This window comes from Alexandromys fortis, unplaced genomic scaffold (genome assembly GCF_014885135.2).
Source record: "Alexandromys fortis isolate MF-2015 unplaced genomic scaffold, M_Fortis_MF-2015_v1.1 scaffold_9, whole genome shotgun sequence".
NCBI lineage: Eukaryota > Metazoa > Chordata > Mammalia > Rodentia > Cricetidae > Alexandromys > Alexandromys fortis.
Window position 1 is genome coordinate 2,724,230 of NW_026067892.1, and position 68,275 is coordinate 2,792,504.

The following is a 68,275-nucleotide window of genomic DNA, read 5'->3' on the forward strand; positions in this document are numbered from 1 at the left end:
GTTGCTGGGAATTGAACTCAGAACCTCTGGAAGAGCAGACAATGCTCTTAACCGCTGAGCCATCTCTCCAGCCCCACACATATCTCATGTATCTATTGAGACAGGGCTCGTTTTGTAGCTCTACTCCCTCTGTAGACCAGCTGACCTCGAACTCAGAGCTCCACTTGTCTCTGCCTCCCAAGTGCTGGAATTGAAGGTATGTGCCACCGTTCCCAACTACAGAAATAAAACTTTTTTTTTTTTTAGTTTTTTTTTTTTTTTTAAGCGCAAAAGACATAGTTCAGCTCTCCTCTGCACCTGCCGCCATGGTCTGTCCCTCCTGCAGATGAGCCGGCTGACCTGGCTGGTGACTTGTTTCTTCTCACACTTTTCAGGAGGAGACCTCTAAACAGAACACAAATTTTACGGGAGCTTTTTCCTGTTTTTACCCAACTTCCATTTCCAAAAGACGCCTCATTAAACAAGTGCTTCCTGCTCCACCCGGAACCTGTGCTGAGTAGCAAGGTAAGACTGCTGTCAGGACTCGGGTCTTATTTTCCCCATTCCATGGAGGCCTTCTCTGCACGTGGACTCAGAGAGTGAGTTGAGTCTCCACTGCTGGCATCTGGAGGAAGGTGCATTCCCAGAGATCTTTCCTGTGGATCTTTGTGCTGCTGCTTTTCCTCTTCAGAGGAGTGGGAAGTGGACATCCCTACCTCAAATCAGAATGTAGACAAGACTGTAGATGAATAGTGTGCCCTTATAGTCCCAGCCTTTTCTTTATGCCAATAGGGAAATGGAACCTGAGAGAGAAACCTTTAACCCAACTTTAGGAGAACTTTGAAAACCCCATCTACAAACAAGAGAGTCAGGGCAGCAAATAGGAAAGGCCAGCACTTGAGGGCCTGGAACATTTGAATGGCACTTGAAGGCCGGGACTGACCTGTTTATCCCCCCCTTTCCATTGGGCAGGGCCAGTGGATGGGAGAAGCCCCTCTGTGTTGGGTCTGTCTGCTTTTATCTGAATTTGTTCTCTGTGGAGTCCCATTCCTGAAGATGGTTTCAGAATTTTGATTAATTTGAATGAGTTTCCTACCTGTGCCCTTCTACCAGTTCTGGTTTGTGTCTGCAACCTCCTGATACTCCTTATTTGTTCCAAGCTTGCTCAACTGTCAGGATGGAATTTCATAGCCTGTAAAATCTACTCTGTGGTGTACACCTTTAATCCCAACACTTGGGAGGCAGAGTCAGGTAGATCTCTGTGAATTCAAGGCCAGCCTGGTCTACAGAGCAAGTTCCAGGACAGGGTTCAAAGCTACAGAGAAAGTTTGTCTTGAAACTGCTCCCCCACCCCCCCACCCCCCAAAAAAGAAAGAAAAACCCTACTTTGTGTAGAAGTAAGTGCCTGCCTGCTGCTGTGTGGGGAAGGCCTGCGGTGTCAGGAGGGGCCGCTCTCACTGCAGACTTCACTGGTTTGGCTTGCTATGTCCAACTAGACCTCAGGGCCCTAGTAGGATTTCATCTTCATAATTATGATAGAATTTTGGCGAGGGACTTTATCTCAGTTTTCCCACTTGAATACTGAAGTCAGTTTCATGAGCTTGCTAAGCACAAAGGAGTCCAGCCAGGGGAGTAATACAGCTATTCAGACGGTTATCGCAGTCATCCTGTGGGGTGTGCCCCACAAGCTGGGTTTCTTAGAACATGTGTATCCCCACCCAGCCTCACTACTCCACCCTGCTGTCCTCCTCCTGGTCCCTAGGCCCTGGAAAGGCCAGTGTCCCAGGTCAGTCTTGGAATAGAGAAGTAGGGTCTGGTCACTACACAGCCCTACTTCTCCTATTCCTCAGTGTTGCCTAGGGCTTGCCCTCAATCGTCTGTTCCATCCTGGGCATGAAGGGGCATGGCCCAAGCCTCTGAGCCTATGAATGAGGGCTGCACCCCCTGGTTGTGGTCTTATGTAGTCTTTCAGGACTACAGATGGCAAAGCATCTGCCAGTGTTGGTTTTTATTTCCTGCAAGCCAGCTCAAGATAGGAGGCCTCTGTGCCCCTGGTTGCCAGTGAAATGGCTCTGTATGGCCTTGGAGACACTTGGGCTGTCACTGAGCATGCTGCCCAGTAAATCATGTAGTTCCTCTTAGAAGAACCTGTAGATGTTGGAGAGAGGCTCAGTGGTATGAACAGTTCTGCTCTTGCAGGAGACCGAAGTTTAGTTCCCAGCACTGACATTGGGCAGCTCACAACTCTTAGTACTCAAGCTCCAAGGACTCAGGCTCCCTCTTCTAGGCTCCAGAAGTACCTATACATAGGCATACAGATAATAAAATAAAAAAATATTAAAAATAACCCAGAGAAGAGATTTTTACCCTGGCCTCAGTACCAGGAGATGCCATGATTAGGAGAGACTAGTTTGTTTTATTTTAGAGATAATTATGAAATTTGTTAGGGGCTGGAGAGATTGCTCAGAGGTTAAGAGCACTGACTGCTCTTCCAGAGGTACTGAGTTCAATTCCCAGCAACCACATGGTGTCTCACAACCATCTATGAGATCTGGTGCCCTCTTCTGACGGGCAGGTATACATGCAGACAGAACATTGTATACATAATGAATACATTAATTAATTAAAAAATTTGTTATTAATCATGTTTTCCTCATTGCTCAGCCTACTAGGAAACACAAGGCCATATGTAAGGCCAGGCATTTTGGCACACGCCTTTAATTCCAGCACTTGGGAGGCAGAGGCAGGTGAATCTCTTGAGTCCAAAGCTGACCTGGTCTACACAGAGTTCTCGGACAGAGATGAGAAGAAAAAACCATTATGTGTAGAGGGTTTTGTCCACTAATACTCATTCTTTTCCTTCTTCTGCATCCATTCTTTACTCCAGATGCGTAAGTTGCACGACCTGTTTGCTATTGGCAGCGGGAAAGCCATGCTGCAGCTCATCCCTCCCTTCCGGTGCCAAAGACACTGTCAGTCCGTGCTCATGCCGATAGGACCTGGAGATATTGGTATGTAGGGTCCCAGGGGGACAGAGACAATATTTCTAAGTATTAACAATGTCTTCAAGAAAGTTCTATTCTTTGGGCTGGACAGATGGCTCAGGTGTTAGGCTCACATCCAAAAATATATGAAGGTTCTATCTGGTTAAATCAAAAGTAACATTTTATTAACAGAGTCAATATATTATGCTTAAAAAGAGAACAGGTAAACTAGCATAGGAGATGCGTGCACAACAGGGAGAGGCGTGCACAACAGGGAGATGCATGTACCAACAGCTCTAAGAACGTAGATGTCTGTTGGGCATAACCACTCCAAGTTAAAAGGGATTCTGGAAGTTATTTAGAATAATTCTTCATTTTATAGATGAGGAAGTTGGAATGAGAGTCAAATGACCTTCCCAGTGTCCCACCATTAAATCACACAGGCATGTCAGGGCAGAGCCAAGACAAGGTCGTAGGAAGCCTTTATACCTGTTTTGCTAATGAGTCAGTTTGATGTGACGGGCCACTATCATGTAGGTGTCACCTCTGTGTGCATCCCACAGCCAAGTCCCAGCTCAGTTGGTGGCACACCCCGATTCTGACTCTGTGTTTCCTACCAGTGTCCTCAGAACCTATTCCAGAGTTAGTCAGTTGACAGCAGTCCTCTTGGCAGAAGCAGAGGTGGCAGCAAATGCCACTGCTGCCCCTGTTGGTGCTACATCACAAGATCTGGAGCCCCTGCCAGGCTGAGGGAGCTTCCAGCTGGGACCTTTTACTATTGGCCATCAGAAGTCCCAGGTACCTAGAACACTCTCACCTCAGTGAGGGCCAGGGGCTGGCATTGTGCCAAGCTCTGCTCCACATCTCAGAACCTTTGTTTTAGCGTAGGCGAGGGGAGGAAGTATGACACAGACTGAACAGTAATAATGGGGCCCAGCTGGTCTGGCCCGGCTGTGCAAAACTGCGGTAGAAAGTGAATGTGTGTGTGGAAACAGCAGGCCGTTTCCTGCAAGGGAGTGACCCTACGTTGAGTGGCTGTTAGAGAAAACAGGGTTTTAAACCTGTGCTCATACTTAGACAGGTCTCTCTGTCTTGCTTTCTACAAGTACTATTGTTCAGACAGCTTCAGAAGCACCTTGAATTTTCCAGGTTCTAGATTTCCATTTCTCACAAGCATCCAGAATGCCGGTTAGAGGATTTAAAAAGAAGAGGTGACTGGCAGCTGCCCAGGAAGTTTGATAGACGAGAGCAGCCTAAGACACAGGTGCCAGGCTCCTGACTGGCAGAGCCTTAGTGGCCAGGCTCACGGCAGGCACAGAACAAGCAAGGGAGAGCTGGGAGGGGGATGGTTGGCACCTAAAGCCCTGTTAGGAATGGAGTCAAATAGAGGAATAGAGGTACAGCTGCCACAGGTGGTAAGGATGAGTCGAGAGTCAGGCCTGTTGGTGAGAAAGAGTAACTTGGGGGTGTAGCATGGCCCCTTAAGAATGGCACTGGGACAAGCTGTTCTATGATTATGTTTTTTAACCAAAATGCTGGTTTTTTTAACCTGGAAGTGGAGGGCCAGAATTACAGATCCACCAGGAATCCTGGAAGGAGACATAATCAAGGATGACAGATGTCGGGCACAGCACCAGCTGTCGTGACACAGGCCCATCAAGATCATGTGACTTTTCCTCAGTCACCAAGTATTAGTTTCTAGACTGGCCAACCATCACACCTTAGAGACTGACTCTCCAATTGAGACTGTTTATCTTAGTAATGTTTAAAAGAAAGGGTTCAGGCAGTGGTGGCGCACACCTTTAATCCCAGCACAGAGGCTGGCTGATCTCAGTAAGTTCAAGGCCACCCTGGTCTACACGGCAGGTTCTAGGACAGCCAGGGCTGTTACACATTGAGAAACCCTGTCTCAAAGGAGAAAGAAAGAAAAATAAAGAAAGGAAGGAAGGAAAGGAAAGAGAGGGAGGGAGAGAGAGAGAGAAAGAGAGAGAGAAAAGAAAGGGTTAGCATGAGATGATTTTACTTGCTGTTTTGAACTTTTGAGGCAGAGTCTTGCCATGTGTTCTGGCTGGCCTAGGTATCACTAGGCTGGCTTCAGACTGCAGTAGTCCTTCTGCCTCTGTCTCGGTGCTGGCATTACAGGGATGTGCCACCCCTCCAGCCTTCCACTTTTGTGTACTTCTTTATTTGCTTGACTGACTTCTGGTCCTTTTGAGATGGGATCTGGGGCTGGAGAGATGGCTCAGTGGTTAAGAGCATTGACTGCTCTTCCAGAGGTCCTGGGTTCAATTCCCAGCAACCACATGGTGGCTCACAACTACCTGTAATAAGATCTGGTGCCCTCTTCTGGTCTGTAGGCATACATACAGACAGAACACTGTATACATAATAAATAAATAAATCTTTAAAAAAGAGAGAGAGAGAGAGATGGGATCTGGCTGGGTAATCCTGGCTGGCCTTAATCCCAAAAGTCTCCCTGCCTCAGCCTTACGAGTGCTGGAATACAGGTGTAGCCCCGCACCCAGCATGATCCACTGTCCCATGTTAGAGCATGCAGGACAGTCCTGTGAGCGGCAGCAGGTAACCTTCCCAGCACACTCAGGTGATCTAGGTCTGAGTTTTCCAAACAGCCCGTGCGTGGAAACAGGAGCCTCCTGAGAAGGCCTGTGCACAGAATACATGGACCCCGAGAAGTCTTGGAACCGTGGAAGCCTCTTCAGATACTCAAGACAGGCTTTGCAGAGCCATGCTGGGGAATGCTGATTTAAGTCAGTCTGTGTGAGCTGGAGCACATCATTTTAGTAATAGCTGAGTGTTCCCCACAGAACCCATCCAGACCAGGGCATAGTGGTGTGCACCCTGAAGTCCTAGCATTCAAGAGGGCAGGAGGATCCCAAGTTTGAGGCCAGTCTAGATTACATAACAGGAACCTGTCAAATACACACTCCACTTCCAAAAAAAAAAAAAAGACTATCAGCCTGGGACCTGATGGCCAGTACCTTTCTCATGTAAAACAGGCTGCCTCTGTGACCAGCCAGAGTGTGAGTCAGTTGCCCAGAAGAGGGTGGAGAGAAAAGTCTGGGTTTGGAGTGTCTTTAAGAGTGTCGGGTCACAGAGAACTAGTAATAGCAAGGCGTACTCAGGCTTCAGAGAGCCCAGAGACCTTCCAGCAAGAGCAGCAGGACTGCAGACCATGGCTCTGCCCGGTGTCCCTCTCCCTGACGTTCACGGCTTTCCTGTTGCTGTTTTCCTCCAAGGCTATGCCAACGCTGCCCACTGGAAGGTCTACGTTGTAGCCAGAGGGAACCAGCCTTTGGTCATCTGCGATGGAACCACTGTCTCGGAGCAATAGGAAACGACTGTCTATAAGAACTGCTTAAAGAGCTGAAAACCAGGCTGAAAAGAACAGGGAGGAGGAATAAAAACACTTGGGTCTGTTGCTTAGTTACCTGCCCTGAATGCACTGGCTGTCACTGTGTGCTGGAGACAGCAGCTAGGGCCTACCTCTCCATCTCTCACTAGATTCCCTGGGGAGGGCTGCAGCCGGGCTGCTACCCAACACTTGGTCCACATCGGTTCTCTCCCGGGCCTTTGAACACTGAGGTATTAGAAATGGGTTAGTGGTTCCCTTTGTGTGTGTGGACATGGCTCCTCACTGGCTTCTCGGCAGTGGAGGGGCAGCAGTGGGTGCTGACACCGCATCCTTCACCAGGTGAATCTGTCCACATCACCTGTCCACATCCCTGACCACATCACCCTGTACTAAAAAGTACAAAAGGGAAATTATGACTGGCTCTAAAAACTCCTACAGTTTGACAAGCAGAATGAATTTGGAACCAGTGTGGGTAGGATCAGATAGCCAGAATTGCATTTTTAAAAGTGCCTGCTAACACCAGGTATCATGGTGTATACTAGGCTAGCCTATCTATGTAGTGAGTTCTAGATTTGCCAAGGATTACATAGTGAGACTGTCTCAGCACCCCCCAGTGTACCTCCTAGATCTAGGGATGTAGCTCAGTGGTAGAGTGCTTGCCTAGCATGTGTGAGGCAGTCCCCGCATCCCTAAGAGGAAAAGGAGAGTGTCCCTTTTTCATAACGCCCATGGCTCCTGGGGTTCTGGTGGTGGGTCCTGGAGACTGGGCTAGAGTTCTGAATCTTCAGGTGCCTGTGCCTCTCGCTGGCCAGCACCCTCGATGCTGCAGTGCCCTGACCCAGTCAACTGCTGCGGCGCCCCACCCCCTTCAGAAGGAATGAGTTAGAATAGCTGGCCTGAGGGAGACAGGCACCTCCCTGAGTTTGATCTTTAGGCCTGACTTTCTACAGAGATATTTTTCAGCAGCCTCAAACTGATGTAATGTGGTTGGGGAAGGAGCTGCAGAGCCAAAGTGTTTGCCATCAGTGTGCGGCTCACTTCATGGAGGTCCGTCCTACAGTGGTTCTGCCTTCACACTGGGAGGCAAGGTGTCTTGTTGGTTTTATCAGGATGCACAACTATCCTTAGTGATCCTCTGTGCTTATTGCTCCCCCAAGTGCTTTTAGGGTATCTTCATCAAACAGTGCAAATAATAAGGATGTTCTTTTTTTGAATTTTTGAGACAGGGTTTCTCTGTGTAGCCTTAGCTGTCCTGGAACTCACTTTGTAGCCCAGACTGGCCTTGAACTCACAGAGATCCACCTGCCTCTGCCTCCCAAGCGCTGGGATTAAAGGTGTGTGCCACCACCTCCCAGCAAGAATGCTCTTTTTGCTTTCTCCGCCCACTTTTTTGTTTTGTTTTGAGACAGGGTTTCTCATTGTGTAGCTTCAGCTAGTCTCAAACTCCGGTAGACCTGACCAGCCTTGAACTCACAGGGATCTCTACCTGTCTCTCCCTCTCTATTGCTGAGATTAATAGAAATTAATGCACCACGACACCCAGCTTCCTCTGCCCTCGTATTGGTCCTTTATTGACATGGCTAGGTACTTGACCACTGATCATGCCGCACAAAGATGAAGATGAACTAAACTGAGCAGTCTCCGGTTCTAGATTGCGGAAGTCAGAAAGCTGCAAGGTAAGTCTGCACAGGCCTGCGCAGTCCGTGGTGATGGAAGTTGCGACCCTCTGTGGAGTCTTCGCCATCGATGGAGGGACCCTGTACCTTTTGCCAGGCCCTTGGTCCCTTGAATTTCATGAACAGTGGGGAGGACAAAGTGGGGTTAAGCGAAGAGGGCTCTAAGGAGGCTGAGGTGGTTTGTGAAAGACAAGCAGCCCTCACAAGCCCAGGGTGGAGTGGCGCAGAGCCTCCACAGGCTGGAATGTGAACTGCGCATGGAGGAGCTAGCTTTCCCTGAGAGTGGAGCCTGTGTGTGGCTGCTAGGAAGACAGAGCTTTGTCCACACACAAGCCCCACTGTGAGGCAGTTGGGGTTTCAGAGGTTGTAAGTCAGAGGCCCATGAGAGGTCAGCTCTGGGCTTCCGCAGTCTTCTTCACCTGGGGCGAGTCGGGCAGGGTTACACTCAGGTCCGGGCCCTGGGTCTCCAGAGCCTTCTGAGGTTTAATCCTTGGAGAGGAGGCTCAGAGGTGACGTTCAGAGCCACTGTCTCAGTCTCGGTGTTCCCTCGTGTTCTTTCCCTGTTGGACTCCATGTTTACACCCTCAACTCCAGAAAAGAACTCTCCAACTGAAAACAAGGAAACTTTGCCTATGTTGGCCTTAGGAGGCACCTGGAAGGCCCCAAGGTCCCAGACTTTCTACAGTTCAGCAGTATGGGAGTTTGTGTGCGCGCTTCAGCTGAGGTCTGTGTGCAGGTCAGGGAGACATCTCAGACTTTTCTGCTCTTAACCACTGCACAGGAGTTGCTCACCTCAAGGACTGGGGCTGCCCGTGGGCTTCTCCGCCAGCTGGAGGCCTGGAGACAGAAGCAGCAAAGGCCCCTCTGCGTGTGTGGTAGTGTGGAGAGGAGGGTGTGCGTCAGCAAGAAGAGAAACTGGCATTGGGAAGGCCAGGACAGTCTAACCACCTCACCTCAGGTGCCAGTGCGGACCAGCCAGGGGGCTCCAGAAACATCACGCTGCTCACAGTTTATGAAGTGTTTACTTGGCAGTGACGTGGTGACCTCTGTGTGAGTTAGGGTCATTTCCTGTGGGCCTCTGGAAATCAGCTCTCTGGCGAGGCAAGTATTTTGAGCCAGTTTGAAGTGTTTGAGTCTGAGTGGCCAGAACTCAAGCAGTCGACTCCTGAGTGGACACCGCCCCTGTTGTGGTCTGTGAAGAGGCAGGCTTGCCTTCACCCGCTCCGGATTTCACCAAGTGGGGGCAGGTAGCAAACAATGATTTGTGATAGTAGAATTCTCCTGTTTGGTGCAATTCAGAGCAAATTTGGGGGTGGGATGGTTGGTTGGTTTGAGATAGAACCTCCCTGGCTGACCTGGAACTCACTGTGGAGAAGTTGGCATCAGTTCACAGAAATCTGCCCATCTCTGCCTCCCAAGTGCTGGAGGTGCATGGTTCATTCTCTGACAGAAAGGGATACCATCCCACGTCATCCTAGCCTCCAGTGCACCTCGAGTACATATACTATCCACGGTCCTGTGAAGTAGAGGCAGATCCCTGTTTGACAGGGCAAGAAACTGAGGCTAGAACAGGAAGTTGCTGGCAGGTGGCAGGTGGTTCCACCCAGGGGGAGTGCCCTTGGCTTATGGGTGTGCCCCACTGGGGTGGGAGACCTACCCAGAGGGTCAGCAAAACTGGAGCTCTGTGGGATTTGCTTTCCAAGCCCTCGGGAAGACATGCCAGAGGAAAGAATCTCACCATCCGGTCTTTATAAAATGCCTTCCCTGTGTCCCTCCCCGTTTGAAAACTCGTTCTTGACGGGCTGGAGCTGGAGCGGACTGCATCCAGCCATCTTGCCCTCGCTGCCTTTCCAGATGTGTCCAGTTCCAGCTGTGGTCCCTTTGGAGTTGCATCACTTGTTTTCCATCAGCTCTGGGTTCTCTGTTCCCTTCTTCCAAAACCCAGCAGAGGCCCCAGGGCTTCAGAACTGTTGCTTTGAAAACCAGTGTCCTGTTTCTTCCTTCCCCACAGGTGGCCTCAGCCTTGTCCCTGTGGTCTGGATATGCTCAGCCTATCATTCCCACAGCAAGTGTTCAAGTGGCGTCTCCTTGCCCTGCCGGGACACGGGGGGGGGGGGGGGCACCCACCACCCAGCCAGTGACTAAGGAGTGTGCTTTGCCCTGGTCCTTCAGAACCAGGGATGCCCAGGAGGGAGCTGTCGGTGCTCATGGAGACAGCATGGCACATGTGTAACAGCTCTAGGCAGGCAGCCTGTCCTCACCTCGTCTCCAGTACACAGCAGCTTCTGGAAGAGCATAGCAGGAAGATGGGCAGGTGCTCACCCTGTGCCCAAGTCAGCTTGCCTGGGCACCATGTGACTTCAAGTTTGGGCTCCGGCGAAGCCCTCCAGCCAGCTTGTCAGCTGTCCAGGCCCCTCAGTGTCTGGTTTCCTTGCCCTGCATGATTTCAGCATTAGTGCTAAATCCATCTGTCATTTCTCTCCCTCTGGACACCGCACTGTCCAGACTCTTGAAGCCAAGCCGGGCAAAGGAATGTTACATAACCAAGCAGAGACCCTTCCGCCTCCGCTCATGCCTGACCGTCAGGCGGTGGTCACTAGTCCAAGAGCCACAGCTGCCAGCGCCCTGCGGAGAAGGGGACCCCACCCCGCTGTGTTCTGATTTTCACACAAACTGGAGAGTCACAACATCTGCTTTATACTAGGCGTTACTTCACTCCACCGCAGCCACTCTGGGGTGGGGTCCTTCTGGGCAGCCATATTGACTCCACAGTGGCCCTCACTCAAGCTGCACTTGGTGCAGGACCCAGTGGACACAGGCGTTCCCAAAGAAGCCTGTCTCACCAAGGCAACTTGCCCTCCACAGCTTTTCATAGTTCTCCCCAGAAGCGCTGACAGTGGCCTCTTACTCCCCCCCACCCCCGTCTCCCCGACTCCTGTGGAGAGAACAGTGACAGATGCCCAGAGTGGGGTAGGAAAGGTTCGAGGTAGCCATGGTGCTCCCAGCACAGCCTCTGCCTGCTGTCCTCAGGGACCAGTGCCGGCTAGAGAATCAAGATGCGGCCCCGGGTGGGCAGAGAGGCTTTCACCTGTCCTAGCCAGGGCATCCTATAGAGCAGGGGTTCTCAACCTGTGGGTCATGACCCCTTTGGGGACATCAAAAGACCATCTCATAGGGGTTGCCTAAGACCATCTGTGTATTAGATATTTATACTATGATTCATAACTGTAGCAAAATTAGTTATGAAGCAGCAATGAAAATAATGTTATGACAACATGAGGAGCTGTATTACAGGGGGCAGCATGTGAAGGTTGCTGACAGTAACTTAGCGTACTAAACTTGAGAAGCTGTACCAGGTAAAGATGGATGTAAATGAAAGTGCTGTGATGGATGGATGCTGCTTGCTAAGAACCTTCCTGTTCTTGGGGCCCTTTCATTTTCCCCTTTTTTTCTCTTCCCGGTTGAGGCAGGCCTGTGACACTCTGGGCCCCGGGGTGTGTGTGGGAAGATGACTCGGCTGGCTTTGGCCTCTCTCTCCCTCTCCTGGGAGTGCCCTTCTCTGCCCTGGCTTCTCCTCTGCTCCCTCTGAAGTTGAGAGTCTCGGTTCTTTGAGCTCTCCCTCTCCTGTCAGAATTCAAATGAGCCAAGATTCTTTGTCCTCACCAGGCAGCACACAGACCCTTTTGTGACCACATGCCCTCAAGGATGCCGCGCTCACAGTGGCACAAGCCCCAAATCCCCTGCTGGCTCAGTTTAGCTGCCACCAGATAGCAGGCACTCGGTTAACTTAAACTGGCTTTGAGTTAAGACGTGCGTATGTGTGTTCATGTATGTGTATATTATATATATATTATTTCTCTTTTATATAAATGCCATGTTTTTCTTTTCTCTTTAAAATTTTATTTATATATATATATATATTTTTAGGGACAAGTGCTCTGTCTGCACATATGCCTGCAGGCCAGAAGAGGGTATTATATACAGATGGTTGTGAACTACCATGTGGTTGCTGGGAATTGAACTCAGGACCTCTGGAAGAGCAGCCAGACTCTGAGCCATCTCTCCAGCCCCCTCTCCGTTTCTTCTTTTCTTTGCTGCTGCTTTGATAAAGGATCTCTATGTAGCCCTGGCTGGCCTGGAACTTACTCTGCAGACCAGGCTTGGCCTTCAACTCAAAGAGCTCTGCCTGCCTCTGGCTCCCAACTACGGGGATTATAGGCATGCACCACCATGCCAGCCCCAAGGCCATCTTGTCTCATTTCTCTTACTACTTGCTGTATCTTTTCCCTCTTCCTCCATCTCCCCTGCACAGCTGTGTACACAAGCATGCCCTGCTGTGGGTCTTTTCATAGTTTTTTCATGGGTTCCGATCATAGTTGTACAGATGAGGGAGGGGCATTGCTTTATCAGATATGGATTTTTTATATGGTTTCATGTAACCCAGGCTGGCCTCGCACTCTTTATGTAGCCAAAAATGATCTTGAACATCCAATCCTCCTGCCTTCCCTTCCAGAGTGCTGAGATTACAGTCAGTTAAAAAACGGTGTCTAGGACCAAACCCACATATGCCAGGTGAGCCCTGTACCACCTGAGCGCATCCAGGTGCCCTGTGCTCAGCTCCCCACAGAGGGAGTTGCCCTAAGGCTGCCCCGCATGGCTAATACTTGGTGGCATGGCTGTGCCTCCATTAGTCCCGCCATTCTGCTGGTGAACCACAGCCTGCAGAGCGACTGTTTGCATTATACACCGAGAAGCTTGGTGTTGTGTTTGTACAAAATGAATGTTATTGCTCATTACCACCCTAATGTTTGTTCTTCAGAAATCATTGCAACCCCCCCCCCCCAGTTGTAACTGATTTGCCTACTCAGAACGTGTTAATGCCCCTGGCCCCAATTAGCATTTGGTTCCCTGTCCTCAGTGCTAATTTTAGCCCTTGAGAGCATCTGAGTGTGACTTGAGTCCCCCCTTCTCCCCTCCTTCCCCCAGCTTCTCATCTTCAACACTTCCTCCCCAGGCTTTGCCCCTTCTCTATCCCTAGGACCTCAGGACTGAGGAAGCCCTGCCTGCCCTCTGCTCGGCCCTTGGACCTTCTCTGTCTTCTACATTGATGGCACAGGGAGAGCTCCCCTCGGTACTGCACCTTCTTCCAGTCTGCAGAGCAGTGCCCAGCACTCCTGAAGCTGGCCCTGGGTACCCAGTGCCTAGAATTCCTCGCTAATGCTCACACACCACGTCCACAGTGATCCCGACTGCCTCCTGCTCGCAGCCCCTCACTGGTTCCCTCTCTGTGTCCTTCCCACCAGCCCAGCTCTTGCTCCTGCAAGCTGCCACAGAGTCTCTCTAGAGCACAAGTGCCACTTGCCTCCCTTTCCCTGTGACTCACGCTGCACGCTGCCCCCCCCCAGTTCCTGCCTCAGTCTCCTCCCCACCACCACTTCCCATCCTCTCTGCTGTGTCCAGCTCTACTGGATCATTGTGCTTCCTGGAAATGTCCCGGCCAAGGTTTTGGTTTGCATGAACTTATTTTAGGTTCACAGCAAAATCACGTAAAGACCGTGAGTTTCACCACCACACACACAGTTTGCCCACGTTCCAGCATCCTGCACCGGGGTGGAATATTCCACCTGAGCCGTGTTGACCTGTCCTTACCACCTGTAGTCCAGTCTACCCCAGGTTCCTTTCACTCTTGCTACCCCACCTTGGATCGGCTTGAACAAGCATTTAACATGCACACCATTATAGAACCACACGTAGTAGGTTTGTTGTTTTTGTTTGTGTGTTTTTGAGACAAGGTCTCGCTACACAGCCCTGACTGTCCTGGAATTCACTGTGTAGACCAGGCTGACCTTGAACTCACAGAGATTGCCTACCTCAGCCTCTGCTGGGACTAAAGGTGTGCACCCCCACATTGGGCATGCTCAGTAGTTTTTACTTATCTGTCGGGTCTATCTATCCATCATCCCACCCACTGGCTTGTGGAAAGTCTCCCCCCCTTCCCCCCCCCCGCTATGTGCATAGGTTTGCCTTTCCCAGAATGCCGTACAGTGGGCTTGTCGTCAGCGTGGCTTCCAGACTGGCCTCTTGGTAACAGATACAGACATGATCTCAGCATGACAGCTCGCTGCCTTTCCATGCTGCCTGGCACCCCACTGCCCGGATGTCCCAGTGCTTCTCCATCCACCTGCTGATGAGCGCTCCTGGTTGCCTCTAGGTTTGAGCAGCTATGAAGCTGCTAGAATGTGCTGTGTGCTGGTTTTGTGTGGACACATTTCTAGTTCCCTTGGGTGGACAAGTGTTAGATCTAAAGTAAAAGTGAAGTTTTATGAAACTGTCACCTCATCTTACCAAGTGGTTATAGTCATCCAGCGTTCCTACTAACAACGTTCCTAATGACAATGTTGATTCTTTGACGATTCCATGCATGTATATGATCCATTTTGGTCACTTTTACTCTGTTCCCACTGATCTCTTCTTCCTGACGAGTTCCCATCCACTTTCATGTATTTTATTGCTTTTAATTAGGGTGGGGGTTATTTATTGGCATGTGGACAACTTACCATTAGCTACCCAGATGAAGAAATGACACCCCTTCCCCCCAACCATAAACTGCTAATACAGCTCTTCCGGGATGGGCGGGGCCTCGTTAGCCCCCTCCCTCACCTTTGATAGAATAGTTAAGGGCCCCAGTTTATACAGGTTTTGACTACAGCTGCTGTGAGCCTTGGGACGGCTCCCGAGCCTTGGGTCTAGGTCTCATTTGGGGCTCAGCACTCTGACCGCTCGTGAGTCTCGGCGTTCACTCTTGCCCAAGAAATGAGAGATTTTGTTGCTCTCAACCTCTGCCAACATTTGGTGACGTCCACGTTTGGATTTTGGCCCTCTGTCTGGTCTGTGTTACTGGTATGACTGCCTGTTTTAATCTGTGATTTCCCCAGTGACGTACGATGAGGAACACTGTCACTATTCATCTTCTGTATGTATTCACTAAGAGTCCCTCGGGTATTTTGCCCATTTCTAAGTTAGATTGTTTTCCTGTGTTTGAGAGTTCTCTGGGGGCTGGAGAGATGGCTCAACGGTTAAGAGTTTCCAGAGAACTAGGGTTCAGTTCCCAGCACCCACATGGCAGCTCACAACTGTCTGTAATTCTGGTTCTAGGGGATCTGACACTGTAACACCAATGCTCATAGAGTTAAATTCTTTTTTTTAAAGAGCTCTCTGTATATTTTGGTAATCACCCCTTATTAACTCTGTCTTCTATGTATATTTCCTCCACCTTGTGGCCTGTTTTATTATTTTCTTGACATTGTCTTTTTTTTTTTTTTTCAAAAACATTTGTCTTTGTTTTTCAAAACAGGGTTTCTCTATATAGCCACTCTGACTGTCCTGGAACTCACTCTGTAGCCCAGGCTGGCCTTGAACTCACAGAGATCCTCCTGTCTCTGCTAGGATTAAAGGTGTGCACCCCCACTGCCCTTGCCTTTAACTTTTTTTTTTCCAGTGCTGGGGACCAAATAGTTCACTCTTGTGGTGGGTGAAAAGCCTGAGTCCAGGGTGCTTGTTTTTGGGTGTCAGTCCCCTGTTGTCCTGGCCCTGTTTGTCTGTCTTTGCCATACAATGATGCCTTTGTTCCCTGCCAGCCACCCCTGCTGACTGCTTTTACGTTCTCTTCCCAGCTCACTCCTATGCTCCACTGTGAATCCTTTTACAGGGATGAGGCCATATGCTGTCAGTGGCTTTACATCAAATCCTGATGTCAGTAACGCCATCATTTCCTTCTGTGTTGAGTGGGGTCTTCTGAGGCTTTTGCCCAGCGTGAACTTACGAGTCAGCTGTTGGCAGCTATGAAACAAGTGCCCCAAGTTCTGGCTGGGTTCTAAGGAAGCTGTAGGATTGGATCCAGATACATGCTCGTGCACACAGTTATTTTAGGGGACAGGAGATGTAGGCCTTGACTACTGTGCTAGCTAGTTTTAAGTCAGTTTAACGTCAAGCAAGATAGTTTAGGAAGGGGGAAAAATCAATTGAGGAAATTTTCCCCACCATGTTGACCTGTAGGCAAGCCTAGGGGACATTTTCTTGAATGAAGATTGGTGGGAGGGGGTCCAGCTCACTGTGGGGGTTGCTTCCCCTGGGCAGGTGGTCCTAGATGCTATGAGGAAGCAGCCTGGGACTGGACAGTGGTGGTGCACGCCTTTGATCCCAGTACTTGGGAGGCAGGGACAGGTGGATCTCTGAGAGTTCGAGATTAGCCTGGTCTACAAAGTGAGTTCCAGGACAGCCAGGACTGTTATACAGAGAAACCCTGCCTCAGAAAAACAGAAAAGAAAGCAGACTGAGCAAGTCATGAAAGCAAGCCGGTAAGCAGCACCCCTCCATAGCCTCTGCACGAGCTCCTGCCTTGAGTTCCTGCTGACTTCCCTTGGTGATGGACTACAGCTGTGAGCTGAGGTAAACCCTTTCCTCCCCAGCAGCTTCGGTCATGGTGTTTGTCACAGCAGCAGAGATCCTAAGACACCCAGCTCACACGGAGACCTGGATTCAGTCCCAGCCCTGTGTAAACAGTGCACACAGGGAACCCCAGCACTCGGGGTGGAGGCAGGAGGACCAGAAGTTCAGGATCATCCTTGGCCGCAGCCGGTCTAGAATATGTGAGTGTCTCGAAAATAAGTGGGAAACAAAAGTAAAAATAAGAAAGAGGGCTGAAGAGAGGACTCTGGTTAAGAGCACCGGCTGGCCCAAGTTCAACTCCTGGTACCCACATGGACTCTCATAACTGTAACTCCAGTTCCAGGGGACCTGAAGTCTTTCTGGCCTCATGGGCACAAGGCATGTATATGGTACACAGACATACATGCAGACAACCCCCCCAAAAAAAATAATCTAAAGAATAAAATATATATATTTATATGAAAAATATATTTTTTTAATTAGAAAGATTGGTTGTGATGCTGGTGGCCAAACCCACGGCCTCACACGTGCCAGGAAAGTGCTCCGCGACTGAGTAACACCCTCAGACTAGTGTAACTAGAAGTTATGATTCCCATCCCGTGATAACATTTGGAATATTAGTACGTCCTTTTTAGCTCCGTTCAAGCTAGCTTTTACGACTGCACATTCCTCCAGCATGACGCGTTCTTTAGGCTCCTGATGAGACTCTGGACGCTGTGCTCAAGGCAGACACTTCACCAAGTGTCATTTTCCTCTCAGTTTAATGGCTTTGTCAAATCACACATTATTTTCATTACTAATTCCTAGGTCTATGGGTGTTTTGCCTGCACGCCATGTGAGTGTCTGCTGTCAGTAGAGGCCAAAGAAGGCCCTTGAATCCCTTGGGATCATAGTTCAGACAGTTGTGAGCCTTTATGTGGGTGCTGGGAATCAAACTTGGGTATCTGGATGAGCAGCCAATGCTCTTAGTCAGGACCTGTCTCTCAGAACCCATTCTGTAATATATATTTTTAAATATATATTTAACTTTATGTGTCTGAATGTATATGCTGTGCCGTGGATATCTGACTGCAACAGTGAAGAAGACACTGGATTCCATGGAGCAGGAGTTAGCAGTTGGTTGTGAGCTGCCAGATGTGGATCCTGGGAGCCTAACTTGGGTCCTCTGCAAGAGCAGCAATTGTTAACTGCTAAGCCATCTTGTATGCCTTGTTTGGTTTGTTTATGAAATACTTACTTTTTTATTTTTTGTTTTTCATTTTTTTCAAGACAGGGTTTCTCTGTGTAACCCTGGCTGTACTAGAACTCACTCTGTAGATCAGGCTGGTCTCAAACTCAGAGCTCCGCCTACCATTGCTTTCTGAGTTCTGGGATTAAAGGCAAGTGTCACCACCACCCCGCTATGAATCCTTACTTTAGCTGTGTAAGGACTTTTGCTTTTAAGTCTATCTATAAACCGGGCGGTGGTGGCACACGCCGGGACGAGCACCAAAGCTACAGAGAAACCCTGTCTCGAAAAACAAACAAAAAAAGTATCTATTATTCTTTTAATGGAGACAAACACAGGACAGACAAAACACGCACGAAAGGAGAAGACACAGACACGCGGCTCCCACGTGGGTGCGCTTTAATGGGGGGGGACACGATAAGGGACAGGTGTGCAAGACACACGAGGGTAAGGGGCAAGAGAGCGAGACCTCGTGGAAGCTCGCTTTTTAACGAGAAGCGCAAGGGTATCTGGGAGAAATGTCCTGCACCTGTGCGCGCCTGTGCGCGCAGGTGTCCGTAATCCAGGAGGAATCTGGGAGCTGTAGTTTCCAAAAGGAACAACACTATCTATACATTCTCTATTATAATGCTGGGGTTTAAAAAAAAAAAAAGCTGGGCGGTGGTGGCTCACACCTTTCAACACTTGGGAGGCAGAGGCAGGCGGATCTCTGGGAATTCGAGGCCAGCCTGGTCTACAAGAGCTAGTTCCAGGACTGGCTCCAAAGCAACACAGAGAAACCCTGCCTCAAAAATAAAATAAATAAATAAATAAATGAAAATAATACAAACAAAACTTTTCATTTACTGTGACTATCTCAAGCCTTCTATTTAAATTGTTTCCCTTGCCAGGTGGTTGTGATGCACACCTTTAATCCTGGCACTCTGGGAGACAGAAGTTGGTGGACTTCTGAGTTGGAGGCCAGCCTGGTCTACAAAGTGGGTTCCAGGACAGCCAGGGCTACACAGAGAAACAATGTGTGTGTGTGTGTGTGTGTCCTGCCCCCCCCAAAAAGCAAACAGTTTTCCAGGCTGTATCTGTTGATTTCTTGCTGTGTGTCCGCTCCAGTCTGTGAAGTCCCCCTCAGGGTGATCTTTTCATTTTGTTTTGCCGTTTCATCCTTGAGCCCACACTTTCTAGAAGTCAGGTCATTTCATTCTTCTGTAGCTCAAGGGCTGCTGGGAGTGTCTGTTTCCAGTTACTGCTGCCCTTTTCCTTTGTTTTTGTCTTTCAGATGTTGGGGCCACCAGTCTCTCCCTCCCTCTTTCCCGTCTCTCAGTCCCTCCCTCCCCTTCTTTTTCTCTCTCTCCTTCCTCTCAACCCACTTTCTGTACACTATCTTCTTTCTTTCCTTATTGATTTACTTATTTTTAATTTTTGGTCCTTAAGTTAGAATATGCTAAGCACAGAGTGTACTGAGTTACACCCCAGCCCCCCATACCCTTTCTTTGAAAGAACTGCTGCTTCTTGTGGTAGCCCAGGCTGGACCTCTTGCTTCTGTGGAATATGGTACATCCTCAATTCAGTGCACAGCACTCACCAGTTAGGTTTTTATCTTTTAGACTGTTAGACTTACTGTTTTATGGGCATGAGTGTTCTGCCTGTGTGCATGTATGTGTACCACAGAGTTTCTGGTGCCTACAGAATTCAGATGAGGGCATTAGATCCCTGGGTCTAGAGGTACAGGCGGTTACAAGCTGCCATTTGGGTGCTGGGGAATTGAACTTGGATCCTTGCAAGATCAGCCAGTGCTCTTAACTACTGGGCCATCTCTCCAGACTCTTTATCATATTTTAAAAGAACTCGCTTCCAGCCGGGCGGTGGTGGCGCACGCCTTTAATCCCAGCACTCGGGAGGCAGAGGCAGGTGGATCTCTGGGAGTTCGAGGCCAGCCTGGTCTACAAGAGCTAGTTCCAGGACAGGAACCAAAAGCTATGGAGAAACCCTGTCTCGAAAATTTAAAAAAAAAAAACCAACTCGCTTCCACGGCCCACTGAGGACTCGCCACTTGCCATCTCTGCTCTTCTATAACCAGGCAGCCTCGGCTCAACAACGAGAATCTCCGCCTTTCTGTTCTTCACTCCCCCTACACTGGAGTGAACATTTCCCCTGCCTGACCCCCGAGGTCCTCCTCTCCTTGTTCTCTTGCTTCTCCTTCTTGGTTTTCCTCCTATTTATCCTCTCTGCCTGCCAGCCCTGCCTATCCTCGCTCCTGCCTCGCTATTGACCGTTCATCTCTTTATTAGACCATCAGGTGTGTTAGACAGGCACAGTAACACAGCTTCGCAGAGTTAAACAAATGCAGCGTAAACAAAAGTCACCCAGCTGAAGATACCATCCCCTAACAGGTACCTCTGCTATCATCAGAACTCTCTTTTACTTCTCTGGAGTTTTGCGTCCCTGTGCACTAGGTGCCGTGTGAGGAAGACCACCTCTAAGATAAGCAGAGGTTCAGTGTGGTGGTGCTCACTCGGAATCCCAGAACTTGGAGGCAAGAGGATCAGGAGTTTGAGGTCACCCTGGTCTACTTGAGACCGGACTGGAGGAAGGGCTGCTTGTGGACAGCTAACCCTTCCTTCAGCTGCTCCTTTGTCTTCACACTCTTCCCCGGTCCCCAGTGCCAGCTGTCAGTAGCTCTGAGCCTGGCTAGTCACAAACACCTGCACAGGCTGGCCCCTTGCCAGTCATACACACTCCCTATCCCTGCTATGCCCTGACTGTGCTCCTCCTTCCTCACGCTTGACCGCAGGCTCAGGCCCAGCCTCGTATTTCTCGAAGAAGGTAGTTTATCATTTTGTCCCATCTGTCCTGTGAGGCCTGGGACAACAGTCCTGCGTCAGTAATTTATTTGTCTTAGCCCAGATAGGTGCCTACTGAGTCAAGTCTCAACCCACTGCTCCTGGTCTGAAATGAGTTCAGCCATTTTAACTATTTTCTTTTTAATTGAATTCCTCTGCCTGCCTGGTTTCGTGGTGGTCTGCAGTGCTGGGGACCAAACCCATGTGCCCTTACCCTGAGCTCCACCCAGCCCTGGTCTGTGTGTTGTCTTAGCTCAGATTTATATGTGACTATCCATCCCGCTTTGGGAATTCCCCCAGTGGAAAAGCCTGGGTTCTTTCCTTCTCTCTGAGAGGAAGCAGATGTTACACCAGGAAGAGAGTATTCTGAGGTGTGGATGCCAAGGGTTCCAGAAAAGGCTTGTGGTCCACGGGAGCCAGATGTCCCCTCCCATGGTGGCTCCTTTGCCCAAGGATCCACCCTCCGTGGCACCATCTCCAGGTGGCCATGTGGAGAGGGTGCTAGAACCGCTTTTGGGAGAAAGAACCCGAAGGGCCATGGGATTCAAACAAGTAAGCGCTGTCACCATGAGTCTGCAGCGGGCTGACAGTGTAAGTCTGCAGCTGTCACCGTGAGTCTGCAGCAGGTTGACAGAAGGGCTGGCCACGGCTGGAGAGGCGCAATGAAGAGCAGGTGAGGATCTAGCCCAGTGTAGACAGCTGAGGCAGGAGCAAGGCCACACCGCAGAGCGCGAGGCCTGTGGGCCATCATTTTCTTCAGGCAGTTTACTTTAGACCACTTTTGGAGTAGACCTCTCTGGACCGACCCCCCACTTCTGATACCCCTTCTGTTTAAATTCTAGTTATTCTTTTTTTGGTTTTGGTTTTTCGAGACAGGGTTTCTCTGTGGTTTGGAGCCTGTCCTGGAACTAGCTCTTGTAGACCAGGCTGGCCTCGAACTCACAGAGATCCAGCTGCCTCTGCGCGCTGAGATTAAAGGTGTGCACTGCCGCTGCCCGGCTCGTTCTTAAGTCTTCACACTTAAGCGTTCACAAGTCTGTACTGGTCAGGAACTTCAACTCCACATGTCATGTCTCAGAGAAGATCTTTTTAAGAAATGGAGTGGGGGACACCTGCAATTGCAGAAGGAGAGCAACTGGAGAGTAGCTAGCCTGGGCTACATAATGAAAACCTCATCTGAGGAATGAGAGACTGCCAACCCCCCACCTCCACTTGTTCCTTGTCTCTGTGGCTATTCCTAGTCTCATTTAAAAGGCTGTGTTGGGACTCTAGAGAAGGTTCAGCATTGAGGAGTGCCTGATGCTCTTGCAGTCACTTACTGTGGCTGTCACAACTCAGTTCTACCACATGCATCTCCGTGGCCAGGGCCTAGGGACCAGGCAGCTGGGCACATCCTCTCATCCTCCCTTGCTCTCTCAGTGGCATTGGCAACTTCCCCAACCTAATCCTGGGGTGGGGCTGGGGGAAGCAGATCTATAAGGCTCCTTCCTTGTCCTGTCCTCAGCATTTGTGGGTGTGAGCCGTTTCTGGAATTGCCCCCTGAGGATCTGCCCACACCTCTGGAGGGTCCATGGGGCTCACAGCCCCTGGCCTGAGCCCCGGTACCGAGAGAAAGGAGACTGTTGCCAAGGACTCCAGGGGAGTGGACTCAACTCTGGTCCAGACCCAAGGCACCCAGCCCTCCTGGAGACATTGTGTGAGCCGGGCTGGGCGTCCAGACACAGCCCCCGCCGCCCCACCCTAGCCAGGGTGGTGCTTGTGTGGGAAGGACTTTTAAGTCCAGCCGCCAGACCCCTGATCGGGAGAGACTAAGAGGGCTGGCCACCATGCATAGCTCCTGCAGCCTCTGGGCGACAGCCCTGTCCCCACTGCTGCTGCTGCTGACTGCTGCTGGCCCCACCTCAGCCCTCATGGAGGATGAGAAGCAAACCATGGTGGAGCTTCACAACTTCTACCGTGCCCAGGTGTCCCCCCCAGCCTCGGACATGCTGCAGATGGTGAGTGTGACTGAGGGCCCCGCCTCCTGGGATTGGAGGGGTGCTGGGTGCAACCCTTTCCCTCACCACACTCCTTGTGGGGATGCTCTCAGACCCCTTCCTCTGGCCAGCGGCAGAGTCCCTAATGCTGTATAATGCTGGTCCTCATATGCAGCTCCATTATCTAGATGGGGAAACTGAGGCTTCAACCCTGGCTCCCCACACCGATGGCCTCCTCGACTCTTCCCAAGATGTGGTGACCTGAGGGGAAGCTCTTTGTGAATGGCCTCACAATCCCCCAGGAGAGGAGCCTGGATGAACCTGGGAAGCGCTGGGGAGGGGAGAGTAGGCCTGAGAAGGGCCACAGGTGCTGTCTCCAGCACCCAGACTGTGGTTTAGGGCCCCTTCTGTCACCACGTGGGCCCTCAGCTTCTCGTCTGTGAAATGAGGTCTTAAGCACATTCACATACGTGGGCTGAATCTCACACATGTAATCCTGCATGCAGTGAAGTCTAAAGCACACATGGAGCACAAATACAAACTGTCTTCACGGCAGCAAGAAGGGCGCAGACAACAGGAGCCAGAGGCAGGGTGGCAGCAGCCAATCTGGCAGGAGGGATGCTATCAGATGACAGGGTTGGGACAGGATGTCTGCTCTGGTTTCAACTGATAAAGTGAGATCCCTTTCCGTTCTTGCAGAGGTCTGACTGGTCCAGCACCCCACCCCACCCCACCCCCAGACACTCTCTGGTGACCTGGAACCCCTGAGCCAAGAGCCAAGTCACCAGGGAAAATACAGCAGCAAAGCTGGGGTCCCCACGTTTAGATGATAGCCTCGGCTTGTCCTCTGTGACTTGGTGACTCTGAGGGAGCCTTTTCCTGCTGGACGGTTAGGTATGGCAGTCCCCGCCCTGCAGGTCACACAGAAGTGTGAGACGTGCTCACAGCACCATAGCCATCTCAACCCTGTTGTCCTTGGCAACCAGGGACCGCAGACAAATCTAAAGCCCGGATACTAGTTATCAGTTACCTGGACTCTGAGGTCCAGAGTCGTCATAGACACTGCACACCTCTGCTGCCAGTGTGCACCTTGCTCAGGGTGCCCCCCACCTGGCTAGCACCTTGTCATTTAGCTCCATCTCTTTCTCCACCCTCAGCCTGGCTACACAGCCTTCCCATGCCCCACAATACTGAGTTGCCTGTGCCAATGACCACAGCGGTTATGTTCTCCAAGTGACTTATGACTACGTGAAGTCGGGTTTCTTGGTTCTTACTGTTGCTCTAGCCTGGCCCAGTGCCCAGGACTACTGAATGACAGGGTGGTCGGACCTACTTCCAGGACAGAGGATCATGGTTCTTGCAATGCCACAGGCTGAGAAACCCACGATGGCTTCCCTTTCGGTCAGGAAGAACTGACAACTATCTATGAAGTACCCACAATCCCCAGCACGGTGACGGAAAGAGAGCAGGGTACTGTCAGCCCTAGAAGGGGCCTGTCTCTCCTGGAGCCCTGCAAATAACCCTAGAGTCCCTGACTGCAGCTTCCACCCCCCTGTTGCCAGAGTCCATGGGACTACCCAAACCTGTGATTTGAAACCAATGGCTAGAACAGGGACAGCCAGGTGTCCTTCAGGTAAAAGTGCTTGCCTGAGCAAGCCTGAGTCCCCTCCCTAGAGTGACAAAGAATGGACTCTGAAGGTCGTGCAGGCACTGTTGGGTGTGCGCTAGCCTCACGACATACACCTAATAATATGTACAAAAATTTTAAAAAATGACCGGAGAGAAAGGGGTCCCGTGAGGGCTCCAGGCGGCTGCCCCAGAAAGCACTGACTGGGTGGGAAGTGGGTACGGTCTCTCTGTCACCAGCTCTTGCTGCTTTCTTGGCTGTCGGGCTCTGGAAGCTGGAATGGTGCCCCCCAAGCATCCGTTTCCAGGAAAGGCCATGAACAGAATTTAATAGGATCCAGACCTTCCGCCTCAGTCCTTGGGGTCAGATGCCCCAATCCTTCACCTCCCACACCGGCTGCATCTTCTCCTAGCCGGGGACAGAACTTCGGAGCGGCTCTAAGCAAAAATGCTCTTTTCCCAGCGTCTCACCCGAGATGCCCACGGAGAGCATTGACCTGGGGTTAAGCAAGGCTCTGACGACTGGAAGTGAGGGACCTTCTGTGTGCCACACAGACACAATTTCATGGGGAGGGGGGACCCAATGAAGGGAGTTGAGCTCTTAGGAAGAGTGCCTGCTGGGAAGGGCCTAGGCAGTGGGGTGGGCCCTGAGTTAGATGCGTGGACCAGAACAAACCATCAGTCCTCCAGCATATCACTGGACACGTTCCGAGTGTCTCCACCCCCTCCCCAGTTACACGGAACACTCCAAGTAAGATCACACTCGGCCTCAGTCCCCCATCTCGCCCTGCAAGGGGTAAGAGAGGCCTGAGGTGGCTCTCTCCCGATCCCACTGAAACCCACGGGGATCAGATTTCTGAGAAAGGTCTGGAGTCACCTTGCTAAACGGTGGTGAGGCAAGCCCTGTCTCTGGCCTACTGAGGTCCCAGGACGCCCCAGCCTACTCTAACCACCCTCACCTCCCTCTCCTGCCTCCCTGGCTGCCCTGCAGAGGTGGGACGACGACCTAGCCGCCTTTGCCAAGGCCTATGCGCAGAAATGCGTGTGGGGGCACAACAAGGAGCGCGGGCGGCGCGGGGAGAACTTGTTCGCCATCACCGACGAGGGCATGGACGTGCCGCTGGCCGTGGGGAACTGGTTTGAGGAGCGCGAACACTACAATCTCAGCACCGCCACCTGCGATCCGGGCCAGATGTGCGGCCACTACACTCAGGTGACGGTCCAGGAGGGCGGGGGTGGGGCGGACGAAAAGCAAACGGCACGCGTGCTGAGCTCAGGTGTGGGTGGGGGAGAGGGCTGAGGCCTCCAGGTGCGGGGCAGGCCTCTATGTGTTGGATCAGCCACGTGATGGGGGCGTCTTGGTGTGGGGTACAGCCGCCAGCACGGTGGGCGGGGCGGACCGGGGCCTCCAGGTGTATGGGGTCACGTGTGTGGAGAGGGTCTGGACCTCGTGAAGGAGGGCTCCAAGTGATGTGATGTGCCACGTGCGTGCGTGAGTTTGGTCTCGACCTCGAGGTGCACGTTGGGCGGGGGTGGGGTGCGCTGAGGCCTCTTAGTGTCGGGTGGAGCCACCTGGTCCGGGGCGGGGCGGGCAGGATCTGCGGGTGCTGGGCCAGGAGGGGCGGTTCGTAGCTTTTTGGCTCCAGTGGGAGCAGCCTGGCTTTAGAATGGTACTCTCCTTAGAGCCTCCGAAAACGAGGTGCACTGCAGATAGGGCGCAGAGGCCACTCAGACTGCCCCCATCGTTTTCATCTCTTCCTAAAGGCTCATCTTTTGACAACCTAGGTCAACCTTTTCAGCCTGGTGTCACAGCGCCCGGCTCCTGAATGCAATGATTGTCCTGGATGACAGTGGACCCTGAGAGGTCCAAAGCATTCGCAGCAGCGGCACATGCCCGACGTACCCCTTTCCTGCCACTTGTTGCTCTTAGCTCTCGGTCTCCCTCCCTCCTTCTTTCCCTCTTTTTTTTTTTTTTTTTTTTTTTTTTTTTTTTTTTTTTTGATTTTTTTGAGACAGGGTTTCTCAGTGTTGCCTTGGCTGTCCTCGGAACTCACAGAGACCCGCCTGCCTCTGCCTCCTCCCGAGTGCTGGCATTCAAGGCATGCACCACCACCGCCCAGCACTTTTGGCGTTTTTCTCGTCTAACTTGCTGTTTCAAATCTGCCTAACTGATAAAGTAGATAGACGAACCCATTTGATTTTTGCTTTAGAAAAAAACTCTGTAAAAAGGTAGATGAGAGTAGTGGGTAAGGGAGTTGCCACCAAGCCTGACCGAGCTGGATCCCCTCTACCCCATTTACAAAAAAAAAAAAAAAGTTTTAAAAACATTTAGGATTAGAGCTGGGTGGTGGTGTACACCTTTAATCCCAGCAGTCAGGAAGCAGAGACAGGCAGATCTCTGAGTTTGAGGCTAGCCTGGTCTACAAGAGCTAGTGCCAGGAGGACAGGCTCCAAAGCTACAGAGAAACCCTGTCTCAAAAACAAAACACACACACACCAGCAAAACTACTTAGGATTAGAATTAAAGGAATTATTTTCTCTCCCCAATGCTTATTTTACAAATGATTACACCAGAAAAAGAATCCCACCCCCTTCCCTCCCTCCCCATTTTCAGTGCTCTTTGGAGCTGATATTTTTAGCCCTAATCTTAAGGAAATACTCAGAAGCACCCACCCAAGATGGGAAGTTGTGAGGTCCCAGCACCCTCCCTCCTGGGACCCTGCAATTCACCTCACCCGGCAGACACAGTGCCGCCAGACTGAGCAAGCTCTCTCTGGCTCTACCCGAAGCCAGGAGGAATCGTAGATAGCACAAGCAGGACCCCTCCCCACCTCCCACCCCCAGACAACGTGAGCCTGGAAATGGACGAGAGCCGGTGGCAGGACACACATTTTTGTTTTGTTGTTGAGACAGGTATCATTAGGTAACCAAGGTGGCCTGAACTCCCACGGAGATCTGCCTGCGTCTGTCTCCAGAGCTGGGATTAACGCTGTTTTTGTATATAAGAAGAAATTATTCTAGTAGCCAGCCCGTTCCCCCAAAGAGGCAGACAAAGTGAGTGAGAGGGGCCCTGGCGGAGGAGAGAGTTGGGATGAGGAAGGTTTCAGTTCAGAGTAGCCCTTCCTTGGTCTGCCCTTGTGGCTGTGACTCTCCACCATCTCTTCTTTGAGTGCACCCCTTGTTTAAAAGGACAGAGCTGGGTGTAGTGGTACACGCCTTGATTCCAGTACTCAGGGGGCAGAGGCAGGCAGATCTCTTGAGTTCTCTCTCAGTCAACCTGGTCTACAAAGCAAGTTCCTGGATAGCCAGGACTACACAGAGAAACCCTGCCCAAAAGAAATCCCCCCCCCAAAAAAAACAAAACAAACAAAAAACATCCTAAGAACCTCTAGAAAGAGGCCACAGGGAAAGTGGACAGGGTGTATCAGAGGCCTGGTGACTTTGTTTGACAGGAGAGGGTAGCCGCTATGACCTCCAACCTCTAGCTGACTCGGAAGGCCAAGGCTAAAGAGTGTCTTCAAGCCACCCACAGAAAGCTGGAGTTTTCTGTGGCAGGGACTGTCTGCCCAGAGCTAACCTGCTGGGTTTGCCCTCCTGTAGGTAGTCTGGAGCAAGACGGAGAGGATTGGCTGTGGTTCCCACTTCTGTGAGTCGCTCCACGGAGTGGAGGAAGCCAACATCCATTTGCTGGTGTGCAACTATGAGCCCCCGTAAGTGCCCGTGAGGCCGGCGGTTTGGGAGAGAACAGACCTGGATACAGCTCAAGGACGCTGTGGGCTGGCCCTATCCTTCCTGGCAGCTGTGATGTCCCTCCGATGGCAGATCTAATTTAGTCAGTCAGAGGATGCCAAGGAGCCTGTGGTCCCCAGCAAGCAACTTGTGGGAGTTAGCAGCCCCTTGGGCTCCTAACCTGTTGTGCCTCTGGGGACCAGGGGGATGGGTAAGAAGGAGCGAACCTTCCCCTGCAGCAATGCCTTCTCCTTCAGAGGAAACGTGAAGGGGCGCAAGCCCTACCAGGAAGGGACTCCTTGCTCCCAGTGCCCCGTTGGCTACAACTGCGAGAACTCTCTCTGTGGTGAGTGACAGGCCAGAGCTGAGAAGGGGTTGGGAGAATGCGACGCTGTCTGGGTGGCCTCGAGTCTCAGGACTCCCAACTTGAGAAGCAGGTTGATGGGGCTACAGATGCGACGGCGGGGACCCTCTGCGACTTTCTGCCCTTCCTGTACCGCCACCTTGGCACCCCAAGTGACAGATTCCATCCTTCGGTCCCTACAGAGGGTTGAGAACCAGAGGCCCTGGAGTGCCGTGCCAGGGGGCGTGGCTGAGCGGGAAGGTTTGGGCTGGTGGGCGGGGTCTGTGATCAAATAGGCGGTGCCTCCAATTCAGTCCCTAAGGGAAGCTTGGAGAAAATGGTGGGTGGAGGAGTCGTGTCAGTGAAGAGAATTTACATTACCAGAGGGGCACACCCGCTGCAGAGGAGTGTGGCTTGCACGTCCTGGTGGAACATTGCGCGGCCGGGTGGGGTCCTGTTTGCAACACTAATGCTTAGCCTTGCCACACAGAGCCCACAAGAAACCCGAAAGAGGAGCAGGATTCTCCTCCACGGGTGACTGAGGTCCCTTCCATCACCCGGGCAACTGAAGCCCCAAGCTCCAGGGAAACCGGTACTCCGTCCCTAGCAACCTCTGAGACTCTACGTTTCTCCTCGGTAACAAAGGTCTCGGACTCCCTGGCAACCGAGTCCTCACCTGCGGTAGAAACAAAAGCCCCATCTTCCTTAGCAACGGAAGGCCCTTCCTCCATGGCAACAGAGGCTCAATCTTTCCCGACCGAGGTCCCCTACGTTTCCACTACGCACACCCAGCCCTCAATGGATGAGGGGCCAGTTAATTTTCTCACATCAGCGCATATCCCTGTCCCCAAATCTACGGACAAAGAAGGCAGCAAGTCGAGCGCAACCTCCGTGAGCCCAGAGAAATCTCTGTACTCTAAGATGTCCCTGACACAGACAGGAGAGTCCCTACCCCTGGCCCAGGAGGAGGCTGAGGCAGAAGCTGAGTTGCCTGAAGCAGAGGCAGAGTTGCCTGAGGCAGAGGCTGAATTGCCTGAGGCAGAGGCCCGGTTGCCTGAAGTAGAGGCCCGGTTGCCTGGGGCAGAGGGCGAATTGCCTGAGGCAGAGGCCGAGCTGCCTGTTTCCAGTGAGGTGGTGGTCCCAGTTCTTCCAGCCCAGGAGCATGGTGGGCCGCAGGCCTCACTGGACCACTCGGCCCCCCCTGCCTCCACCTCCCTGCCCAACTTCCCCAGTGTCTCTGCCGAGGCTAATGCCACAGGTGGGCGCACCTTGGCCCTGCAGTCACCCTTGACAGGTAAGGCCCGCAGCCCCTCCTTCCCTTCCTGGCTTGGTGTCCTGTGCTGGTACCAGCAGCTGGGGCATGGCAAAGCATGCGTGATTTGGAAGATGCTTCCTCTGCCTGCTGCCTGCACCGTGTATGGAGTCAGGCTCTTTTCAAATCGAGCCACAGCCCCTTCTTTTCTGCAGATGCCGGCTTGGATTTGGAGAATTCTGGTCACGTTCAGGGCCCTTTCCTGGGACTGCTGCTGCCTCCTTTGCTGTTGAGTGGAATATTCTGAAGGGGACACTCAGAGGCAAGGCCTGGTGAGACTGGCCTCATGCCTGTTCTGAATTCTGTCTCCAAGTTAGAAGCCAGAGGTCCTTCCCTCTGCCGCCCTCCCTCCCCTCTACTGAGCAGTGCCAGCCCAATGTGGCCCGCCCCCCAGAAGTGCTTCTTCCACGGGGGGTGGGGGTGGGGTGCTGCCTTCAGCAGGGTTCTAGGGGCCACATGTGCCTAAGGGCAGAGAATCATAGCCTCCTCAGGAACTGTTTGGCCCCTTCTAGTCCCTTGGGCTCTTTCTTGAGCCTTTTGAGTCCAGGAGTGTCTGCAGAAGTCCCTACTCCTTCCCAGGGAGAAGAGGTAGCTGTGTCCTCTATCCTGTCCCCAGCCCTCAAACAAGGCCCTCTGGAAAGGAAAAGCTGTGGGGTCCAGCTCACCAGAAATTGCACACCAGGGCCCTTCCTGCCCCTTACAGCAGAGCCCCACAGAGGACATGATTCTGAGGATACCTGCCTGCCCCACAGGGTGGAAGAGGGGTGCTCTGCTCCCAATCTCTGAGTGCCCATATGGCTGGGACAGCAGACCATGAGGGGCAGGTGAAGAACAAGCCCCACCCAAGTGGGGTTCTGTGGGTGGGGAGACAGGGAGCCAGGGAACCCAGGTGGCCTTGACTCCTGAATAAAGCCTGTTTGAGAGCCGAGTCTCTGCTGTGTGAGATGGAGCGCTGTGGGCAGCTGCTTCTGCCCACCTAAGCAACTTTGGCCTTTTCTCTCCCCTCTCCCTCACTCTGAGCCCCCCTTTCCTTCCTGTACCTTCTGCTCCACTCAAGACACAAGTGGCCTGGCAGGGAAGAGAGAGCAGAGAGAAGGCAGCTCAGGGTGCCTGCTGGCTCCCCTAACCTCAGTCTCAGTAGGTGCTGGCTCCCCTAACCTCAGTCTCAGTGGGTGCTGGCTCCCCTAACCTCAATCTCAGTGGGTGCTGGCTCTCCTAACCTCAGTCTCAGTAGGACTTACTCAGGTGGCTTCAGGACATTTCCACAAGGGTGCTAATGCTCCGGGCCTGTCCTGGACATGGGTTTCAGGTACTTGGAGGAGCCCCGAGAGAGGGTCCCCGGGCCTAGAAACCTCTCTGGGGATCAGAATAGAGTGGGCCAGAAAACAAGTACTGACCCTGGTCCAGGCTGCCCCTCTCAATAGACATAGAAGGCACCATCTAGTTAAACTATACGACTTGGGGCCAGTGAGACGGCTCATGGGTAAAGGTGCTTGCTGTCAAGCCAATGACCTGAGTTCAATCCCCTGGACCCACATGGTAGAAAACAGACTCCTACAAGTCATCCTCCAACTTCCACACATTTTCCTACCCCAACATCTTTATTGGGGTAGTTTTATTTTTTGATTTTTTTGTTTTGTTTTTGAGACAGGGTCTTTATGTAGCCCTGGCTGTCCTGGAGCTCTGTATGTAGGCCAGGCTGGACTCAAACTGAGAGATTCACCTGCTTCTGCCTCCTGAGTGCTGGGATGAGAAGCATGCACCACCATATTTGGCTGAAAAAAAATCTTAACGCACACAACTCAATGTTTTGAAGATTTATTTAGTGTCTGTCAGGGTGGGGCAAGCACAGTGATATGTGTGGATTGCGTTGGGTGGGTTACTCAGTCTAGGGGTTTGTAACCCACCCTGCAATCAGTTACTCCAGGGTCACGGAGGGGCGCTACCTGGAAGGGAATGAGCTAAGACAGAAGAAGGAGGCCAAGCAGATTTGTCAAAGCCTCCGTTTATTAGGGACGGGTTACAGTTTATATATGGTAAGGAATGGGGGGCAGGGCAACTGGATTCTTGCCGCGTGTTCCAGGTCACATAGGCCAGGTTACATTCGGACGAGTAGGCCAGAAGTCACAAGTTGCCACACCTGGTTCCCTGGATAGCTGGAATGTGAGGCGGGTTCCGCTAACAGATTAACAGTTAATTGGGTGAGGGGCAGGTTTTCTCAATTGAACATAATTATGGGTGTGGGGTTCTCTGCAGACTCCCTAGGGTGATGGTTCCTGTAATTTTAGGGGGGAAATGGCTCCTGACAGATATGCATGGGGAGGTCAGAGGACAACCCACAGGAATAGTTCTGGGGATCAAACTCGAGGTGTCAGGCTTGGCAGCAGGTCCCTTTTACCCACTGAGCCAACTGGTCAATCCCAACCTGATGGGTTTAGTGTATTATAGGACTATGTAACTATAACTGATACACCAACATTCTCATTACCCAGGAAACACCTCACACCGGTCCCCACTCCCACACAACCCCCCTTAGCCCAAAGCAACTGCTCCTCTGTTTTCTATCTGTATGTACATTTCCTGTTCCTTCTCTTTTTGTTGGGAGGGGGAGAGGCTCATGCCAATGTGCTCAAGGTCAGAGGACCCCCTCTTCTGCAGCAAGAATGTGTGTACGGGTTTGTGTGTTACACTCACATGTGCATATGCACGGGTAAGTAGCCGAGATCAATCTTGGGTGTCACTCTAAGGAGCCACCACCTTATTTTTTGTGAGATGACTGGCATCTCTCAGGGATACTGGAGCTCAATTTGGATTGGATAGGATAGTTAGCCAATGCACTTTAGGGATCTGTCTCCACTCCCCATTCACCCTGTCCCCAGTGCTAGGGTTACAGACCTGCATCGCCGTACCCAGCTTTTGTGGGGGTGCTAGGGATCACACTTGGGCTCTCATGCTTGTGCAGCAGGTACCTTACGGACTGACCCATCTACCCAGCCCCAGCTGTGAGAATTTTGCATGGATGCTATCTTAGTCCTTGTCTACTTGAGTATTTTCTTGTGAGAGTGTTGACTTTTTTCAAAGGCCTTCCTTCTCTGTGTCTATTGAGATGGTTATGTGGTCAGAGTATATGACTTTAACATCTGGCTGATCTACAGGTGTTACAGCGGCTGCATTCCTTGAAGGGCCTTCTTTTGAGCTAGTGTTAGGCCTGAGTGGTCAGGGGTGGGAGCCTCTGGACCAAGCAGAGGCCCAAGCCTATCCCAGTTTCCCTGTGGCTCTTCCTGACTTGCCCAGCATCTACTGGCGGCCTGCAGATCTGTCAAAGATCAGGGGGTACAGGATGAGGGAGGCTTCTAGAGCTCAGGCTCTAAGATGGGCTGGGACGGGGACATGTCAGTAAGGACTGAACTGTGTTCAACAGAAGATCGAGAGGCCTGGCACCCAGAGGCCTTGATGACCTGAGAAAGTCTTTCGCACTGTAAGCCACGGCTTCCAGGCTTCTTAGGGCTGGCAATGACATGGGCTGCTGAGGGGACAGCTCAGGCTACCACTGCCTCCTTGAGAGGAAGTCTCAGAAGGCCTGCAGAGGTCCTTCTAACTTTCCCTAAGAATAAGGTTACCCAGGAAGGAGGCCACTGGTTCCCTGCAGGACACCCCCACTAGAGTCATCTGTCCCCCCACTGGCAGCTCAGCTCCTGCCCTACACCATGCTTAAGGCCACCAGACCTCCTAACCGATAAGGACCCCCGCTCCAGCTCCCAGGATAGTATCTGGGAACAGCAGGGCCTCCTGTGCCAAATGGTCAGGCCACCAAAGCCTTACTTGTTAGGCTGGGCAGCTTCTTAGAAACCTCTGGGAGGTCATGGCAAGGGGACAGCTCAGCTCAACTTTGAAATACAAGTGTCCCTAAATCTGGGGGTCACTGAAGGACCAGTGCAAAGACAGGATCTAGAGGAAGAATCACCCCAGCATTGTGGTCAATCAATGTGGTGGGGATGCACTGGGCTGACAGCCTCGGGACACTGATCTAAAGACACAGCACAATGTGGGCAGCATCCCCGGTCATTGCTGTCTGGGGTGAGGCTCTCCAGCAGAGGGAACGTCAGCGAGCACAGAGCCTCACCCTGCTCGTGAGCACAGGACCCAGCAGGCCTGCCCCCGAGTCCCTGCCACTAGATTACTGGAGAGCAGATCGCCAAAGCTGCCTGGACCCAGACCTTACCTCTTAGGGGACAAGAGAAGCAGCAGGCTGCAGCTCTCACATGCCAGGCCCCTGGAGGGAAGGCAGGCACTCTGGCTGGCCATTTCCTTCTGCCCTAACCATGCGGCTGCTGTACCAGAAGGCTCTGAAGGCTTAGAAACAGTCACCTTCAAAAGCTGCCACTTGGTAGCTTGGGTGAGACTCTCTGGAACAGCTGCTACCTCCCTGGCAGAAGGCCCAAGTGCCAGCTGCTGCGCTCAGCCTCAACCCCGAGGACAGACGGCTAGGCCATGTCACACCTCTGGACAAACGCTGGAAGTCCAGAGACCTAAGACATCAGCACAAGGGTCTGGCGAAGCTCACAGAATAAAGAGGCTCCCACAAAAGTCCAAATCACCACCAATACATTTATTTGAGGAGATGGGGTCATCTATCATGAGGGGAGGACTAGACATTGGCCTGCGTGTGTATTCACACACTGCACAGCGTGACCCTCATACTTGGTGTCAGCGTCACAGACAAGCGAATGAGAGGGATAAGTCTTAGCAGTCACATGATTTCCCAATCAGGAGAAGGCACTGCCCTTCAATCAGAAAAGTAGTGTTGAGGACAAGGGCCAGACATGGCGCTAGCCTCCCAGCACAGGCCCAGGCATGACGGCGCCCTATTTACAAGGCAGGAACAGGTGCTTCTGGCTGAGTGGCAGGGTGAGCTGAGCTGGAGGTGGAGGGACCTGATCCCGTAAGCCTTTGCCCGTGACTTTTGCCTTCACAGCCTTTCTCTGCCCTTGTACAAGATAGATTCAAGTACCTCCAGGCAGGAGGGGGTTCTTCCCCACCTCTGCTCCCCAGGTGTCCTCAGGTCCCAGGTGAACCACCTCCAGCAGCCCCACATCTGGACAGACACATGGCAAATATGGACATGAAGCACTGGGCTGGAGTCCCTCAGGCCCTCACCAGGGGTAGGCCAAGACCCCATAAATGTTTGGTCAGGCGACTTAGGTTACTCAAGGGCAAAGCATGATCCTGATGACACCCGGCGGAAAAGCAGGCTGGAGCCACGGAAGAGCTGGCCCTGCAGGAGAAAAGTCAGTGGGAACGAGGCCATACTTCCTCAGAGTAAAAGAAGAGGCTCAGAGGCCCAGAGCCACAAGAAAGGGTGCAAAGGACAACACACAATCATGAAAGCAGGGACAGATGCTGCCTTCACCAGCAAAACTAATTCAGGGTTGGTCCGGTCCACAAAGCAAGTTCATGGCCAGCCTGAGCAACTTAGTGAAACCCTGTCTAAAAATAAAAAGTAAAAGGGGGATGAGACCAGTTGCCAGACAGGAAGTATAGGTGGGACAACCAGACAGGAAGTGGAGGCAGGGAAATGAGAACAGGAGAATTCTGGGAAGAGGAAAGCCCATTCCTCTGCATTCCTGTCCGACTACAGAAGGAGCAAGATGTGACTATAATACTGCTGAAGAAGGGACTGAGCCATGTGGCTAACACAGATAAGAATAATGGGCAAATATAAGTTATAAGAGTTAATAAGAAGCCTGAGCTAATGGGCCAATCAGTTTATGATTTAAAAAAAAAGGGGGGGTGGGATGAGAGCTAAGCAGTGGTGGTGCACGCCTTTAGTCCCAACGCTCGGGAGGCAGAGTCAGGCGGATCTCTGTGAGTTCCAGGACAGCCAGAGCTACACAGAGAAACCTGCTCTTGAAAACCAAACCAAACCAAAAATAAATAAATAAACCAAAAAAAAAAAAAAAAAAAAAAAAAAAGAGGCTGAAAATGGATCTAGCTCAGTGGTAGAGTGCTTGCCTAGCACACACAAGGCACTGGGTTCACTCTCCAAACGAAAGTGTTCCCTTATGCCTGGGGGCTCTAGTACCTATGGCTGAGCAGGAACCCTCCTGCTCTCCGAATCCCCATGGGAAGGCTGAGAGATGCAGCCCAACTAGTGCTGCTGGAGGGAACTTTGCCTCTTACTCTGCTTCTCCCTCCGAGAAAAGATTAATTTTTTTAAATGGTTATTGTGTGTGCGTATGCTGGGGGTGAGGTGTGCATGCACCAGGGCTCACATGTGCAGGGCAGAGGACAAGTTTGAGGAGTTAGCTCTCTCCTCCACCTTTGGGTGGATTCTGGGGATGAACTCTGGGTGTCAGGCTTGCAGAGCAAGCACCTTTACCCACTGAGCCACCTCACCCCATTCCACCTATTCTCTACCTAACGGGCACTCGGCGCTCTTGTCTCTTCTTCAGGCCAGAGCTTCATTTGCCTGGTAGCAAAGTAAAGCCAAGAAAAGGCAAGCACCTGCCCCTAGTCATGAGCTTGGTCCCTGGCCACTGACCCCCAAAAGCTATAGCCAGCAGGAGGCTTCAGTACAGAGCCCCAGAAACCATGGCTGTCCCTGCCAGACTCCCATCAGACCCAGCTGAACCTGAAGATCCCCCAGGTCCAGAAAGGGCCCATGGAGGAGTTTGGCTGAAGGCATCCCAGACGCCCTTCTTACTGGGGGAGTGAGTTCTAGGTCTCTGCTAGCTACCACCTCCAAAGAGGGTACAGCATTTATTTATTTGGTTTTTCGAGACAGGATTTCTCTGTGTAACTTTGGAGCCTGTCCTGGAACAAGCTCTTCTAGACCAGGCTGGCCTCGAACTTACAGAGATCTGCTTGCCTCTGCCTCTGAGTGCTGGGATTAAAAAGTGTGTGCTACCACCACCTGGCCCTTTGCTCACAGGTTTTCACTGTTGCCCAGGCCCTGAACTTCAGCCTCATGTGACTTTCTCTCTCAGCCAGAGCTGGGACTACTTAGTACCGAGGCCTTTTTGAAAGGTGACCTTGTGAATATCTCAGAGCAGGTAGAGCAGGTGTGTCTCCTCTACCCTCTCACAAGTCAGCTCCTCCGGAGCAGCCAAGAACACCTCCCCACACACACCGCTTCAAGCTGCTCACCTGCACGCTCAGGTACTTCCAGCAGTGGATCCAGGACTTGAACACAGGGGAATAAGGAGGGAGTCCAGCCTGCAGCCTGTGGAGGGAGAACAGGGGTCCTCAGACACATCGTCAAAGAGGGCAGAGAACTCAGGCGCTGTACTCTATGCCCACCCCAACACCATGCTAACCCACAGGAAATTATGTGTAGGTGGAGGGGCTGCAAGGGCTCATCTGGATGTCCCAGCAGCCTTGGCAGGGGGCCAGGTAGAAGGGTACACACGTACCCACAGTTGTTCACAGCCATGAGATCTCCAACAAGCAGGAAGGGGTAGGTCAGCATGCTTACTGCAATCTGAAAGACAGACAGACCTCAGTGCCAGCATGCCCCTTGCTGGGTCCTCCAGGCCCAGTGAGACCTGCCTCCAGCCCACCCTGGCCTAAGAAGGCAGTCAGCAGGACTTACCCCCATCACAAACTTGGTATAGCTCCTGATGGCCAGGGCCTGGCTGAACTGCAGACAGAAAGGAAGCAGTGTTTACCACAGGGATGTTAGGGGCAGACTTTAGGTCTGTGGTACCCTCACCTGGCCTCATCTCACCCTCCACACCCCCTTTTCCAGGGCGATTACTGCAGATGAGGGTGTATCTCCACAAAACTGCTTTAATTTGTAGACACTGAACGGGCAGGGAAGATCCACCCACCAGTCTCCCCCAGGACCATGAATGACCGAATGATTCCCTTCCCTATCCTTCCAGGTCTGGCCATTCCTGCTGTCAGAACCTTAACCTGTTGTGAGTCCCTAATCCTTATCTTGCTTGAGCAGAAGCCATCAAACTATCAAGTGCCCAGGCCTTCTGATGCTTGACCCCTGCAGGTGAGGTCTGCAGGCTGACACAGAGGGCACCAGCTGGCCCATGATAGCACACCTGTGCTGCCAGGACCAAAGGTCACTATGGTCACGGAGGGGCAGCCTGGGATGGCCTTGACTACATAATTCTCCTGCCTCTGCTCCCAAGTGCTGTGATTACATGCCAGGCCACAGTGGGATTTTTTTGTTTGTTTGTTTTTTTGAGACAGGGTTTCTCTGTATAGCCCTGGCTGTCCTGGAACTCACTCTATAGATCAGGCTGGCCTCAAACTCCAAGATCCCCTGCTTCTGCCGCCCGAGTGTTGGGATTAAAGGCATGTGCCACCACTGGCCAGCTCACAGTGGGTTTTAAAGCAGGATGTCTGAAGGTTAAAGAGCTGTAGCTATCAGCTGCCCTCATCTGCCGAAGCTTTGGATAAACCAGGGCCCACTTCTAACACTATAGAGACCGAATTCCTTTATTTTATCTCAGGCAGGGGTCAGGGTAATCTCATTTCCCCAGCGCCAGGGACAATCAGGGCCCCCTCTCATCCAGGTCAAGAAAATCCCCAAGTCCCAGCCTGTCCCAGCCCCTGGGCATCAGCACACAGAAAGAAAGGCAAGCCCTTGTTCCAACCAACCTGGGAACCTGGATTCTGGTCGTTCCCCAGCCCCCCTGGGGTGTCACTCACGCTGTCATCCACCAGGTAGGCATTGATGAAGTGGGCCAGCAGGTTACAGCCCCACAAGAAAACCACATCGCCCAGGAGGTGAGGGATTAAGCCGCTAAAAAAACAAGGTGAGCAGAGATGAGCAGGGTCGAGACCCAGGAGCTGGGAAGGCTGCATCCAGCTTACACCTGCAGCACCAGGCCCAGCCTTGGGGAGGCCTGGGGGAACAGCGGCGGTCCTCCTCCCACATGGAGGTCTCAGGTGTCACAAACGGATCAGTGGTATCATAAGCTTCCCTCAGAAGCCCTGGTGTCCCAGTGTGATAGCAGCCACACCTGGCAAATACAGGTCACAAAGGAATGCCTGGCAGCTGGCAGCTTCTCCTGGTCACTCACCCGACCAACTCTCAGTGAACCACTCAGTGTCTCTGTCCTTCACCCTGGAATGTTCCACCAACAATGCGTCATGCATGTGCTTGCAATGCACCATGCAAGTGTTTGTAATGCACCACACAAGTGCTTGCAAGGACAGCTTCCCTGTGGAGATGGCCTTCAGGGCAAATCACTCTCTGGATCACAAGGTTCCCTGCGAAGTTGCTGAGGTGCCAGAGAGATGGCCAGGCAGTTTAGAGGGCTCTTGCTCTTACAAAGGACCCGGCTTGACTCTAGTTTTAGGGATCTGAGACTTCCTCTGGCACCATGGCTCCTGCGTACACCTGGCACACACAAACTCACAGGCACACACATAAAAGCAACACACACAAAAATTAATCCAAGAAAGTTAACTAAGTCACACACCAGTGTTCAGAGGGCAGTCAACAAACATCTCGGCGGAGGCATCACTCTCCAGTGGGTGCAGAGACTGTACCTATATGCATCTCTTCTCCAAAGCCACCCACAACAAGCATGTGCTGCGAGGACCCCAGTCACGAGCTGCCCAGGGCTGGAGTGACACAATCTGATGGACCAGGCACTTGAACCCACACTCTTACACATGGGTGTGAGTACAGGAATGGATTTCTCAACCTTGCTCTATCGCCATTTAGAGCTGAGCAACACTTAACTGATCTCGGGTGTGTTACTTGTCTTATTCTAGCAACAAAATGTTTACCTACAACTGGTCGGTTCATTTCCTTGTGTCTCGTTAATGCAGTTTTTATCTTACTCCTAGCTCTTGGGGTCAGGCATTTTAAGCAGTTGGAAATTAAACGCGGACGATTTCAGCATCCACTGGAACTCCCTCCAGGTACTATCTGTGTTTCTGCGTTATTATTTTCACTTGCATCTTTATCTTCTTTACTTTTCTGATCCCCATGCTTCTACTCTAGTAAGTGACATTTTTGTCAAAGCTGGTCTCCGACAATGCGCATGACCAGTGTATGCCACTGCCTAGACCTTCAAGTAGTAAAACAAAAGCCACACTGTCAGCCTGCCTCCTTGGCTGCCTGACACCTATTCTTTCTGAAAAGTCTGTATGGTCTGATCTTTCTTTGTGGTAAGTAAGCTGGGCTCAAAACCAACAGTGCCGGGTCTGTGGCCCTCAGGAGATCATATACCCAGAGATACAGGCCTCTGTCCCTCTGTTAATGGCTGCTCTGTGGAAACACAGGCCCAACAGGGTCAGGTTTTCTGACTTGTTATAAGAAGTCAGAAACATGGACTTCTGAGCAAATCATACTGAGCATTCAAAGTCCACTAATTGTCAGAACAGAGCCCCACTGCCAACACCCAATCCTTAGTCCAAGTCGTAGCTTGACAGTCACCTTTGGCAACGACGCCAAGGACTATGCAGAACTTCTGAAGTCGAGTTCTGTGTCCCTGGCAACCCCAGAGCCCAGATGAGGCCTGGCAGGGGCTGGCTAGTTCCTCTCCCTAGCATGAGATTGTGTATGTGTGTGGTGCTGGGTGCAGAACCTAGGCCCTCAGGCACGCCACGCTCTATCACTAAGTTATACCCCTTGCCCACGTCCCTTTTCACCTAAGCTGTGACCCTTCCAGGTCACATGGACAGCTCTGGTCTCCACCATGCTATGGAGTGAACACAGCTGGGCAGCAGCTGCTGAGCCTGGCCCACTCTGTAGTGAGGAGGGCACACCTGTTAGCGGAGCCACGTGTGGCCGGTACAGGGATAGACTCACGTACACGAAGAATCCCAGCAGTCCCTCCTCCTTGAAAATCTTTCCAATGGAGCTCAGGACGCCACTGGGGAGGCAAGATGGAGACAAGGTCATCTAGCAGAAGGCCACCCTCCAGCCTTGCTCAGATCAGCAAGCACAAGCCAGAGTGGGAGTCTGTCACCAGGAAGGACCCCAGGGGAGAAGCAGCCTTCTTTTGGGGTGAGATGAATTTATTAAACCACTCGTGGATGCTGGGGCACGCAACCCACGGAGCAGAAGACAGAAAGGCGAGTGAGAGCAGACAAGATCACCTGCACCGGGCAGCAGAGGACACTGCAGCTGGAAGGCCTGGGGTCAACCCAGGAGAACACACCAGTCCTCCCACTCAGCAGGCCTGGGGTCAAGAGCCCTGCGGCTGCCTGCAGGAGATTAGCAGGCAGGCAGGCTACAGCTTCCCGGCTCCGCAGCCACCTCTGACCTGTGGTTGGAAACAGCTGGCCTGCACAGAGGTGCTGCAATGCCCAGGTGGAAGAGGCAGGTGTACAAGCCTGGTGGCGGATCCCAGCCCTATCATACCCTATGTTCTTCTCGTGACGGTGGCCTGACCCACTGGGGTTTCAGCCAAGCTGTCCCCTCGGGTCATTTACCAACCTCATATCTCAGTCTGGGGAATCAACTCCCATGAGTGAACCCAAAGCCAAGCATCCTGGCTGTAAAAAACAACCCAAGTCAGGAAACAGCAGCGGAAAAGGCTGTGTGCTTGGGCCATGGGCCTCCCGGCCTGAGCTGAATCTGGGTGTGCGAGGAGAAGGGAGCTTCTCAGTGGAGGATGAGAAGAGCAGAAAGCCAGGTTTTGGGAGCCAGAAAAACTGAGGGGCTCAGGAGGGAACCCCAGCTCACACCTAACCCAAACAGACTCCAGCATAGGGCATTGAGGCTCTGCACTCCACTCTGCAAGGAGCTGAGGCTCATTTAGAAAATCACGGGAGGCAGGGACATTCCTCAGAAGTGAGTCGGTAAACAAGCCATCCCCTGCCAGAAGAGTACATTCAAGAATTACCTACCTGTACTTGGCCTCCCGTCCCACAAACTGTACCATGCAGCGCATTGAGATGACTGAGGAGAGAGAAAGCACTGGGGTGACCTGGAGGGAAACTGCTGGCACCCGACCCCTGGGGCATCCAGTGCAGCCCAGCAGGGGTGGCCCTCGGACCCCACAGCCACAGTATCGCCTGTGGAAGGGCACAGCCAGTCTCCTCCCTCCCAGCCCCCCCCCCCACACCAGTCTTCCCAGTCATCATCTACCGCTGCTTCTGTTGTGTCCGGGAGGGTCAGCCCACCCCACCCACTGCACTGGAGCAGGCTCAGCAGCAGGGCCTCACCATGTAAAGGATGGGCCAGCATGCGCGACACACACTGCATCATCATCTCATAGGACGTCTGTGAGAGAGGAGGTGGAGACGTCAGGCTTCTACCCACAGGGAAACAACTCGGATTCCCTCCTCAGGCCTGAGTCTACCACAGATGCGGCCCGCCCCCACCCTGCGGCTCCCCGAGGTGTGCTGCCACCCTGGGCCAGAGCGGCTTCATGGGCTTTAGGGAGGGAGATCCCCTGCAGTGTCCACCTGGGGATGAGAAGTCTCCTCTCTGTCCCTTGGCACCAACCTCTTTCACAACTTTCCTCAGCGAAGTCTTCATGTCGTCCTTATTGGAAACCTGCTCGATCTCGTCTGGAGGGAAAACCTGGCCACAGACAGAGTCATGAATCAGACGAGCGCCTAAGGGACAGGCACTCTGCTCGTAGTCTGGGCTGTCAGTAACCACCAGGCTTGGGGAACTGAGGGGCAAAGCCACCATAAAGCTGCCACAGCTGTGGGAAAGGGAGGACTGTGGGGTATGGGCCTCCCAAGCACAAGCCCAGGGGCTATGCACTGGAGTCTGCGTGGAGATGTGGGACCAGGGCTGGCAGACTGCGCCCGACCTTGACCGGAGCCTGGGGAACCGCTCACCTTCTTCATGCTGCCCCGGGTGACAGTGGACAGGGCGTTGGACATCAGGCGGGGGCTCAGGCCCCGGAACAGCCCTATCTTCCCATCCACCTGGACAATGTACTTGGCTGTAAGAAGGCAAAGGGGGTGGCATCACGCCCAGCCCAGGACACCACTGCTGGACCACACACCCAGATGAGTGGTTTCCCAATCACTGCTAAACGCAGCCAGGGTGTGTGTCCAGGGTCCGACACAAGCCAGCTCCGACCCCAAGTGTCACCTGATCTGTCTCTTTTGGTAAAACGCTCCACCGTTCTTCTGACAAATAAGCCCATCTGACTTCTTTCGTGCTTCCTTTCTTTCTTTTCCTTAGCTTTGAAAACTACTTGGCAAACTCAACTGTCGTTTCTCAACTCAGCAGCTGGAATGCTGTAATCCAAAACCAATTTCAGCTGCTTTTATTTTTCTTGGGGTGGGGGTGGGGTGCCCACAAGCAGAGATGACCTTCCCTACCTAAGGGAGGGGGAAGGAAGGGCACAGTTAGTTGGACAGGCCTAGGAAGGTCTGTGGGGTACCATGCTGTGCTCTACCTAGGATGACACCTGACACCTCCGGCTCCTGTTAGTGAGGGACACGGTAGAAACAGAGCAGCACTGGGGGAGACCCTGGATGGTCAGGTGGCAGTGGGGACTTCCTGTCCCCACTGCTGTATTTCACACTCAGTGTGACATGTCTTGCACTCCCTACTTTACATTTAATCCATGTTCAAGAAGGTAACGTGCTTCTCTAAACCCTGGAAGCCAACAGATTATTCCCTCAATTGGATCCCCTTTCAGACCTGTGACGTCAGCTCTCTAGCACAGAACACAAACATGACGCACACAGGCAGTGACGAGCACGTATGCCCTTTTCTCCTCTGCAGCATAGCTGCCAGGTGACTCCACATCACACACAGCAAGGGCTTCTAGGGACAGGCGGTACACCTGTTACCTGCATAAACAGCTTCCTGAGGAGGGGGGCAGGAAAGGAGGAGATGAGGGTGCCGGAGGCACAATGAACTGAGCAGAGCTCAACTCTGGACTGAGGAGCAGGCTCTCACAGAACCAGCTCCCAGATTTCCCCACTTCTGTGTTCAGCTGTCCAGTACAAGGAGACAGCACTGTCCAGAGGCCTTCTCCGGAGCTGCGCCGTCCCAACTCCTCAAGCCCTTTCTGCAGAGCCTGCAAACCCCCAGGGATTCCAGCCTTACACCACACAATGTCCACAGCTGTGGGGGAGGAGGAGACACTGGCCAGACAGTTCTAGACAGCCAGACAGCCGGCACTTCCTGATCCAGGAGCAGCCAGTGTCCAGAAGAGCCCAGCAGACATCCGTTCTTGACATCTGATCTGAAACATTTATAAAACCTGGGTGGGGGCACCTCAGAACCTGGCTCACGCTAGCAAGGAGGGACCCTTAGATGAAGGTCAGGACGGTCCCATGTGAACAGGCATGACATCAGACATGGAAGGCCTAACGGCGCAAGCTGCCATGGACAAATCTGAGAAAGCTGGGTTACCACGTGTCTGTGCTCACTATCTTTGTGTACAATGGTGGGTGGGGGTGCTCTATTTGCATAGTTCCCCCGACATCAACAATCTTAAAGAAACACAAACACATGTCCCCACAAAATGGCCATTCTGCCTGGGCCTAGATGCTACACTCGGAACTGGAGGCAAAATTGGAAAAGAACCTGACCTGTGGTTCTGCCAACATTTAATGTGTGTTGGAGAAGGTGGCTCAGAGGTCAAGAACCAGGTTATGTAGCAGGGGAGACTCAAAAAGAACATTCTAGATTAGCCAAATGGGTAAGAGAGGTCTGGAATGGGACTCCGGCAGTAAACTTGGAAAGGCATTTTAAGATCCCTTGTGCTGGCAGGAGGGGACAGGGAGACACAGCTATGGCAGATCCTACGATGCCCCAGCCAGTTGTCACAGCCTGAGAACAACAACGCAGCCACAGAGGTGGATATCTCGTCAGACCAACCTCCCCACAGGGAGGAACCAGTGCCATTCGTGGGGCTGGAGCAGACAAGCGGTGGCACAAGTTTGCGTATCTATAGAGAATCCCCCACCACCACCACCAATGCCCTGTTCTAGAACCAGCCTGTGTCCTGCAGCCTGGGCTGCAGCACCAATAGGCTCCCACCCAACTCCTCTGCCTCGGGCCACTCTCAGGTCCCCTCCTTGGAGCTGGCACTAGCTCCTGGTGCCAGGCTGCAGAGCAGGCTCCCAAGGCTAGTTGGGCCTGTGGCACTCACCGTAAGTGAAGAAGCTCGGCAGGTAGAGGACCTTCCTCCCCAGCACATTGGTCCCAAGGGTGGGGGGCATCGGCTCATGACCCACCTTCAGAATCAACAGAGACAAAGGACAGGGTCACTCTAAGGCACCTCCCTCGCTGCTATCTCCTACACATGAGCAACTAAACTACACCTCCCTGGGAGCATCAGCTGATACCCTTCATCAATGCCCAGACTAAGGCCCTACCCTGGCCTCAATCCCACAATCTAGATGCTAGATGATCTCAGTACACACACTGGCTTACATTTCATTACTTAAGAGCCTTTTGCTACATTGTAGTCTATGACTGTGTGCAGGATGGAAGGAGGGAGATTGAGATGTGCCTGCTCAGAGGACAACTTTGTAGAGCTGATTCTCTTCTCCTGCTCTGAGGTGGGTTCCGCGATAGAACTCAGGTTGCTTTATTACACCTGTTTTACATCCCTGTGTATTTGTGTACGGGCACACACATCCAGGTGTGCAATGGAGGTCAGGGGACAATTTGCTGAGCTGGTTCTCTCCTTCCACCATGTAGATCCTTTGGAGTCAATACAAGTCCTCGGGTGTCTTTACCCAGAGTCATCTCATTGGCCCAGAGATACACATTTAAGTTTGTTTGGTTTTTGAGACAGGGTTTCTCTGTGTAGCCATGGCTATCCTAGAATTCAGCTCTGTAGGCCAGGCTGGCCTCGAACTCAGAGATCTGCCTGCCTCTGCCTCCCAAGTACTAGGATTAAAGGCATATGCTACCACTGCCCGACTGTTTAAATTTTTTTAACACTTAACTTATGTGCACTTGTGTGTCATGGCATACAAGCGGAGGTCAGAGGACAATTTGCAGAAACTGGTTCTCTTTCTGTCATGCGGGTTCTGGAGATCCCCCACCCAAGACTGGGTTTCACTGTGTAGTGTCCTGGAACTCAGGGTTCTGGGGCTTGAACTCAGGTCATCTATCACACTTGACAGCAATGTCTTTACCAATCCGCTGACCTGCAGCCCCCAGTTTTAAGTCTTCATTCTCCATTCTCCTCTGAGATGAATCTATTCATTCCCATCTTCAAGAGAAAACTTCATTCCTGCCTAATTCCCACCACAATGACAAAACGGCAGCCTTGGGTCTCAACTCTGCTGCCACCTACCTGGTTCCTCTATGGCTCCGGCGAATACCTTCCCATCTGTCCCTGCCAGTCCCAGGCTTAGCAAGCAAGATCTCAATCACCCTGTATCCCGAGGACAAGAGGGCCTGTTTCCGCAGACTGTAGAGCAGGGCATTATCACCGAGGATCTGTCTATCCCACAGAGGGCCAGCAAGAGGACTGAGTCAGCCACACCTACATGAGGCCCCTGTGGAGGGCCAGGGTGCTAATATTTTGCCAGTCAATGAGAAACTGCTACCAGCAGGTGAGGGGTACAGACCAGTGCCTATGTGGGGGTGAGGGCTACCATACTTGGCACAAGGGTGGCACACTAGCCTTGTGCCCTCAGCACCGACCGGAGCGGCACCTGCTGGATGTAGCAGAGGACAAAGCCCACAGTTTAGGAGGCCTGGCCTTGTAAACCGCACTGGCCCTTTGCTGCCTGCTGCTGTTTCTTCATCTTCATTAGGAAGGGGTTTCAAAGTTTACCCTGTTCCTGTGGGTGCGCCTCTGAGACATACTAAAGATGACTGCTCGCAAATGTTTAATTCTTATTTTATTATCATTGTGTAGGTGGACCTCTGGAGTCAGATTTTCTCTTGACACCTTGATTGTAAGTTCCAGGGGTTGAACTCACACCCTCAGGTTTGAGCAACGAGTGGCCTACCTGCCGCTAACCATCTCACAGACCCCGACTGCAAAATTTCAAAACCCTTTCATTGTGAGGTCTTTAAAATTAAAAAGTGCAGCTTGCAGAGCTTATCTAGGGAAGAGTCAAGTGAGCCAGGCAAACAGCTTTCCCTTCCAGAGTTTTTCTTCTAGTCTGAAGTTCCTGCCATCTTCCTTCAGTAGTGTTGGGTCCTTCCTCTGTGCTCCTAACTTGCAGCCCCAGGCTCTTGCTACAGAGCTGTCCTCCCAGGCTCACCTCTCCAGCTCCAGCCCAGCCCTGAAACCTGTCCCCCAGCCGCACATGCTCATGGCGCCCAAATCTGCTGAGTGCATTGTCTTGATTTTGACCCCAGACAGGGCTTCTTTGTGTAGCCCTGGTTGTCCTGGAATTCTCTCTGTAGACCAGGTTGGCCCTGAACTCACAGAGATCCACCTGCCTCTGCCTCCGAGTGCTGGGATTAAAGGCATGCGCCACCACCGCCTGGCTGAGAGCCTATTTTCGTAATGTCCACCAAAGGCACACTGTTAGCCATGATCAAGTTCTTCATGATCTGTTCCCAAGTCATGCTCACCCAAATGTGTTTGTGTGTGTCCTGACCACATCCAGCATTGTGAACCTAATACCAGCAGAGCCAGTTCACCACCTTCAAGCCTGTGCCACCTCCACCCTGACACCCACAGTCTTGATCTAAGGCCTTACGTTTTCTTCCCCTCACTGTAGGCAACCTCCATCTAGCACTGCACACCTGCTCCCTGCAAAAGACAACCTGTCATTATTATTACTTTTTTTTTCAGTGTTACTCTGATTGCTAAGCTATATCCACTAAGTTCTCGCCCTTAGCTGTCACCCCCCAACAGAGCTCTCCAGTCCACACCCTTGCCATCGAGGTCTCGCCGCCCTTGGCACTCCCACTCACTCTCCAGGTCCTTTTCCAAAACCCTTTTATGTCATTCTTCTTTTCAGACCTGCACACTAACACCACCCAGTGATAAGCCACTTCCCACAGCCCTCCCATGAAGCCCACCCATTCCTGGCACCCAGCAGTCCCCCCACCCCACAGACACTCTACCTGCCATTGTAAGGTCCAGCATTCAACTCTTAACCCATCAGCTCAACTCAAAATACCTCCAAAGCTGAGGCTCAGCATCCTGGAAACCCTAATGCTGTAAATGCCCCATCAGCCACTTCCAAACCTGTCAGTTTGATGCCCAGTGGCCCTGATTGCGTCTTCTCATTGCTTGCCATATTTTCTAGTCAAATTCCAGTTTCTACATCCCCATCCCCCATCCCCCAGAGCTTCAATGATTCCCATTCTCAAGGCCTTCTTATTCCAAACGCATTCCTGATTCTCCCAGTTCTATTACAAGGACAGTAAAATCTCACACCCACTTGCCTTAAATCAATCCTCAGATCTTAGCTGGGTCTCCATCTCAATTTTCACTACCCATCCTCCACTCCTCTGAACTGGAAATTTCTAGAAAACATCTCTGGCTATCAGTCTGAGACTGAACCATGCCAATCAAAGTGTCCCCACCTCCATCGCACCCACTCAGTTCTGCCAAATGAACACGTTATTCCACCTCCCCCATCCCCCATCCTGCCTTTATCCTCCCATCATCCTCTTTCGGAACTGCATCGCTGGCAACAAGCAAAAAAAACAAAAAACAAAAAAACAAAAAACAAACAAACAAACAAAAAAAACACGTTATAAGCCCAAGCATCCTAGAGTCTAGACATCCCTACCTTGGCTCCGGTTTTAGCCGGCCCTTACCTATTGTGCCTATCCCACTGCCCTTTCTGCCCATTCCCACCCACGCAGACACAACCACTGCAATTCCATTTCCTTCCTCTCCTAAATGCGTCATCCCCTTCCCCCTGAAAGCCGCCTCCTGGCTCCCCTCTCCAGACTCGTCGCCACCACCGCTCCACTCCCCCAATGCGGAGGCCCCTCCTCCCACCAAATCAGTCGTCGCCATCAAATCCACAGCCCCCTTCTCAAGTAAACCGATCGCTCTTTCCTGTTGCATTCTCTCCCTCCCGGATTTTTGGCCCCAGTGCCCACTCCTTTGTCCCTCAAAAGCGCTTTTATCCATCCCTATAAATCCAGAGCCCCGTTGTCCTCTGCCCCAAATGGAATCACCTTTTAAACACTTTGCTTACGTCCCCAGCCCTCTTCTTCCCATTCACCAAAACTTCTCGGCCCTCCCCCAGCTCTGTGGTTTCTTCTCGCACCCCAAATCCATTACCCTTCGTAATCTCAAGCCGACTGCCTCCGACTATTTATCTCCCATATCTTATCGCCCCCCCTCCTTGCACCCCCAATCCCCTCTTATCCCACGTCTGTCACTCGCGTCCCTTAGCCCCCTCCCTGAACCCCCAAATCTCTTCCTATTCCACATCTGTCACCCGCGTCCCTTAGCCCCTTCCTGCACCCCAAATCCCTTCCTTTCCCACGTCTGTCACCCGCGTCCCTTAGCCCCCTCCCTGCACCCCCACATCGCACACCCCCATCGCCATCCTCCCGCGGCGCCCCTCGGCCGCACCTGGATCAGCAGCTTCACGTAGAGCAGCGGGTGGCTCAGAGCCGTCACGCCCGCACCCAGCGCCACGAACAGCGCCTCGGTGGTCGGGGCGTTGTCCCCGGAGCCCGGACCCCCCGCGCCGCCGTCCATCCTGCGCGCCGACGGCTGAGCCGCGGGCCGAGGGTGGCGAGGGTGCGCGCGGTGCGCGGGCGGCGGGTCGCGAGCGCGGGCCTCGACTCCCGCCGGCGCGCCGCCGCGAGCTCCCGCTCCTGCTCCGGCTCCCGCCATCCCCGCGGCGCCGCCGGGAGCCCAAGGCGCCACTTCCGGGTCCGAAGCCCCCATGGCGCCAGGCGGCAGGTCACTCCCCGTCACGTGGTGATGGGCACGCCCCCTCTGGCGTCAAGGGGCGGGGCCGGGCGGCACCACTCGCGCCGCGGGGAGAAGGGGGCGTGGCTGGCTGGCCTGTGCCATCCAGTGCTGCTCCGCTGCCCGCCCGGAGCCCATTCTTTGCAGCCCTCCCCTTTGAGGACCAGGCCTGTCGCCGCAGCTGTGCCTACTGATCAGCGCCTCTGCGGCCCTCCAGCGAGCTCCCTGGGCCTGAGTCGAAACCCCTCAGTATTTGAGTAACTCATGGCCGGTGAGGGTTAGGAGCACCCGTGGCTTGTGCACTGGCGCAGGCCCCGTGCTGGGTGTGTTTTGTAACTAAATAACTGGGCCTAGAGTAGCTCTGGTCTAGTGGCTGGAACACGATGTTTTGCAGGGCTTAAGTGCAGTCCTCACAGCCACCTTCCAGGAAGGTGCTTCCTCCAGCGAGTGTCTTGTTTTTGTTTGTGACTTGATCCCACCTTTGAGCCAGCCCAGCAGTGCTCTGGTAGTCTAGCCCTGCCCAATAATATAATTTTCTGGACGTTAGCGTGAGCAGGCACATGGGCCCTTTGCCTGCCCTTATTCCGTTGCTAGTTCATTCCTGAGGACAATCTTTAGCCAGGCATGTGCATCTGTTCATGATTGCCCACGAAAAAAGCCTATCACTGCCACCAACACCGCCTCTTCCGACAACAACCCATTGTCATTTTCAGAACCTTACAGTTTGCCCTGCTAGTGAGCTTCCTCCACCTCCCATTCCACTTCCCCTACCCAGACTTGTCCATCCTCCCCGGGGGGGGGGGGGGGGGGGCTCGCGGGCGCATGTGCTGTGGGCGCGCATGCGCACAAGTTGCTCACAAGCTGTCAAGTTTGACGTGGAACAGCAAATGGCGCCCAGGCCCCGTGCCCCTGACATGACAGCGCCATGGTGCGNGGGGGGGGGGGGGGGGGGGTTTTCACTTCACTCTATCATCAAACCTTCTACCTTTTCCCAGACAGACTTTAAATGATTTCCTCTTGCCTGGATTCTGATTTAACTTCTTTATGGGGACCTTCAAGTCAAGTTCATAGCTCAGGACTATACCCGGAAGACAGCTTTCCAGGATGAGGGAAGGGGCGGGATTTACCTCACCTTCCTGACACTTCCCCACCCAAATCCTTTCCTTCCGTGGGTTTTTCCTTGGCATTTCCCCCTAAGCCTTGCTTTTCCTTCTGAATCTGACTGCCCACCATCGGGCCCCATGGCTCTTACAGCCTGTGACTCCCTTACAGGGAGCTGTATTGTATTGGCTGGTATTAATGTCTGTCTTCCACGACCCCAAATATAGGGATGCATACAAAGTATATCTTCAGAGAAATCCTTCCTAAGTGAACGAACCAGACAAAGAAACTTAGGTGCAAACAGTCAAGTGTGGTGGCTCACACTTGTAAACCAGCAGTACTCAGGAGGTGGAAACAGCAGGATCAGGAGTTCAAGGCCAGCCTGGGCTGTGTACTCTGTTTCGTCAGTTTCCTTGACTGCAATTGAGAGCTGGCTGTGGGCAATACAGGCTCTTTTAAGGCAAGATACAAACCACACTGAAATTGTATGTGTGTGTCTGCGTTACAGACGACTTCAAAGGGTTACAAAGGCCACAGAATTCAAGGACTTCCAAGAGGCTTTACCGGAGGCAGAGGCAGAGAAAGTCACTTCTGAGGTTAGATATTAACCAGTCGGAGAGCTGCTGAGAAAATGCCCAGAGCAAAAGGGTTGCAGGTCTGGCGGGGAGAGTGGAGTTGAAAAGGACGGCGTCCAGGAGACGAGCAAATAGACGGGTGCATGGCAATTCACACAGGCTAACAACGGGCAGACAGACAGGTGGATGGCAGTTCACACAGGCTAACAACGGGTGGACAGACAGGTGGATGGCAGTTCACACAGACTGTATCAAGCACTGGGGACCCAGCCGAGCTGAACGAAGCCCCTGGGGCTGCCAGGAGTTCTCTGTCTTTCCCTGGCATGTCCACTGAGTGGTCAAATCTTAGGTCTGCCATCCACTGTCAGGTGTCCTTGTCTCTGAGGCCCCAGGGAGGGTGCTCCATCCTTTCCTGGTCTGGTGTGCTAATTTCTGAGGCCTGTTTTATTTTATGTGCGTGGATGTTGTGTCTCTATTTATGTGCAATGTGTGCGTGGTATCCTAGGAGGTCAAATGGTTGTGAGCTGAGAATTGAACCCAGGTCCTCTATAAGAGCGTCGAGAGAGCATTATGGTTGTGCCATCTCTCCAGTCCTTAGTATGATTTTAGTGTGCCCATGTGCCTTGCTAAGTTTCCAGGGGGTGACTCTTTACATTTAGGAATAAGCTATCTGTCTTTGCCATCGGGTAGGGCTGCCCAGGCAGTGGCTGGAAGGTTGAGAGAGCTGTAGCTCAAGAGTGCTGCTGAGGAAGCTTACTGGGGAGCAAGGAGTTTATTAGAAATATTGCCACCACTGAAATGAGACACTAAGAACCACCACTGTTTTACTATAGCATTGTCTGGACACCCCATTCTTGATCCTAATTATTAGGGTCACCAAAGGATTAAAGGAACCAGGGCACACCCTTGAATAGCATGTAGGAACCTCTGGTTCAGCATGACAAAAAAAATTAATTTAATTAAAAAAATTTAAAACTCTCTCTCATAAAAAAATTAAGATTTATTTTTACTTATGATTGTGTGTGAGATGATAGGTTTCTATATTCTGATAATCAGTTTCTTCACCGGCACAATAGATCAAGTTGAATTAAAAAGTAAAAGATTAGGTGGACTAGCTTTATTTGGGCAAAGCACTCCCAGGTGACTCTCCAGCCCCCAGAGAGCAGGCAGGGGAAGGCAGGAGAAAATCATGAGGCGGATCTGAAGGAGGGGTCTTAAATACCCTGAAGGAACATTTTATACCTAGGGATATTTATAGGATATTAAATAACCTAAAGGATAATTACTCATCCTCCGCAAGCTGGGTTTGTGTCCAGTTATGACACTTTGGACAGGGACTGGGGAGCTGGTGGCTTCAGGGGAGTCATCGCCCACCGTGTCTGAGCATATGTAACTGGGCCTGTTGGAGAGTCTCTGAGAGAGAGAATGAGGGCCTAGCTGGAGATTTCAGTGGAACATGTGTGTGTACCAAGTGCGTGCAAGATGCCTAAGGAAGCAGAAGAGTTCATTGGCTGCACTGGGGCTGGGGTGACAGGCAGCTGTGAGTGGGCTCACATGGTCCTGGGAACCAGGCTGGGATCCCCTGGAAGGGCAGCCAGCGCCCCTAACTGCTGAGCCATTTCTCTAGCAGCTTCCTAAGGTAAAACCCAAAAAGTTCAGGCCAGAAGATGGAGCGGTGGCACCATGTAAATGCACACACACATGCACGCATGCACAAATGCATGCACACACAAGAGGTAAATAAATACATTGCAATGACAAAAGCTAGTCCAGTCAGGGGCTGTGCACCTATCTATAATCTAAACCCCGAGAAGGTGAGGCAGGAAGATCCTCAACTTAAGTCCAGCTTTGGACACTAGTAAGATCCACCAAGGAGGGTTGAAGTGAGATTGGCTCAAATATTTGCATGTTTAGTCCCAGTAGGTGAACTGTTTGGAAAAGATTAGGAGGTGTGGTCTTGTGGGAGGAAGTGTGTACTGGGCTAGCCCCAGTGTCTCTCTCTGCCTGCTGCCTGAGGATCAGGATGTGAAGTTCTCAGTTACTTCTCCAGCAGAGTGCCTACCCGGTACCACCACCCTCTCCACCATGATGCTGGACTAAGCCTCTGAAACTGTACACAAGGTCCACATTAAGTGTTTTCCTTTATAAGAGCTTCCTCGGTCATGGAGTCTCTTTACAGCAATAGAACACTATGGTTTGGAAGAACATGCTCCCCAAAGGGAAGGTTACTAGGAGGTGTGGCCTTGTTGGAGAAGGAAGTGTGTCACTATGGGGTGGGCTTTGAGGTCTCAGAAGCTCAAACCAGGCCTCGTGGCTCACAGTTACTTCCTGCTGCCTGCAGATCAAGATGTAGGACTTTCAGCCCCTGTCTGCCTGCAAACTGCCATGCTCCCCCACCATGACAACTAAGGACTAAACCTCTGAAACTGTAAGCCAGCCCCAATTAAATGTTTTCCTTTATAAGAGTTGCTGTGGTCACAGTGTCTCTTCACAGCAATAGACACTCTAAGACAAACACTGACTCAAATGACACCACCTCAAAATTAACTAAATAAATAGACAGGCTTGGTGGCATACCCAGCACTAGCAAGTTGAAAGCAGAAGAATGAAGAATTCAAGGCTAGCCTCAGCTACATAGAAAATTCCAGGCTAGACAGTTATACAAAACCCTACTTTTTAAAAAAAAAATGCTAGAGAGATGGCTCAGAGGTTAAGATCACTGACTGCTCTTCCAAAGGTCCTGAGTTCAATTCCCAGCAGCCCCCTGGTGGCTCACAACCATCTGTAATGAGATCTGATGCCCTCTTCTGGCCTGCAAGTGTACATGCAGGCAAAATACAGTACACATAATAAAATTTTAGCTGGGCGGTGGTGGCACAGGCCTTTAATCCCAGCACTTGGGAGGCAGAGGCAGGTGGATCTCTGTGAGTTTGAGACCAGCCTGGTCTACAAGAGCTAGTTCCAAGACAGGCCCCAAAGCTACAGAGAAACCCTGTCTCATAAAACCAATGAGGCCGAAGAGATGACTCTGTGGTTAGCAGCATTTGTTGCTCATACAGAGGACCCATGTTCAATTCCCAGCACCACATGTGGCTTGAAACCATCTGTAACTCCAACTCTAGTGGGCCCAGTGACTTCCGAGGGCATTGGCAACACACATGCAGACAAAACACTCAAACACATAAGATAAAAATCTTCTAAGAAGTGGAATTTTATTCAGTTATGAAAGTGATACAATCATGCCATTTGGAGGAAAACTGATGCAACCAAAGATTATCATAATAAGTGAGCTAAGTCAGACTCAGAAAGACAAGTACGTCATATTTTCTCATGTGTAGATCCTAGGTTTTATACAGATACACAAAGCCATGTCTATATAACAGAAAAGTGTAGCAAAGCTGCCTAGGAAGATGAATGGAACTAGAAGAAGGGAAAAGTGAAAAGGAAAGGGGCAGGTACAGAACACAGTCAAAAAGCTGTAAGTTTGTACAAAGGTGAAACCTAGCACTATCTACAATAAATATAAACCAATAAATATATTTTTAAAAGGAGCATTGGGTTAGGCACAATGGCATATGCTTTTAACCTGGGCACTTGAGAAGTGGAAGCAGGATTCAAGGCCAACCTGGTCTACATAGAATGTTCTGGGCAGCCAGGAGACATCGTGAGATTGTTTCAAAACAAAAACAAAAACGTTTTGCCAGGTGTGGTATGGTGGCTCCTGTCTGCAATCCTAGCTCTCAAGAGACTGAGGCAAGAGAAGGGGGATCCTTATGAGTTCAAGACCGGCTTGGGTTACATAGTGAATTCCAGGTCAACCTTGGCTGCAGAGTGAGGCTTTGTCTCAAAAAGGAGAAGGACTGGGGATATAACTCAGAATGTAGAGTGCTGGCCCAGCACCCACAAAGCCCTGGGTTTCTCCCCTGGAACCACATCAACCACACAGGCAGGGGAATTAGACGTTCAAGGTCATCCTTGGGTACATAGTGAGTTTTCATGAGACCCTGTTGAGTTCATGTTGAATAAAACAAGGAAGAATAAATAACCAAGCTCAGACTTCCGTTCAGGGTTAGCTGAGCCCTTTGTGATTTCGCCCCTGGAGTCGGCCTGAGCTCTGGCTGGGGACATCTATATATTCAGCCCTGGTAACTGGCCCAGGGATAGCCTGCGATCTGGGTCCGGGGGCTGTGCTTGGTTTCTCAGGGAAAAGGTCACCTTTGTGTTTCTGTGACTGCCCATCCCATCCCTAGTTTGGAGGTAGGAAGTGGAAGAAGAACCCTGGGTCCTTTCTGTCCCCTTCTGGGAGAGATCTCTTGTAGGTCTGCTGGTCAGCAAGCTCTGTGCTGGCCTCTGGGAACAGTGACGCCCTCTCAGGGTTTTTGTGAGGACCAAAACCACAGGTGAGTGTCCTTTGTCAGTTTGCCAGGTCCCTAGTGGTGATGGAGCCCAGGGCCTCCTGCAAGCTCGGCACATGCCTGAGCACCTTATCCCTGAGCGACACTTGACTCTGGCTGGCAATGAGCTTTTGGTGTCTCTCGTGGGCTTGCTCACATATCAGCTTTCCCTGAGGGCCATCATCCAGGTACTTAGTAATGTGGAAAGGATGAAATGGCCAGGCTGTGGGAGGGCTCACTGTTTACTATTGTATGTGAAGTCAGTGGGTGACCAGCCTGGGGTGGGGGCAGCTGGGAGAGAGAGCAACAGTGGGCAGGGTGGCTAGACAGGCAGGAACAAGCCGTCCTTTCCTCGCTTGGACGCCGGGCCACTCCTCTCCATACCGTTCGGGTTTCTTCTTCAGTGTGAAGGCTAAAGCAGTCAGGGCCTTGAAATATGGAGAAGCCCAGGCTAGACTGGAGGGCCTATGTGCTGTCTCTGTGTAGGGCTCAGGGACCTTCCCAGGCATTGCACGGGCCCCTCTCCTGGGATCGCTTCTGGCACCTCCTTCCCCAGGCTCCTGCCAGCTTCATACTGTCGTGGTCAGGCTGGCCCCATTGCTTGATTCCCCAGGCCCAGGCTGCCCCTCCTGGTCCCCAGCCAGTCTAGGAGCCACCTCTCATGACCTTGGGCCCTTCCTAAGGGCCTGGCACTGGCCTCGCCAGAACCCAGCCAACTCCCAGCTTTGAAACTGGATAGTTGATGCCCAGAAGGATAAAAGGCTCTTTGCGTGGCCCACTGACAAGCCGCAGGTGTCACGTCAGGCCTGCCTGCGTACTTGTGGTCACCCTGGATTTGTGTCATTGCAGGGGGCCCCCCACCAAGCCGCAGCCTGGCTCAGGGGTGTTTTCCCTCATTGCCCTCACAGGGCTAAGGAAAGAAGACATTGCTCAGTTTAACAGTAAAATACAGGAACGCTCAGGCCTCTTGGCAGCCAGAACACAGGCATGTTCCTAGGAAAAGGGACATCAGGAAGTCAGCAAAACCTTTGTGCCTGTTGAGGGGACAGTCAGCTGCAAGCCCTTCCACAGGAAAGCCTGAGAGAACTGTGGAGTTTCTGGCAGCAAAACAAAAAATCCTGGCTGTCTGGGGGAGGGGCAGGCAGCATGAGCTCCAGACTGGGTGGTTAGGCTGGACGTTTCCCCTCCCCTCTTCCTCTCTGTATAGCCAGGGACTGGTTACCTGGATACCCACTTGCCTCCTAGAATGGCCATGAGTGGCCTCTGCCTGCATGTGACCAGCCAGCCAGGCAGCACACACCCCTTCCCCAGGGCTTCTCGAAGAGGAGGAGGTGAGGCCTCCGTGGGTACTGGAGCCACAGTGTCAGCTGCCTCACTGGCTAATCTGTCATTTTGCAGGTGCTGTGTGTCTGGCTGTGTTGAAAGCAGGATTAGGGCTGAAGAAGGGACTAGAACACACCCTGTCCCCACCTAGGCCTTGGACTGTTCGGGCCAGTGCCTTTTCTGCAGCTGATCAGTTCCAAAGAAACGCACGGAGGCTTATAGTAACTATGAACTCTTTGGTCTATTAGCTCAGTTATTTATATTTTAATAAATAAAATATTCTTTTATTTTAACAAATAAAGCTTGTCTGAAGATCAGAGAGTAAAACAGCCCCACTGGTCAGTCTTACAGACCAGGCAGTGGTTAACACACACCTATAATCCCAGTAGCCACACCAGTTGCCATAGAAACCGAGCAGTGCACACCTTTAATCTCAGTCCTAGAGAAGATTATAAAACGGGAGGAGACAGCTCTCAGACAGTCTCATTCTGAGATTCCTGGAGTCAGGATGGCCATTTTCGGACTGAGATCAAGGTAAGAGCCAGTGGCTGGCTGCTTTGCTTTTCTAGTCTTTAGGTTGAACCCCAATTTCTTTCTCTGAGTGTTTATTAATCATGCGTCATTAGTTGGGTGTGGGCTGAGGGCTGGTGGGGTGAATTGTTCATTCTGTCCATTTCTGAGACAGAAAGTAGGAGCGGGGCTGAGGGTGACTGACACCCAGTTAGCAGAGTATTTGGCCAGCTCTGAGTCCTCAGTGCTGCATAAAACTGGCCTTGTGAGGGCTGGGGAGATGGCCCAGTGGTTAGGAGCACTTGACGTGCAGGGAAGTAGGAGCACACACTTTAGTCTCAGCACTCTGGAGGCAGGGGCAGGTGGATCTCTGAGTTCAAGGCCAGCCTGGTCTACAGAGTGAGTTCCAGGACAGCCAGGGCTACACAGAGAAACCCTGACTTCAAAAATAAATAATCAATCAAATAAAAACAAACAAAAATTAGCGCTTGCAAAAGATCTGGGTGTGGGCTCAGTGAGATTTAGGTTTCAGGACTGGGCAGGCCTCCAGTGGAAAACGCAGCTGAGGAAGGCTTAGGGCGCATGACTGCAGGGCAGGAGGCCCCAGGCCACAGCTACAAAGGCATACACTGTGCCAGGCGTTTTGGGCTCCACGATGATTCACGCTGGATCCTAGGACAAAGGCTGGCTTCAGTGGAGGGTCCTGGCTCAGAAGCCATGGGAGAACGAGGAGTGAATGGCCTTCCAGCTTGAGTGAGCAGAACAGAGGCACTGGTCATGTGTTCCGGAAGCACTGAGTGACCAAGGGGCCCAGGAGTCGGCAGGCAGGTTTCCCTAGGGTGCTGTGATCAGGGGACCAAGGATGGGGCGGCATGAAGGTCATTCTCCAGTTCCCCAGACCTTTGCTGAAGTTGTAGGACACCCACCTGGGCTTTGGAAATGGCAGTTCTCTCCTGTCCTTACTGGGTGACCTCAGGCAGGTGTCGCGACCTCCCTGGGCCTCAGTTTTCTATAGAACTGGAGCTGGTAACAGAACTACCTAAGGCTCGAGGAAACAGTTAACTGACAAGCTGCTCCCCGAGGCACCAGGGTGACATTAATGCCTTAGGATAACCGCACCCAGAGAGGCTTTTGTGGAGCACAGCGCCCCTCCCTGCAGCTCCTCTCAGTCTGTTTTCCTTTGTTTTTGAGACGGAGTTTCTCTGCATAGCTGTGACTGTCCTGGAACTTGCTCTGTAGACCAGGCTGGCCTCGAACTTAGAGACCCACCTGCCTCTGCCTCCTGAGTGCTGGGATTAATGGTGTGCGCCACCACTGCCCAGTGTGTGTGCTATTTTTTTTTTAAGAGAGAGGTACAAGAGACACAGTAGGGGGCTTGGATCTCAGAGGCAACCTGGAAGTCTTTCTCTAGCTGGAGAGATGGATCAGTGTTTAAGAGCACTTGTTCCTCTTCCAGAGGACCCAGGTTCAGTTCCCAGCACCCACAGGGTGGCTCAAAGCCATCTGTAACTCTATTTCCAGGGAATCCAACAACTTTTTTTGATCTCTATGGGCACCTAGCACTCATGTGGCTCACATACACTCATACAGGCAAAACACTCATATGTGTAAAAGTAAAAATAAATAAAATGAAAGAAAGAGCCTGCTATTGTCTTCCACCATGGAGGACTCCGGGATCAGACTCAAGCTGCCGGGCTTATCAGCAAGTACCCTTACCCACTATGCCATCTTAAAGCCCATGCCAACCCTCCTCCCCTGTTTTTGAGACAGGGTCTCATGTAACCCAGGCTGGCCTTAACTCCTTAGGCAGTCAAGGATAACCTTGAATCTCTCTTCCTGTATCCACCTCCTAAGTGGGTACTACACAGGCCTACATCCCCACACGGGGTCTGCTATGCTGAGGCCGGATCCCAGGGCTCCCTGCACGCCAGGCAAGCACTCTACCAACTGAGCTACAACTGAGCCCTGTGATCCATTTTCAGCATTTAGCTGTTTCCTTACTGTTGGGACCATTTGGAGTCCTGGCCTCCAGCTGTTCTTCCCTGCTAGAGATCTTTACTTTCCTTCTGATTTGAGTTACTGAAAGCTGTGTCAAAGTTGTTTACCAGCTCTGCTTCACGAGCGCCTGTTGCCTTGGCCTTGAGGATCAGAGGATAAGGTTTTCATCTGTTGGCCCACTTGACTGTTGGGTATATAAGCCTCCATGGTGCTATTGAATAGGGGGCTTCTTACCAGCGACTAGGGGTCCGTGTCCCTGTCTCTCTGTCTGTGTGTCTTTGTGTGTTTCAACCTCCAGCCCCTTGCCTGAAGCTCGTGAACTGTATGGTAGCGCATAGAGCACAGACAGGCATTGTGCACTGCACCTTACAGCAATGAACGGGGTTAGATGCAAGAAGATGCCGAGAATGGTACCAAGTTTAAAAAAAAAAATCCCTGAGGGCTGGAGAGATGGCTCAGAGGTTAAGAGCACTGACTGCTCTTCCTGAGGTCCTGAGTTCAATTCCCAGCAACCGCATGGTGGCTCACAACCATCTGTAATGAGATCTGGTGCCCTCTCTGGCGAGTAGGCATATATGCAGACAGAACACTGTATACATAATAAATAAAAATAAAAATCTTAAAAAAAAAATCCCTGAACCCCATGCAGAAGATTATTGGTCAGGCCAAGCTGCTCTGTCCAGGCTCCAGCTCCAGAAACTTCCTGTGACCCCTGTTGCTTCTGCTTGTGCTTTCTCTAACAGGGCAGGGGCAGGGTAGACATCTCCAGGGGGTAAAGGTCAGAGTTCAGCAAAGTGGGCAAAACTCTGCAGGCTCCTCCCACAGCAGGGAGAGCTGCATCTGGGACCACTTCCTCTTTTCTCACTCTGAAAATAGGACCTACCCTGCAGGGCAGTCTGAAGAGATGGGCACAGATTTCAGGCTGTCCTAGCCCTGCCTCGCCCCCAGGACAGGGAATGTGGAGTGTGCTGGTCAGTTGCCTCCCACTCAGCTTCTGGGGTAACTGAGGACCACCCTGCAGCCTTGCAGGATGGAGCATGCCGGCGGCAATGAGGAGAAGCAGGCTTCAGTGTGCAACCTGGTGGCTGTGTTTGAGAACAGCAGGTACTGGTGTTTGGGGAGGGGTCAAGCCCTTCTATTTGCCTGGTTCTTTGGGTCCTGCCCTGGGTTCTCTCCCAGATGCCTTCAGGACAGGTGACTGGCAGTACCAGAGACTGCTCTTGGGGCCCTGAGCTAGACAGGATGAACAAATAGCATGCATTGGGGGATCCCCAATACACACACACACACACACACACACACACACACACCACTCAAACGAGGACACAGTTAAGTGGCTGCCATTGAGATGGGAGCCAAAGGGCAGGGCACAGATGACATGGGACTGGACAGGGCCAAGCAGGGCCAGGCTCACCCTGCCACCATCTCACAGGCCCTTTCATACGGGCTCACCCTGATGGCCCCAGGGTTCTGTTCCCACCTTTAAAGAAGAGGAGGCAGGGGTGAGGGGTGGGACCAGGTTCTTTACATTTCTGAGCTTTGGGACCTGTGCTGAGGCTTGCGTCTGAAGGGGAAGGACAAAGCCAGGTGAGGGAGGGTGTCCTAGGTGGTCTGTGAGTGTGACATGTGGAACTGCTCTGCAGACCTGGGACTTGGGAGTGTCTTAAGTACCACTCTCTGGAAGCACACCCAGATATAGGTTGGCCTCAGGAGGCTTAGGGGAGACTCTTTGAGAAGCAGAGCCTGAAAGATAGGAGGGAGAGGCTGGACCCTGTTTGTGCTAGGGAGTTCCAGAGCCTGGGTGCACCACAGGGGTTCTAGCTGAGGCACCCAGGCCTCCAGTTGCTAGATGCTGGGTTGAGGCAGGTTTCTCCCCTGGAGGGTAGAGGGCAGCTACCAGAGGGGGGGACTCTGACAATAACCCTCAGCCACCGTGCTCCCAACCCTAGGGAGCCATGAGAACACAGTGCAGTGCCTAGGGGCAGGGACAGACTTCTGCTTATGATAAAAAGTTCCCTCCTCCCACAATGCAAGACCACAGGCTTGGACTGGGCAGGCCTCCATGCTGTGTGCAGGCCACAGAGTCCCACATCATGCCGGCAATACTTTCCCTTCTGAAGCTTTGGCAGCTGACCCTGCCTCTCCAGGGGCTTGGCCAAGCTCATCCTATTCAGCACCCGGGACAGCTCCCCACCACCCCAGCCGTGGGACCACCACACTCAGAGTGCAGGAGGGTGAGTAGGCTCGTAGGGGTGCCAGCCCCTGGGGTACCCAGCTTGCCAGGCAGCACCTCACAGGTGGAGTCACCCTAGACGAGAGCAGGTCACAAGAAGCGTGTTCAGAGTTGAGGGAGTCAGCCTACAGAGCGAGGGGTGCCGTGCAGGCTTCCCTTTGGGGCCCTTGGCACCGAGCTGATCTGAAACTAAAGCCTGGAGAGGAAACAGCCACAGGCCTGGGTGCTTGGAAAATACAGAAGCTGAAACCAAATGCTGAAGAGAAAATCTGAGACTCAGCACACTCCCGACCCGCTCAGCTCCCCCTACCCATGCCTCCCTGGCTGCAGGCCGTGAAGCCAAGGAACTCAGTTTTCAGTGCCTGGAATGGGCCCCGATATTCCTGCTACTACCTCCATTGGGCCCTGTGACCTGGGCAATCACCTCAGTTCTCAAGAGAAAAGGCACCTTCCTGTGGAGGTTTGGACCCCAGCCTGCACAATTTGAACCTCTTCCGAGTTCTCATCCTTCCTGCCTCGGTTTCCACAGCTGCAGCATGGACACAATGATACTCTTTCTCTTTGGGTTTTGGAGGTTTTTTCCAACCTGTCTGGCCTCTATTTCCTAGTCTTTCTCACGGAGATGCCTACCTGGTGTGCTTCCCTGCACACGCCTAGCAGGGAGCACTGCCAGGGCAGGCTTCTTTGGTCTGTAGATCTGGTATATGCAGTGGAATAAAACTGAGGGTCAGACCCATGGGGCAGGGTCCCTGCTCCCCAGGCTGCCTTTATCCCCTGGTAGTGGTGTGAAGGGCATGGGCTCCCCTGAAAAGCCCCAGGTTAGCATCTGGGTCCTTCTGTATTACTCTATGGCTCCCACCTTCCCTTGATCAGGAGGAGTATAGACATTAAAACCGGCGTGAAGTCCAAAGGTGAGGATGACCCTGAAGGTGCCCTGAAAAGCTGTGTGCCAAAGGAGAGGTTCTCTAGACGTGGTTGCATTTGAAACAGGGAAGTATACAGTTCCCCAAAGAATAAAACAGTCCACAATGACTCATTTGAGAACCGCTGCAGTTCCCTCCCAGAAGGGTGTTGGTGGTGCCGGAGACATGGCTCAGTTGCTAGAGTGCTTGCCTAGCATGCACAGAACCCTGGGTTCTGTCCCCCACACCATGTAAACCAGGCACGGTGTCCCATGCCTATCCCAGCTCTAGGGAGGTCAAGGCAAGAGGAACAGGAGTTCAAAGTCACCTTCTGTAGCACCTGCACTATGGGATGGTATGCGAGCCGGGAACTAAGCTGCAGACTTAAAAAAAAAAAACACGCACACAGACAGAGACACTGGTCATCCCTGATACAAGAATGCCCACTTTATTGTGCTCAGGGACAGCTTACATAGGGCTCTGGCCACACCCCAGCTCTCGGGATCTTTCAGCTGCAGACCCACCAGCCTACCATCAGGGTCTCGTGCTTAGAGCAGCTGCAGGCTGCTCAGACCAGAGGAAAACAAGTTGTTTACAGGAAATTCAGGGTCTGGTGGTCCGTGGTCCCCAACAACCTTCCACTATAAAGAGGGCCAAGGCCAGCCTGTGATGCAGGAGATCCTGGCTCAAAAGAGAGGGGGGCAGGAGGGCTGAGGAGAGATGCGGAAGTCTTGGCAAGTTCCCACGCTGTACCAGGTACTTGGGGGCCGTGAATACTAGTGACTTACACCAGTCACCCGGAGAGGATCCTCAAGCATGGTTTGTTCTTAGCAGGACCCTGGGAACAACATCTGAATCCCATAATCTTGATGACCAGCCCCATAGCCCCGAACACCAGCTGCCCCTGTCCCCAGGGCCTTGGGAGGCACCTCCTGCTGAGGAGGCCTTGAAGTCTGAGCTCCGACCAGTCAGCAGGACATATCTGAACTCCCTCAAAAATAAGCTAATAAGTGGGGCTTGGAGGAAATCCTGCCAGCCTGGGGCCGGGTCAGGGCCAGAGGCACAGGTGAGGAGTGGATCTCAGGGCTGCTGGCTCTGGTGGGGGATGGGTAGGAGGGCCCCTCAGCCTTCCATCCCTCTTGCTCTTCCTGCCTCCTCTCCCTCCTCTTCCAGACAGGACCTTAGAATGTAGCCCAGGTTGACCTTAAAGTTACCTTCTCCTGCCTCTACATCCCCAGTGCTGGGATGGCAAGTGTATTCCAATAAGCCCAAGTCCCCCTCTTCCTATAAGGTCTCAAGCCACATTGGTTCGTGGCCCTCCCTTATGACCTAATGTAACCTTGTAGCTCCCTACCCCTGAAGAGCCAGAGACTGGCTCAGCTGGGAAGCCAGGCCCCTTCTGCTCTATGTTTGGAGAACTCCCCAGCAGGCAGCCAGATCTCCTCCACAGTGGCTCCTTTGTCCCTGGCTCCCATGAAAACCCAGATGGAAGCTGCCTAACCTTAAAGCCTCAGCCCACGAACTAGGCACCCCTCTAGGCTGTATCCTAAGAAGGCTAGTCCAGGGCCAGACCTGGTGCACTGTGGGAGGGCAGGGATACCAGAGGGGGTGCTCACTGGGCACAGGCACAGTGTCCTCTGAGGAGTGGCGAGCCAAGTGACGATCCTTCTTCCCCGCTCCCCTCTTAGGAACCTGAGGAGAAGAGGGTTGTGCGGGAGCTTCTGGAGACAGAGCAGGCCTACGTTGCACGCCTGCACCTGCTTGACCAGGCCAGTGGAGACTCCCCAGCACCCTCCATATCAGGGATGCTGACAGCAGCCCAGGGCTTGGCTTTGACTCAACCCACTGACCCTCGGGTGGGGTTGGGCCAGCATCGGAACTGAGACCCTTAGTACCACAGGCACTGCCTTTGTTCCTAACCGGCCTTATACATGGCAGCCCTGCCTGGTTTCCCCAGGTTGCCCTCACCAGACACCCATCCTTTCTTATGGCACTTCAGCCAAGGGAAGCCCAAGGGCCCCAGATGGCACAGATGGAGCTGTTTCCCTTGTTCCCTTGGCTATGTCCTAGAAATTCCTGGCTTGCCTGCCTGTCTGTAAAGTAGCTGGAATCCATTCTCCTCTGGCCATCTCTCCCAGGGCTGTGGCTAGGATGCAAATCTGGCTCTGCTGGAGCTGGGCTCCTCCTGGGCTGGGGGGTGTGGGATGGGATGGTGGTTCCTTCTTAGACAGGGTATGACCTGGTGCCGGTCCCCTGCACAGGTGTTCTTCCAGGAGCTGCTGAGGGAGGCGGGCCGCAGCAAGGCCTTCCCTGAGGACGTGGTACGGCTCATCTTCTCCAACATCTCCTCCATCTATTGCTTTCACGCTCAGTTCTTCCTCCCAGAGCTGCAGCGGCGCGTGGATGACTGGTGAGGTTCCAGGTCTCAGTGCCCCAGCTTGATCAGGGGCCACAGACCCAGGCTAGGGAGCCTGTGAAGCAGTGAGTGTAACGCTGGCCATAACTGTCTCCTAAAGGCCTCTACTCCTTGCACAGCTGAGGAGGAAGGGGGCAATCCTAGACCCTGGGACTTAAGAGGCCATGATGTCATGAGCCCAGGAGCTCAGAGTTTAAGGAGGAGTGGGACCCTCAGGGTGTCACTCTCCCCTGCACCTGCCCCAAGCGTACTAGAAAGGCTTGGGCCAGACTGAGAGCCTCCCCTCCCCCACTCAGGACAGCCACACCCCGCATCGGAGATGTGATCCAGAAACTGGCCCCGTTCCTGAAGATGTACAGCGAGTATGTGAAGAACTTCGAGCGCGCGGCGGAGCTGCTGGCCACCTGGATGGAGAAGTCTCAGCCCTTCCAGGAGGTGGTTACTCGCATCCAGGTGAGGGGCGCAGGGGTGGAGCCTGCACGGCCACCTGGTGGGCCTGCCTCATTTCCCCACTCAGACCTGGGACCCTGCTCTCCGTCCCCTCACTCTCCCGCTCCCTCTCCCCCCTCCCCAAGCTCAGCGAGGCCTCGGGCAGCCTGACCCTGCAACACCACATGCTCGAGCCGGTGCAGAGGATACCGCGGTACGAACTGCTGCTCAAGGAGTATGTGCAGAAGCTGCCAGCGGAGGCGCCAGACCGTGCCGACGCCCAGAGTGAGGACACCATGGGTCCCAGGGAGCTGGGGTGGAAGGCAGGCTGCCATGTGTATACCGAGGACCTACTACAATGATTCTCATGACCTCTGTCATTGCATCAATCACTGGCACGTCATACATGTTATCGACACCACAGCCACAGTTGACAGCCCAGTAAGGCCCCGAGAGGTTAAATGACTTGCCAGGGTCACACAGGCCAGAACGGAGCAGGGCTGGGATTTGAATCTACATCTGTAAGGTGTACCTTCTAGGTCTGGCTTTGCTCAGGGAGTGGAGATGATTGCTGAAGTCATACATCTAACCACACAGCTTCCCGGGGGTCTCGGTGCCCCTCTCCTAGGTGGTTCCTGCCTTCTAGACCCTCACTATGCTGTCCTGCATGGGCAGGGATGTGCTGTGCCTGGTGCTGGTTATGGCAGGTCCCCCAGGCCATATTGCGGCGCCCCAGCCTGCAGGTCTCCAGGAGTAACTGCATCCTTGCTCCCTTGCTAGGAGCGCTGGACATGATCTTCTCAGCCGCGCAGCACTCCAATGCAGCCATTGCAGAGATGGTGAGCAGCCCGTCCTGGCGTGGGTGTGGGGCATTCCCAGATGCATCGATCTCGCCCAGGGTACCTGTCCCACGCTGCCTCCTTGCCTCCGGCTCCCTCCTCCCATCCCCACCAGGCACATTATCAAGAAGCTGGGACCCTGCCCAGCGTAGGCTGAAGGTGTGCCCCATCTCCAGGAGCGGCTGCAGGGCCTATGGGAGGTATATCAGCGCCTGGGCCTGGAGGATGACATGGTGGACCCCTCCAACACCCTGCTCCGAGAGGGCCCCGTCCTGAAGATCTCCTTCCGACGCAGCGACCCGATGGAGCGTTACCTGTTTTTGGTAGGGGCTGCCAGGTTCCGCTGTCAGGTGTGCGCTGGGAAGCAGAAAACCAGAGTCTGAGCCCTGGCTGACTTCTAAAGACAGCACAGCCCGAGGGAATTAGGGCAGTCACCAGGAAGATCTGCCGGACTGACCCTGGAAAAACCAGGGTCTCCGGACATCCAGCTGTAGGGCTACCTTGAGGTCAATAACCCTGTCAGCTCTGAGGCTTTTCCAGCTGCTCTGGTCCCCTAGTGCTCAGAGTGGAGGGACCCTTCAGAGTCCATTGGTGCAATTGGGGGCGAGACAGCTACATTCTCGCTCCTTCCCAGATCACCTGTGCAGACCTGTGCGCCAGCCTAGAGTGTGGCCAGGGGAAGGGGAAAGGTTATGGTCAGATCACCCGAGAGGCCCTGAGCGGCTACCCATACCGCCTGTGTCTCCCCAGTTCAACAACATGCTGCTGTATTGTGTACCCCGCGTCCTCCAAGTGGGCGCCCAGTTCCAGGTGCGGACCCGCATCGACGTGGCTGGCATGAAGGTGAGCCATCCTCCAAAGAGGACCCAGGGTGGGGGACAGTGGGGGGGGGCAGAGCAGGTCCTTGGGGGGAAATGTGAGCAGAGCTCTGCTGTCCGGCCCTTAGGGGGCAGCACAGCTTATCCCAGGGCAATGCACAACCCTGGCTTTCCTTGCTATGGGCACCATTGCTGTCCACATGGCAACGTGTGACCAATGTTCTGAGTGGCAGGTCCGGGCGAGCCTGATGGGCCTGGCGGCCTGATGTGTGTAGGCTCTTCTGTACTGTGTGCTGCTAGGGATGCCCTCCCCTGCTTGGGACGGCCCCCCTGCCTGGGACGGCCCCCCTGCCTGGGATGGCCGGCAAGCAGGCAAGCATTCTGTTGGGTCTTATCCCATGCCTGGAGTCCTGCATTTCCAGGTGACCACAAGGGACCCTGATGCTCCTGCCTATGTGCTGATATTTGAGCAGGATTGGAGAGTAAGGCAGCCCTGGCCGCTGACTGGATGTGTTCTCATCTAGAGTGGAGCTCAGATGAGCGGGGCCAGCCCCACCGCCTCCTCCATCAGACCCTCTCCACAGCCCTCTCCTGCAGCGTGTTTCCTGGATGAGGTGTCTTCTTATCGTCTAAGGACAGTTATAGATAGGGCTGGGGATGTGACTCAATCGATTGAGCACTTGTCTGGTGGATTCCATCCCCTGCGCTGCGCAAGCTAGGTAGAGTGGGCCACCCCTGGAATCCGGCCCTGAGGACCCCAAAGTCGGGTAGTAAACCTTCCCTATAGTACCCAAACCAGAGAGGAAAGCTCAGAGGTACTGAGTCTGGAGCCCAGGATCTCGCCCCCATCCCACCCCATGGAGAGTTCCAGGGGTAGGAACACCTTCTGAGGGTTCATAGTGTCTTCACCTGAGTTGGCTGGAGTCTTTTAAGTGTGTGGCTCCACCTGAGACTTCTAGCCTCCATCCTGAGATGGTCAGAGAGTCTCAGAGGCCAGAGTGTGAGCAGCATGTCTGAGAGGGGCCTTTGGTGAGCAAGATTGAGGGAGGAGGTAGACAGAACTATGGATAAGAGAAAGATATTGGAAGGACGGACTCAGCCTAGAGAGTGTCAGAGGCCGACCGACAAAGGCAAGAAACAGACACCAGGGCCAGTGTGATGGTACATGATTTTGATCTCAGTTTTACGGAAGTCGAGGCAGGCAGATCTCTGTGAGCTTGAATCTAGACGGATCTACATAACGAGACTAAACTGGTCTACAATAGTGAGTTACAGGGCTAGCCAGGGCCTCATAGTGAAACCTTGTCCCTAAAGAAGGGGAGGCCCCATTGGGGCAAAAGCTATACAGACCAAAGGAGATTCACAGCTCGGCATGGGAGTTCACATCTGTAATCTCAGCGCTTGGGAGGCTGAGACAGGAGGATTGCTGCAAATTCAAGGACAGACCGAATTGTGCAGTGAAT

The 68,275-nt window shown here is 52.7% G+C and overlaps 4 protein-coding genes across 14 annotated transcripts in view; 3 read left to right on the plus strand and 1 right to left on the minus strand.

Moving 5' to 3' along the window:
• Positions 1 to 6,422, plus strand: part of CUNH6orf89 (chromosome unknown C6orf89 homolog) — a 33,983-nt gene extending 27,561 nt beyond the window's left edge. For all 7 annotated transcript variants that reach the window (XM_050140431.1, XM_050140424.1, XM_050140453.1 and 4 more), the window contains 3 exons: positions 375 to 504; positions 2,867 to 2,990; positions 6,221 to 6,422. In XM_050140431.1, the coding sequence (XP_049996388.1) occupies positions 375 to 504; positions 2,867 to 2,990; positions 6,221 to 6,315 (349 nt within the window). In that variant the 3' untranslated portion in view covers positions 6,316 to 6,422. The remainder of the gene's footprint in view (positions 1 to 374; positions 505 to 2,866; positions 2,991 to 6,220) is intronic.
• Positions 6,423 to 22,233: 15,811 nt separating this feature from the next.
• Positions 22,234 to 30,439, plus strand: Pi16 (peptidase inhibitor 16). Of its 3 annotated transcripts, XM_050143986.1 has the most exons (7): positions 22,234 to 22,522; positions 25,119 to 25,340; positions 27,728 to 27,837; positions 28,096 to 28,202; positions 28,690 to 29,493; positions 29,667 to 29,783; positions 30,091 to 30,439. In XM_050143986.1, exons 1-6 carry the CDS (start codon positions 22,352 to 22,354, stop codon positions 29,756 to 29,758), a joined length of 1,506 nt encoding a protein of 501 aa, XP_049999943.1. In that variant the 5' UTR covers positions 22,234 to 22,351; the 3' UTR covers positions 29,759 to 29,783; positions 30,091 to 30,439. The 3 variants fall into 3 exon arrangements, with proteins under 3 accessions (XP_049999943.1, XP_049999937.1, XP_049999953.1); XM_050143980.1 differs by having other exon boundaries at positions 29,667 to 30,439; XM_050143996.1 differs by having other exon boundaries at positions 22,236 to 22,522; positions 28,114 to 28,202; positions 29,667 to 30,439.
• A 3,660-nt stretch (positions 30,440 to 34,099) lies between these two features.
• Mtch1 (mitochondrial carrier 1) lies at positions 34,100 to 49,266 on the minus strand. 2 transcript variants are annotated; one of them, XM_050140494.1, is made up of 12 exons: positions 48,930 to 49,266; positions 44,562 to 44,646; positions 42,283 to 42,389; positions 41,939 to 42,016; positions 41,656 to 41,713; positions 41,338 to 41,389; positions 40,299 to 40,358; positions 38,179 to 38,272; positions 37,103 to 37,150; positions 36,924 to 36,991; positions 36,658 to 36,733; positions 34,100 to 34,786 (listed from the first exon to the last, which is right to left on the minus strand). In XM_050140494.1, exons 1-12 carry the CDS (start codon positions 49,248 to 49,250, stop codon positions 34,715 to 34,717), a joined length of 1,119 nt encoding a protein of 372 aa, XP_049996451.1. In that variant the 5' UTR covers positions 49,251 to 49,266; the 3' UTR covers positions 34,100 to 34,714. The 2 variants fall into 2 exon arrangements, with proteins under 2 accessions (XP_049996451.1, XP_049996441.1); XM_050140484.1 differs by having other exon boundaries at positions 38,128 to 38,272.
• A 10,773-nt stretch (positions 49,267 to 60,039) lies between these two features.
• The window catches only part of Fgd2 (FYVE, RhoGEF and PH domain containing 2), a 16,179-nt gene continuing 7,943 nt past the window's right edge, over positions 60,040 to 68,275 (plus strand). Inside the window, exons 1-9 of one of the 2 annotated variants that reach the window (XM_050143507.1) lie at positions 60,040 to 60,279; positions 63,142 to 63,376; positions 63,999 to 64,079; positions 64,572 to 64,720; positions 65,023 to 65,179; positions 65,302 to 65,440; positions 65,936 to 65,994; positions 66,171 to 66,317; positions 66,745 to 66,837. In XM_050143507.1, coding sequence (XP_049999464.1) covers positions 60,206 to 60,279; positions 63,142 to 63,376; positions 63,999 to 64,079; positions 64,572 to 64,720; positions 65,023 to 65,179; positions 65,302 to 65,440; positions 65,936 to 65,994; positions 66,171 to 66,317; positions 66,745 to 66,837 — 1,134 coding nt within the window. In that variant the 5' untranslated portion in view covers positions 60,040 to 60,205. The remainder of the gene's footprint in view (positions 60,280 to 63,141; positions 63,377 to 63,998; positions 64,080 to 64,571; positions 64,721 to 65,022; positions 65,180 to 65,301; positions 65,441 to 65,935; positions 65,995 to 66,170; positions 66,318 to 66,744; positions 66,838 to 68,275) is intronic. The other variant, XM_050143517.1, reaches the window with a different exon arrangement.

What these genes read in the sequence shown, in the direction of transcription:
- Mtch1 (XM_050140484.1), bottom strand. Translation starts at nt 49,250, where the DNA reads ATGGGGGCTTCGGACCCGGAAGTGGCGCCTTGGGCTCCCGGCGGCGCC. An exon ending in ACGTGAAGCTGCTGATCCAG is followed by an intron (nt 44,647 to 48,929) that starts GTGCGGCCGAGG and finishes TTGATTCTGAAG; the next exon opens with GTGGGTCATGAGCCGATGCC. An exon ending in GCTGGCCCATCCTTTACATG is followed by an intron (nt 41,390 to 41,655) that starts GTGAGGCCCTGC and finishes CTCTCTCCTCAG; the next exon opens with TCATCTCAATGCGCTGCATG.
- Pi16 (XM_050143980.1), top strand. Translation starts at nt 22,352, where the DNA reads ATGCATAGCTCCTGCAGCCTCTGGGCGACAGCCCTGTCCCCACTGCTG. An exon ending in CCTCGGACATGCTGCAGATG is followed by an intron (nt 22,523 to 25,118) that starts GTGAGTGTGACT and finishes GCTGCCCTGCAG; the next exon opens with AGGTGGGACGACGACCTAGC. An exon ending in CCTGCAGTCACCCTTGACAG is followed by an intron (nt 29,494 to 29,666) that starts GTAAGGCCCGCA and finishes TCTTTTCTGCAG; the next exon opens with ATGCCGGCTTGGATTTGGAG.